The sequence below is a fragment of the Brassica napus genome, chromosome C1, assembly GCF_020379485.1.
Source record: "Brassica napus cultivar Da-Ae chromosome C1, Da-Ae, whole genome shotgun sequence".
Classification (NCBI taxonomy): Eukaryota; Viridiplantae; Streptophyta; class Magnoliopsida; order Brassicales; family Brassicaceae; genus Brassica; species Brassica napus.
The window spans coordinates 7,119,335-7,187,555 of NC_063444.1; the positions used below are offsets into that span (position 1 = coordinate 7,119,335).

The 68,221-nt window shown below is 34.1% G+C and overlaps 7 protein-coding genes across 12 annotated transcripts; 6 read left to right on the forward strand and 1 right to left on the reverse strand.

Annotated features, from left to right (window-relative positions):
* Positions 1–9,009: 9,009 nt before the first annotated feature.
* On the forward strand, positions 9,010–10,368 carry LOC111215296. The gene is made up of 3 exons (XM_048743603.1): positions 9,010–9,724; positions 9,885–9,973; positions 10,123–10,368. Exons 1-3 carry the CDS (start codon positions 9,010–9,012, stop codon positions 10,366–10,368), a joined length of 1,050 nt encoding a protein of 349 aa, XP_048599560.1.
* A 14,432-nt stretch (positions 10,369–24,800) lies between these two features.
* LOC106392420 (WRKY transcription factor 28) lies at positions 24,801–26,455 on the forward strand. Its single transcript, XM_013833237.3, has 3 exons — positions 24,801–25,421; positions 25,538–25,681; positions 25,781–26,455. The coding sequence occupies exons 1-3, from the start codon at positions 25,009–25,011 to the stop codon at positions 26,160–26,162; spliced, it is 939 nt and encodes a 312-aa protein (XP_013688691.2). The 5' UTR covers positions 24,801–25,008; the 3' UTR covers positions 26,163–26,455.
* A 6,033-nt stretch (positions 26,456–32,488) lies between these two features.
* Positions 32,489–34,200, forward strand: LOC111215164 (probable purine permease 6). Its single transcript, XM_022718511.2, has 2 exons — positions 32,489–32,632; positions 32,713–34,200. The coding sequence occupies exons 1-2, from the start codon at positions 32,584–32,586 to the stop codon at positions 33,822–33,824; spliced, it is 1,161 nt and encodes a 386-aa protein (XP_022574232.2). The 5' UTR covers positions 32,489–32,583; the 3' UTR covers positions 33,825–34,200.
* Positions 34,201–34,327: 127 nt separating this feature from the next.
* Positions 34,328–35,994, forward strand: LOC106391880 (probable purine permease 22). Its single transcript, XM_022694581.2, has one exon. It carries the CDS (start codon positions 34,630–34,632, stop codon positions 35,746–35,748), a length of 1,119 nt encoding a protein of 372 aa, XP_022550302.1. The 5' UTR covers positions 34,328–34,629; the 3' UTR covers positions 35,749–35,994.
* A 43-nt stretch (positions 35,995–36,037) lies between these two features.
* Positions 36,038–37,765, forward strand: LOC106391879 (probable purine permease 10). The gene is made up of 2 exons (XM_013832608.3): positions 36,038–36,297; positions 36,419–37,765. Exons 1-2 carry the CDS (start codon positions 36,267–36,269, stop codon positions 37,561–37,563), a joined length of 1,176 nt encoding a protein of 391 aa, XP_013688062.1. The 5' UTR covers positions 36,038–36,266; the 3' UTR covers positions 37,564–37,765.
* On the reverse strand, positions 37,561–39,291 carry LOC111215166 (UDP-N-acetylglucosamine transferase subunit ALG14 homolog). 2 transcript variants are annotated; one of them, XM_022718513.2, is made up of 6 exons: positions 39,160–39,291; positions 38,644–38,847; positions 38,440–38,579; positions 38,188–38,331; positions 38,049–38,108; positions 37,561–37,906 (listed from the first exon to the last, which is right to left on the reverse strand). In XM_022718513.2, exons 2-6 carry the CDS (start codon positions 38,822–38,824, stop codon positions 37,730–37,732), a joined length of 702 nt encoding a protein of 233 aa, XP_022574234.1. In that variant the 5' UTR covers positions 38,825–38,847; positions 39,160–39,291; the 3' UTR covers positions 37,561–37,729. The 2 variants fall into 2 exon arrangements, with proteins under 2 accessions (XP_022574234.1, XP_022574235.1); XM_022718514.2 differs by lacking the exon at positions 39,160–39,291 and having other exon boundaries at positions 38,644–39,129.
* Positions 39,292–48,337: 9,046 nt separating this feature from the next.
* LOC111215162 lies at positions 48,338–56,864 on the forward strand. 5 transcript variants are annotated; one of them, XM_048745465.1, is made up of 45 exons: positions 48,338–48,512; positions 48,631–48,720; positions 48,955–49,027; positions 49,105–49,167; positions 49,238–49,277; positions 49,364–49,469; positions 49,578–49,670; positions 49,766–49,894; positions 50,010–50,084; positions 50,184–50,254; positions 50,338–50,455; positions 50,538–50,623; positions 50,727–50,750; positions 50,840–50,948; positions 51,041–51,093; positions 51,184–51,301; positions 51,391–51,480; positions 51,662–51,732; positions 51,819–51,936; positions 52,018–52,106; positions 52,197–52,220; positions 52,347–52,440; positions 52,552–52,616; positions 52,701–52,821; positions 52,931–53,010; positions 53,123–53,155; positions 53,248–53,317; positions 53,458–53,528; positions 53,611–53,728; positions 53,811–53,896; positions 54,000–54,023; positions 54,113–54,221; positions 54,314–54,366; positions 54,457–54,574; positions 54,664–54,753; positions 54,935–55,005; positions 55,092–55,209; positions 55,291–55,379; positions 55,473–55,496; positions 55,616–55,709; positions 55,823–55,887; positions 55,973–56,093; positions 56,203–56,282; positions 56,395–56,427; positions 56,520–56,864. In XM_048745465.1, exons 4-45 carry the CDS (start codon positions 49,113–49,115, stop codon positions 56,638–56,640), a joined length of 3,417 nt encoding a protein of 1,138 aa, XP_048601422.1. In that variant the 5' UTR covers positions 48,338–48,512; positions 48,631–48,720; positions 48,955–49,027; positions 49,105–49,112; the 3' UTR covers positions 56,641–56,864. The 5 variants fall into 5 exon arrangements, with proteins under 5 accessions (XP_048601422.1, XP_048601423.1, XP_048601424.1 ...); XM_048745466.1 differs by having other exon boundaries at positions 51,391–51,474; XM_048745467.1 differs by lacking the exon at positions 55,473–55,496.
* Positions 56,865–68,221: the final 11,357 nt, after the last annotated feature.

Consider the following 68,221-nt stretch of genomic DNA (forward strand, 5'->3'; position numbering starts at 1 on the left):
ATATCATGGTGTTCCATGAAACAAACCACCGCGGCCACTTCATCTAATCACTCGGAAATCTTGGCCATACATGAAGCCAGCCGCGAGTGTGTTTGGTTGAGGTCGATGACCCAACACGTCCGAGCTGATTGCGGGATGTCCGAGGACAAAGAGCCAACCGTGATGTATGAGGACAATGCTGCGTGCATTGCTCAGCTCAAGGACGGTTACATAAAAGGTGATAGGACGAAGCACATATTGCCTAAGTTCTTCTTTACTCACAAGCTTTTAATTAGTGCTTAATGAAATAAATTGTAAATGACCAAATTTGCTGATTTGCGTTACAAAACGTAAAGTACGTTACCGAATATTTCTGCGTTTAATGTAAAACATACTGTTTAACGTTACTAGCAAACAAGCGAAACCCCTATATGTAGAGAAATTCTTGGGTTTACAGTGAACCTCTAGTTTCACCGTCCAATAGTATTTGAGTATTTGATATTTGATATCTTTTAAAAAAGGAAACAAAATTGAATTTCCAAATTAGATTATATTTTTTAAATAAAACAATTAAAATACATAAAAATAGTTACAAAAAAAAATAAAAATAAATATTGTTAAACCGTTAGCAAAATACTAAATCTTATACCCTAAAAACCCCAAACCCTAAACGTTAAACCTTAAACTTTGGATAAACCGTAAACCGTTGAAAAATTTTAAACACTAAATCATACATTAAAAACTAAATTTTAATAACACTAAACCCTAAACCCTAATCACTAAACCCTAAACCTTTGGATAAACCCTGAACCCTTGGATAAATCATAAACTCTAAATAAAAAATATTTAAAATTAAACCCTAGAGTTTATGATTGATCCAAGGGTTCAGAGTTTACCTAAGGGTTTAGGGTTTAGTGATTAGGGTTTAGGGTTTAGTGTTATTAAAATTTAGTTTTTAATGTATGATTTAAGGTTTAAATTTTTCCAATGGTTTACGGTTTATCCAAGATTTAAGGTTTATAATTTAGGATTTGGAGTTTAGGATTTAAGGTATAGGATTTAGTATTTTGCTAACGGTTTAACAATATTTATTTATTTATTTTTGTAACTATTTTTATGTATTTTTATTGTTTTATTTTAAAAATATAATCTTATTTGGAAATTCAATTTTGTTTTATTTTTTAAAAAATATCAAATATCAAATAATCAAACACTATTGGTTGGTAAATCTAGAGGTTCACCCTATGGGGTGAACCCAAGAATTTCTCTTTAAATATTTTAGCTGTATAAATTTAAATCAATACTATTAAAAGAGAAGGAATCCTAAAAAATCTACCTATGAAAGTTGTTTGGACCCTTTCATTTTTTAGTCCAACCTATAATATAAAACCAAATATCATAACATGCCTTTATTATAGAAACAACTTAAAACTTATTACATTTTAATAAATAACCGCGAGTTCCAACAATTATTATAACGACAATTGTTATCTTTTTATATTTTAGCAATCCACATTATTTCAATCACACGAATGTACAAGATATCTTAACTTTAAAACATTTAATTTAAACTCTTGACTTTTGAAATTTTGATTTAAAAGATATAAGGTGTTTCATATGTTAATGTAGTTATACCAACATCCTTTATTATTTCTACATTATATCAAATGAGATAAAAAGTTTCGAAACATAGGGTTCATGTTTGGGTATGCGAGTCTGGGTTCTTCGGATCCTAAACATTTGACATAACTAAATATTTTAAAATCTATAGTTTAAGTTAGGGCCGTTTCTTTTTGGTTCCGGATTGGTTCGGACTGTAAAATAAATTTAATTTGAATACATAACAGGTTCGGATAGGTTTGGGTATTAGAATCCAAAAAAACACGAAGTACCCAAAACACAAAAAAGACTTGAAACTTAAAAATACCCGAAATCCAAACAAATACCTAGAAAATGTTAATATACTCAAAAGATCCAAAATTTTACCCGTAAACCTAATCCGGAGAACCCAAAAGACCCAAAATTTTACCAACCCAAAATAAATTTTTCTAAAATTGAAATTTTACCCATAACCCCAAACTATAACCGAAAAACCCGAACTAGAAACTTAAAAATATTTGTAATGCCAAAAACATATATGAAATACCCAAACATACCTAATATACACAAATCATTCCAGGTACTTTGGGTACCCGATCGAGTCTCGGATATAACCCAAACTGGAACAGAGATTCATGGTCCAAAAAGATATTAAATATGTATTTTGCCCATGATTCAGACCCGAACTGCGCCTTTGTTTTCGGGTTGGTTTCGGATTTAGTTTTTCAGGTCTGACAAACTGTAGAATCGTATGAAAAAGTTAGATAAATATGTACATATAAAATCTGAAATAATAATGTATAACAATCTCAAAACATTAATTCATATAAAACTTTTTTATAATCCAAAAAAAATCCGCGCTTAGAAGCGCGGGTCAAAATCTAGTTTAAATTTAAAAACTAAAACGATGAGATACGTATGTGAGCAAGAGAATCTAATCGGAAAAAAGTAAGGGAAATGATGAAATAAATATATAATTATATATTTTCTAGGTGTATATACATAAACTTTCAGTCTTTGGAGTATTTTAGAAAGAATCTTTAGGATGTATGCGTGACAAGCAATCAATAAAACACCATGAACGTAAACATTCAAAGTTTTTTCTAGTTAATGTGTGCTAATAACAAAATGTCAAATAGATTATAAGTTTCTCTAAATGTTACATTTCCAGTTTTTCTAGTTCTTGTTCCTTAATGAGAAAATGTAATTTTACCAAGTTTTGCTGATGTGTTTGTAGAAATGTAATGTAAAGTTGATTTTTTGTTTTTTTGAAGAATTGTAATGTAAAGTTAGTGTCGACAATACATGTAAATAAGTATAATTCGTACACGAGAAAAAGAACAAATTAAAGCTTATAAGGATTATAGATCGGTGGTGGGGAAGAAGAAGATGGACGCGTATAGTTTGTCAGCAGCCATTGGCGTGGTGTTGCCTGTTGGGCGTCGCCATCTTGAGTCTTGGTTCGTACTTGTATGGCTTTATGTACTTAACAAGTGCAACTGTTGTGATAATAAACGCGAGGCTCTCTCTCCCCTCTCTCTCCCTTCTCTCTAACAAAACCCTAATTTGTTGCGCCGCTCTGGTGGCCTCCGGTGGTCTCGCTGCCCTCGCTGCCGCCGGCTGTCTTTCCTCCTTCTCTCTCTTTTCTTCTTCTCCCCTGTCTCGCCTCCTTCTTCCTCTCTTTAGCTCCGCCGATATACTTACGGTTGTGGTCTCTTTATCCTCTTGGTGTCGCTGCCCGGTGGTTAGGGTTCTGAAGCAGTGGTGAGGCGTAGCTGTGAGAGCGAGGTTTGGGGGCTCTTCCGAGGATGTTTTCGAGACATAGTTTAGATCTGGCCAGATCTGATAACAAAGGTGAGCGATGGTGTTCCGGTGGTGGTGCTCTGGGTCACCGGTGTTTCTTCCGGCGTTAGTTAGTGGTGGTTGATGACAAAACCCTCGTTCTCAGTTGGGGGTGCTCGTTTTTGGGATTTCTCTTCTGATCCATCTATCTTTCTTCACCAGTGAGAGGTGGCTGGTTAAGGAGTCAATTTTGGATCTCAAGCGGGTGCTCTGGTGGTGGTGGTGATTCTCTTCTTGCAGTTCTTCTTGCAGGTTTGTGCAGCAGCTCCTTGTGGCTAGAAGGCGTTGCTGCCTGTCTCTGAGGTAGGGCTGAGCTCTCCTTCTTCGTTAAATCAGAGTTGGCGTTCTGATGTTGCGGGTTGTTGGAGCTTCTTTTTGCGGTGAACGGTCAAGCTCCGGTTCTCGGATCTGTCGCTCGTGCGGGTTATTGTTATCCTAGGTTGTTGTTGTCGTCCTTGGACTGCAATCCCGGTGGCAGCGAGTGTTGCTAGCACCTCTGCAGATAGGGTGTAGTTCCGCGGTTCCTTGCCCTGTGGTGTTAGCGTCCCTTTCCCGTGCAGAGTCTGGTGGATGTGGTGGGTTATCATCCATTGGCCTTTCCAAATAAGAGCGGTTTATGTTGAAGCTGGGGTGTTGGTGGATCCGGTGGGGGTCTTAGGGTTACTGGAGTAGTCAGGGGACTCTGAACTTCAGGTTGGAGGAGTAGAGGTGGCTGTTTGCGGTGTTCGTGAGCTTGAGCTTCGACAGGCTTTGGTTCGTCTTCACCGCCTCGGTGCAGCCCCATTGTCGTCTACTGTGACTCCGTGTTCCTGATGGTGTCTTCGCATCAACAGGTGGTAGGGCTTTGTAGTAAGGCCATTTTTTGGAGGCGAGTGCCTGGGCAAGCCATTATATACCGGCTCGTTCTCATATGTTTACTGTTGAAGCTCCTGATCTTGCGTGTTGTGCTCTCCAGCCAAACCCTTCAAGTGCTTCCTGTGTGGTCTTTCCTCTTGCTCTCGGCTTCATTCCTAAATCGTGTTTTCCTTTCTGTTTTTTGTTGTTGTGATCTGTAGTTTCATTTTGTTGTTGTCTTCTGCTACTAGTTTGTCATTGTAAATTCTGTCACTAATTTGAAAATGATAATACAAGCTTAACATGTTTACCAAAAAAAAAAAAAGTGCAACTGTTGTGCCGATTCCGAGAAATCCCCTTCTAATATGTAAATATAATCTTAGTCACCACTTCAATATGTTTTTGTTCTTTTCAATCTGAATTATCTATAGAATAGCAGACGATATTTTTTGCTTCATGATGTTGTTACGTATTGACTTAATAACATACGAATCTATAAAATAAAAGCTCGGTTTGGTTGATACCCAGCACTACATGGGCTTACTTGAGCTTCTTGTGGTGGTGTGCGAGGCAACTGTGTGCAGATTGGGTTCAGATTATGGAGTACAGAGGTTGCGGCCTGTTTTCCTCGGATCGGCACCATGTACAGGTCGCATCCGGGCAAAATAAAGCTCGGTTTGGTTGTTGAAGATGTGTTAGGTCGCTGCTGTTGCTGTTTGTTTTGTGGGCAGGTGATTTTGACGCTATCGGCGAGCTGTTCTCAGGTGGTCCATTATCTTTAAGAGAGGATTCACCGGGGAGGACAAAATTACTGGATTCCACTCTCGGTTGAACTTGGTTCATCTTTTTGTGGCAAGTTGTTGGTGCGGATTAGTTGACCTCTGGGACTGCGGTTGTGGTAGTGTGTTTGTCCGGCTTTTACTTCTAATTAAATTGAGTCGTTGTTTAAGTTTTTTTCTTGTTTTTTGCTTCGTGTTATTCTCTATAATTCTGTCGAAAACGAAAAATCGGTAATAATATCTTTACATTTTACCAAAAAAAAAAAATACGAAACTACAATTTTGTCATATACTCATATGTCGTGTCAGACTTTCAGTGTTACATTACATGATATACATATTATACATGTGCTACCATCATGCCAACTTTAGAGAGATCCCAAAACGAACACTGTATTCCATCATTATTAATTTGTTCATTAATATGCTTAGAACATGAAATAATTTACACCAAAAGTATGCTATTTAACGATGATTAAAGCTCACAAGAACTACAATATATAGACATAAAAAACGTTACTTTGACCAGAAAAAAGGACAAGAAAACATGACAGCATCCAAAACTCAAGAGATGTCCTGATGACATGACAATAAATTTGCTAGTTTCTTCTCTAAAATCTCGTGCAGGTGCATTATTTGATAGATATATATATTCAGCGATCAAACTATATACAGTCCTTTTCGCCCAATTTATCTGAATGCTGAAGCCACACTTTTCACAATCATACGGATACACGTAAAGATTGAGTGATGTGTGGATTCTGCGGTTCATCATTCATAATGTCGTGGTAAAACTGAGTGATGATTTTAACAGCATGTTTATTTGCCAGTGTGGTTTTCTAGATTATGATGTTTTCGGCTTTATCTAAAGTTTGTATGAATGTGAATTAAAGGGAGGCTCATTCGCATTTTGTGTATTCACGACATGTATTATGTACATGGCCGTCTAATAGCGTGAACAACTTAGAGTGGTCGAGCCCGAGTCTAAAAATAAAATAAAAACTAAATTTTTTTTGAAAATAAATTTATATTTTATGTTTTAAATTTTTTAAAAATCGATCGTATTAAATATAGAGCTTATAATTTCAAACGAGACTTTTAAGATATATAAATAGAGCTATAAAATTTTAAATTATTTTATTACATCGTTTAATATACGGGCCCATGAATAATTTGAGGCGGCACTGATTATGTATATATGGAAAATTACTCTTGTAGATTTCTGACTTAATGATGACAAGAAAAAAAGATCTCTTAGTTAGTAGCAGTGACGGCTATTGATCCTCTGCTACAATTTTTTAGCTTACTTTACAGAAGATCCATATTAAAACCTGATCAACGATGGTGATGAGGCTATAATGATTCACAGTCCAGTTCTCCCAAGTACTTGTACTTGGCCTTACATATCTGCAATAATTTGGTGAACTATTGTACTTTGGCCTTACATATTATCAACATGTTAAGTATTTGATCATGTCTTGCATAATTTGGTTAAGCAGGATTCACTGATTCACATCCCAAGTATTCAACCTCTCCACTGACCCGCTAATATGCTGAGGCGGAACTCTGGGTATTTCTTAACCGGTTTCGTGTGGAGTCAAATGGTTATGTCACTGGTTTACTTTGGTACGATGGTCAGATATGTTTCTCATCTAAACCAGAGATTAAGAGATGTCAATGACCCCCGTTTGGAACTTAGGATCAAAAGTTATATGTGGTTTAGTAATCTGGTTCTTAAAATGTCTGATCGAACTTTTTTGAGTCGCAAGGAATGAAAAAATATGACAGTTAAGATTTTTGAAAATTTGAATTAAAAGAGTGTTACAGTCAATTAAACATAAGCTCGATTAGGGTGGTAGGCAAAAAATGTAATTAATCATGAGAGACTCAAGATGTAAATATCTCAACATACAATAATGAAAATTATGTTCCTGTTCTTGATAATTTCATCCAAATATGATCATCTTATTAGAAATTTTAATTTATCAGCTCTAACAGCTAAATACTTTCATGAAACGGGATGTGTGTGAAAGAACAGAAAATACAAGAGATTCCTTTTTGTTCATATATACTAGCAACTTAATAATAATAATATTGCCACACACCTAACAATTCACCTGCCCCAATTATTCCTTTAAAGGTCAAAAGTCAACATTTTCATTCTCTTTTTGGGGTCAAATTTCGTTCTTATTTCTTTTATTTTCTTGCTGGTATTTAAATAGACAAGATAGTTTTATATTTTTGCTATCGTTGTGACCGGTTAATGTTAGAGTAAATGAGAGGAAATTAAAACAGAGAAAATGAGCGGAAAAATTATAGATTAAACAAATTAAAAAATAAACAATACCCAGTGTAACTTTATTACTTTTGCCAAAACCAAAAGAAAAAAACCATCAGTTTTACTCTTCCCAAACAGTAGTTAGAGTAAAAAAGAAATAAAATTATTTTCCACTTGATTGGCACATTGAAACGAGAGTAAATGTGTTTTCAGCTCGAAATATATAGCTAATAATGACATTAGTCACACTCATAATATATTTATAATAGGACAGAACTTAGGTTCACCCCCTAGGATGAACCTTTAAATTCACCCCACCCTTTAGCACCAATCAAATTTCCAAATAGATTATTAATTAAAAAATATTAAATCAAACAAAAAATAGCTATAAAAAATAAAAAATACTAATTTTAACGACGCTAACGCTTCTATATAAACCCTAAACCCTAAATCTTAAATTCAAAACCCTATACCCTAAATTATAAACCCAAGTCCAAACCCCTAAACCCAAACCCTATACCCTAAACCCTAATCCTAAACCCTAAACCCTAATCCTAGACCCTAAACCTAAACCCTATATCCTTATACCCTAATCCTAGACCCTAAACCCAAACCCTATACCCTAAACCCTAATCCTAGACCCTAAATCCAAATTATATACTTTAAACCCAAAAAAATAGACTATAAACCTAAACCCTATACCCTAAACCCAAGTCTTAGACCCTAAACCTAAACCTTAACCCAAACCCTATAGCATCTAAGTTTGGGGTTTGGGTTTAGGGTTTACCGTTTGGGTTTTAGGTCTAGGATTTGGATTTAGGGTATAGCTTTTGGGTTTGGGTTTAAGATTTACGGTTTGGGTTTAAGATTTACCGTTTGGACTTATGGTTAAAGTTTTGGGTTTAGGGTATATAATTTGGGTTTAAGGTTTACGGTTTGGGTTTAGGGTCTAGGACTTGAGTTTAGGGTATAGAGTTTAGGTTTATAGTCTAGTTTTTGGGTTTATGGTATATAATTTGGGTTTAGGGTCTATGATTAGGGTTTAGGGTATAGGGTATAGGGTTTGGGTTTAGGGGTTTGGATTTGGGTTTAGAATTTAGGGTATGGAGTTTTGAATTTAAGATTTAGGGTTTAGGGTTTAGGGTTTACGTGGAAGCGTTAGCGTCGCTAAAATTAAAATTTTTATTTTTTTAGCTATTTTTATTTAATTTAATGTTTTTTAATTAACAATTTATGTGGAAATTTGATTGGTGCTAAAGAGTGGAGTGAATTTAATGAACCTAAGTTCTGTCCTTTATAATATCCTTCTAAGTTAGGCACATATCCCCAAAATAGGTTAGACATTTCAACTGCAAACAGCAGATACGGTTTAGTTATATGTGTATATAGCTAGTGTTTTCTTTGCTCTTACAAAGTCATATATACAGAGGTCCACACTACACGGGGTCTCACTTGAGTAATTAGCAAACCAACAAAAAAGGATTCATATAAAAAGGATTCGTATGTAATCTAGTTTGGCCGTTTACCGGTGTGTCGGCGGTTGTAAAGTTCCCATTTTCTACGGGGGTTGTTTATTAATGATAATTAATATTTAAAAAAATGTGGGGCTACATTCAAATGAAGAACAAGGAATATGAGACATCAGAACGAAATGCATGCAGTCTAATCGGGCGTCTTCTCAACCCGGAACATCAGAATATGGCGAATCTTATCTTTGATATGCCGAGAAAGTGGCAGATCGTCAATCGTGTTAGAGGAATAACTCTCACCAGAGAAAGATCCCAGTTCATCTTCTTACATGCGTATGATCTTCAAGATGTCCTTGACCAAGGCATGCAAACTTACTGTGACTGGGGTCTAGCTATTGAAAGATGGGCAGAAAGGCCTCCACCGGGATATCTACAATACGTTTCAATCTGGGTCAGAATAAGGAATATTCCGGTCAACCATTATACAAAACCTGCTATCGAAGAGTTTGGTGGTTTGATCGGTCATGTGGAAATGGTAGCTTTCGATCCAGAAAAATCTCAAAGACAAGACTATGTTCGAGTCAAGGTTCGGATTGAAGTTAACAAACCCCTCAAGCGATCAAGGGTCTTAAACTTGCCTGGAAGAGATCAAACTACTATCTACTTTTTCTATGAAAAAGTGCAGAAGAGGTGTACTCACTGTCAAAGACTCACACATGCAAAGGATAGATGTCCTTTTCTGGTCAACTCTCTTAACATGCAAGCGGCTCCGGTTTCAAATCAACGACCTTCTCTTGATACAAGGAACCCGACAGTCTTATCTGAGGATGATCCCCTGTTTGGAGTTCTACAAGAAGATCAAGTGGGCATCAATCCCATATCAGGTCGTCCTCGCATAGCTCCGGAAGTTCTCCAAGAAATGCGTAACTATCTTCTTGCTTCAAGTAATGAAGATAGACATATTAGAGAACAGAGAGTGATTTTTTCGGTGAAAGAAGCATAGCAGAATCCTGTGATCCAAAAGTCGATGCTCCAGCTCACTCCCCCACCGATCTTTACCACAGATCTTAACAAAGGAAAAGGAGTTGTTTTCAACTTTGATAGTCCAGAACACTAATCTCAACCCCAAGCCTCCAAAGCTTATGGCGTCGGCGATCTCAGCAGGCCAACACTTGTCTAATCCTTTGGCAAATGTATTTGGAAGACTCTCTCTCCCGGTTGGTCAAGCTTCGTCGAGTCAAACATCAATCATTCCTCTTGATGGTTTCTCAAGCGCACCTCTGCCTAAGGATAAACCAAAGAGAAAGCCTGGAAGATACAAAAAGCTCTCCCCAACTCTCAGAAGAAACCGCAAAAAGGTGGAGTTAAGCTCTCTACTCCTATTCAGAATGAGGAGAGCCCCAACAAGAAGCGCAAAGCAGAAGATAAACTAGATGAGTCTCTCAGATCATCAAAGAAGAAAGGACAGAGCTCGATGGAAGAAGCCTCTCTGAAAAAGAAAACTGAAGTTGATTTGGCTGATACATCCAAGGCTGCGCAGTGCAATGTATCAACGATGGTCCCGCGTGAGGGACCGTCCAAAGCGTAATGAGTTTCATTAGTTGGAACTGTCGGGGTTTGGGTGATCCTCAAGGTCTGACAGTTCAACGCCTCTCGGAGCTACGGCGGACGTATTTTCCGGAGGTGTTATTTCTAATGGAAACAATGAATCCTAGGAATAAGCTAGTAGATATGCAATGTTGGCTTGGATATGATCATGTCTTCACTGTCGACCCGGTAAATACGTGGGGGGGGGGGGTCTAGCTCTTTTTTGGAAAGACAATGTGGTAGTTAACATTTTGTATGCAGACAAGAATGTATTGGATGTTAAAATCTTATATGAAGATAAGCTTTTCTATCTCTCTTGTGTTTATGGCAACCCAACTATCAGTTTGCGTCATATAGTATGGGAACGTTTGAGCCGATTCAGTTTAAACAGAAGAAGTAGTTGGTGCATGTTCGGAGATTTTAACGAAATTTTAAACAACTCGGAGAAAATTGGCAGCCCTAGAAGAAGTGACTACACCTTTCAAGACTTCTCAAACATGATTGAAATTTGTGGCATGATAGAGCTTCCAAGTACTGGAAATAGTTTTACATGGGGAGGTAGGAGAAGTAACTTATGGATTCAAAGTAAACTAGACCGAGCTTTTGGAAATCAAAGATGGTTTGATCAATTCCCAGCCTCAAATCAAGCTTTCCTCGCCAAAAGAGGTTCTGATCATCGACCTATTTTGATTAAACTTATCTCCTCCCAAGAAACTTACAGAAGATCTTTTAAGTTTGATAAAAGGATGTTCCGGAAACCTCTTGTTTTTGAAACCATAAACCAAGCATGGAACTCTTCTTCCTTAAATACAAACCTTTGTGTGGCGTCTCGCATCAGATCATGTCGGAAGACGCTAAGCAAATGGAAAAAAGAAAATCAGTCTAACTCCTCATTAAAGATCTCTAAGCTTCAAGAGGATCTTGAATATGAGCAATCATCATTAAACCCATCAACGTTCAGGTTAAACTCCTTAACGAAAGCGCTTGTTTATGCTTATAAAGAAGAAGAAAATATTTGGAAACAAAAAAGCAAGGATGATTGGATCTTATATGGAGATGGAAACACCAAAATTTTTCACGCCGCAGTTAAAGTCTCGAGGTCTATGAATCAGATTGTTAAGCTACAAGATGCTAATGGAATTTTTCAAAGATATGAAGCTTCAAAAGGTCAAGTAGCGGTTCAATATTATCGCTAACTTTTTAAATCTTCCAACTCGGTGGATTATTTTGATCTTCTTAGTGACCTTCCAACAAGAGTCACAAGGGATATGAATTTATTTCTCACTAGAAGAGTTACAAAGGAGGAAGTTAAAGAAACAGTTTTCTCTATTAAACCTGATAGCGCGCCTGGTGCTGATGGGATGTCTGGCTTCTTCTTTCAAAAAATATTGGGAGGTTGTGGGTGATCAACTTACCAAAGAAGTGTTGCGGTTCTTTGAGTCTGGCATTATGCCTTCGGAGTGGAACTACACTCAAATTTGTCTTATTCCAAAGAAAAATAATGTCACTATGATGTCTGAACTTCAGCCTATTAGTTTATGCTCAGTTATGTACATGACTATTTCTAATATCCTAGCTACCAGACTTCAGCATTTCCTTCCAAAGATAGTCTCTCCAACTCAGTCGGCTTTTGTTTCAGATAGGCTAATATCTGATAACATTATTCTTGCTCATGAAGCGGTTCATAGCCTGAGAACTCATGAAGAAATCTCAAGATCTTTCATGGCGGCAAAAACAGATATGTCAAAAGCTTTTAACAGAGTGAAATGGAACTATCTAAAAGCTCTACTTCAGTCTCTTGGTTTCGACTATCTGTGGGTTAGTTGGATCATGTCTTGTATAACTACGGTTAATTACTCTATTATTTTGAATGGGCAATCATATAGTTTCATCTCCCCTGAGAGAGGCTTAAGACAAGGCGATCCCTTGTCTCCTTTTCTCTTTGTGCTGTGCACTGAAGGCCTTACGCATATGCTGAATCAAGCTGCTTCCAGAGGAGATTTAAAACGGATTCAATTCAGCCTAGACTGTCCTGAAATCCATCACTTGTTTTTTGCAGACGACAGTCTGTTTCTCTTCAAAGCTGATACTTATCAAGTTCAGATCTTTCAAGACATCCTACACAAGTATAGTGAAGCTACAGATCAGAAAATCAATCTTTCAAAATCTTCTCTCACTTTTGGTAAAAATATTTGTCAAAGCTTAAAAGAACATATTTAGTCGAAGCTAGGGATTTTTTCAGAAGGCGGGGCAGGGTCATATCTTGGTCTCCCTGAGTGTTTTAGTGGTTCGAAAATAGAAATGCTCGCATATATCCAGGAAAAAATGAAAGGAAGGATGTCTAGTTGGTACACCAAGTTCTTATCTCAAGCCGGAAAAGAGATCATTTTGAAATCTGTTGCAATGGCTATGCCAATTCATGCTATGTCTTGTTTTAAATTACCAAAGACCACTTGCAACAATCTAACATCAGTTATGGCAGCTTTCTGGTGGAGATCATCGAAAGACAAAGGCAAAATTCATTGGCATAGCTGGGATAAGCTATGTATCTCAAAAGATTTAAGAGGAATGAGTTTTAAGGATATTGAATTTCTTAATCAGGCTTTCCTTGCTAAGCAAGCTTGGCGAATCCTTTATGATCAGTCTTCTATTCTGAGTTGTTTTTGAAGAGCCGTTATTTTCCTAGTGGTGATTTCTTATCAGCATCTATTGGTAATAGATCCTTATACGCTTGGCGCAGCATCGTTCATGGAAGATATCTATTAGCTAAAGGTTTAAGGCATATGATTGGTAATGGTCTCTCTATATCAGTTTGGACTATGCCTTGGTTAGTTGATGGGGAAAGGCTACGAATCCCTCTTATGAAGAACATTTTGGTAGACTTAAACCTCAAGGTATCAGATCTCATAATCCCCAACACACACCTATGGGATTTGCAGAAGCTGGAGAACCTGTTCTATAAACAAGATATACAGCTTATTCTAAAGCAAAAGCCAGTTATCTCTTCACCTGATTTCTACTGCTGGAACCATACACGCTCTAGTGAGTATTCTATGAAGACTGGATACTGGTTTGCAGAACAGAATGCTAGGAAAGAAGCATTATTATCAAGTCAAGCGCAACCTTCTCTAAACGGTATCAAGCAATGCATATGGTCTATAAAAACAGCACCAAAGATCAAAATTTTTCTTTGGAAAGCCATTAGTGGTGCAATCTCTGTTGCCGATCATCTTATTGAAAGAGGAATGAGAGTTGATACTCGCTGCCAAATCTGTGGCTTAGAAGGAGAATCAATAAATCATGTCCTTTTCACTTGTACTATTGCAAGACAAACATGGGCTCTATGTAATTTTCCTTCTCCAGGTAATGGTTTTGACCCCTCCTCCATCTACTCCAACATTTACTATGTTCTACAGATGGAGAAAAATCAAAACTATCCCCTCATCATCAGAAGGAGTGGCCCTTGGATTCTATGGTCAATCTGGAAAAACAGGAACAATTTTCTCTTCAATGGAAGTTTATCAGTAGGTTCAAACTTTACAAGATCAATCTTTGAAGAAATAGACCACTGGTTTCTAGTTAAAAATTTGGAAGATCAAGAGAAAGCAGTTGATCTAGAAATGAAAAAAATAATTATTTTTGGATGGAAGCCACCACCTGCTACTTGGTTGAAATGTGATTTTGGTTCTGTCTGGAACAAAAGTAGGTCTGAATGTGGAGCGTCTTGGATTCTTAGGAACTCAAATGGATCAGTTTTACTTCATGGGAGAAGATCTTTCAACAATATTCTTAGCAAAACCGATGGCTCTTTTGAAAGATGGAACTGGGCAATTGAAAGTATGAATTCCCTCCATTTTAACAACATTATCTTCTCCAGTGAAGACCATTCTTTAGTAGGCGCTATATCCAAATCTGCTGCATGGCCGGCCTTAAAATTCTACTCCCTGAGGCTATCTTCTATGCTTAACAATTTTTTGTGTTGGCGAGTAGAAATTCAGTCACGACAAGCCCTTACTGCGGCCTTCCGAATTGCTAATAGTGTTGTCAAGGAAAATAAGTTTCAATCCTACATAGCAAGGGGTTTCTCTCTTTGGCTGAAAGATTTGTTCTACTAGTTTCTTCTGTATCCTCTGTTTCTTTTCTCCTGTTTTTTTTGTATTTTGACTTCATGTTTCTTTTGATATTATAATACAAGTGTTTAAAAAAAAAAAACATTCAAATGAAGAAGCTTTGCGGATATGACAGCGCAAACGATTAGTAGGCACCAATTACGGCGTTCAGTTTGTGCCTAACTTAAACCATAAATGTGTGTTTATGTATATTTACTTAGCATGCACTGAGGATAGATATACGTACGAGAAGCACATACTACCATTATGCTTGTGCAATAAAAGATTAAATTATTTATGTCCTTAGAGATCATTATATATAACCTGTGTAATCCGATAATAGTTGAAGCTTATTTTCTTAATTACAGATTAATTCGATCTGATGTTTTTGGTCAATTAAGAATAGTTAATGTCTCTTTCGGTTCATCGAGAATTATTTACTCATTTAAAATTTTCGATTGATATTGCTTTTCTCGAAAACGTTTTCCATCATATTTTGACCAAAAAGGGGGCTAAAAGCATGGGAATTATGGTTTAACTTTTCTCAATAATAAAAAAAACATTATACACCAACTTAAGGCTAGGCATAATCATGTGATTCTATCTGAGTATGTCATATCGGACCATCCATACCATTCTAGTTCTTTATATATAGAGATTGTCAAACGTACAGAGATTATCAGACTACCATTTTAATTTATAGTTCAAAAACAAGGAACTTGAAGAGAATGAAATGAGTTGAACCCTTCACCTACCAGAAATGGATGGTAAGCGTAATGAAACCATTAGACCATGCGAAATCAAATTTGTTCCGACTATAAAGTAAAAATGAATTTCCAATAGTTTTTTTCTTATCTTGCCATATTTTGTAAATATTTTTACTTTGACCACATTAAAGTTGATGTATGTCCCCTTCTCATTTTGTCATGTCGGTTGGGCATTATAATTTCCTTGCTGAAAACGATTAATTACTAGCTAGATAAAAAATAAAAATATTAAAGCATAAGGTGGTTCATAACAAATTCCCCACGATTACCGCAGATAGAGACTGTACGATTCCCTTGCATTGCTAGATAGACTTCCTGACTTAAATCAACATATCACCACTTTGCAATTTATCGAAAATCTAGTTGATCAAGTGGTAAGTGAGTCAGGGAATAATCTGCCTTTTTTTCTAGGTTGGAGAATCTGAAAAATGAGGAATAGGATTATCTTTGAAAATAACAGAGGTCATATAGTTCAGGTAATCCAAAAAGCTTGGATGGATAAAAACTTATGGGAAGAAGGAACAAGTCTTACTCCCATCCAGACCTAGCCAAGCTCTAATCAAGCCTCGGCAAACTCTATATTACAGATCCTCCCACCAGGAACAGAGATTTATTGTATTGCAGATGCCTCTTGGAAGTTTCTAACTGACAAAGTTGGAATAGGATGGTTCTTAATAAGCAAAAAAGGAATTCTTAAAATCTAAGGAAGCGCTGCAATAAAAGCTACCACTACACCTTTGGTAGCTGAAGCAATGGCAATGATGTTAGCTGTTCAGCAAATGCACCGACTGAGGTATAAACAAGTTGCATTTCTAGGAGATTCTGAGCTTCTAATCAGGAGCTTACAACAACTAGCCATGTCTGGAGGAGAAAAGGAAGCTATTATCAATGAGGCAAACTCAATAACGAAGGATATCATAGTCATGGGTCATGGCACACGTAAATGATTTTACTTCCCATTATGCTCTTAAGGAATTTTGTTCATCAGCTGATAATCTAGCTAAAAAGCCAGGATTAATAATCAAGCATATGTAATAACCTAGCCATTGTACAACTTTGTTTTATGAAAATGAAAAGGTTGACAAAAAAAAAGACTGTACGATTATCTCTACAAAAGAAAATTCATGACTGTACAAAAAGCATTATCATATTTGCATAATGTTAGCATTATTTTTTTTTTTGATAAGTAGTAGCATTTAATAATATTGCTTTGACCATCTTTTCCTCAATATACTTTTATACATTTAAAAACGCTCCTTTATGGATATGACAGGAAAAAGTTATAATGTGAAAAGAAATTGCGTTAGCGTAATGATGACCTCATTTATCAGTCAGCACAACGATCCATTCCACTCAGTGCCCATATATTACCAGATTTCCTTGAAATGTCTTTTTTCCCTTGAAATGTTACAAGTTTGCAGTATATTACATTGTAAATTTTTCTTTATTAAAATGAGCTATTATATGTATGTTCATATTATACCCAAAATATGTAGGTCTCTGTATATTATGGCTTATTGACTATGAATTTTAAATCACCTATAAATAATTAATAAGGTTCGAAAAACAATAAGACTTTTTTCAACCATAAAATTTCCAATTTCTTATTATCAACTACTACACCAATCACATTAAAAAACACTATTACTCTTTCCTTATAAAAGAACGTTTTAATATTAGATTAATATTTATTTATTTATTTTAATAGTTTTAAAAATACTAAAGATTTGTATAACCGATTTTAATTTTATATTTTCAGTGCTTTTAGTTGATGTTCCTAAGTATTATTTTTTTTTGAAAGAATGTTAAATTAATTCAAAACAAAAAATACTGTTTACAACCAAGGTTGCTTATTTTAAGCTCAAAAGAATTTGAAACTTTTCTTTACATTAGAAAATAGGATCATCTAAAAGAGAACCAAGTTCCCATGGCTCCCTGATAAGCTGAGTTGTGGCTATGTCTGATGCTTGAGATACGATTTCGAACTTGTTTGTCGATGATTTTTGTAAGCCCTGACGCAGCCTTTGGGTCCTCTCCAAACCTCCTACCATTCCGTTCTGCCCAAACTGCACATAGAGTGACTTGGAAAGTATATCGAAACAAGAACAGCTTCCGTTTGCTTCGCCTTTTAGTGAGAAGGGGTATAATGTCATCCCACACATTGGTATAATCCATCCTCAAAAGCTTTCTGGTGAGACTCGACCACACCTCCCCCGAGTATTTACACTGAAAAAACAGATGGTTTCTTGTCTCAGGACAGTCCTTGCACAGCGGACACATAACCGCAATGCCACCATTCCATAGCGATATGCGATCTCCAGTAGGCAGTCTATCCAGGATTGCGACCCATGTGTGGAAGGAGAACCTTGGAGTGCTGTAGCGAAACCACACACCTTTGAACCAGTCAACCCGTGCTTGCATCCCTCGCAAGATCTTCCAAGTTTCTTTGGTAGTAAAGCTCGGTTTATAATCATCACCACACTTCCATAGTCTGATATCCTCTTCACTCTGCAACCCTCTGTTTTTAACCTTCAAAATCTCCAGCTCGATGAGATTATAAAGCTCCACTCGGTGTCTTCTTCTCTTGTACTTTTGGATTGCGGTAGCAACTGTATCATGGAGTCGAATACCCATATTCATAGGTCCACCAGCTCCTGTTTTATCCATTAGACATCCTAGTTCTGACCAGTCATCAAACCAGAAAGACGTTGACATGCCATTCTGAACTTTCATCTTTGAAAATACAACAGCAACTTCTCTGCACTTGAGTAGCTTCTTCCACATCCACGAGCCAAGAGAACTACTATCTTTTACTGTCCAGAAAGATCCCTTGCGGATTAGATAATGTCTCACCCATTTCACCCAAAGAGAATTTTTTGAAGATAGGATACGCCATACCAACTTCAGACAAGAGACCTGGTTTGCTTCCTCAAGAGACCGCAGTCCCAAGCCTCCTTCTTCTTTTGGCCTACAGCAATCCTTCCAACTAACTTTTGCTTTATTTGTATTCAGATCAGCTCCCGACCACAGAAACGCTGCGCAGAGACTGTCAATTTCTTGAATACACTTTCTTGGCAATTTAAATGCTGATATCCAAAAGTTTGTGAGACTGTGAATAACAGATCCTATCAGCTGCAGTCTACCGGCAAAAGACAAAAATCTGGCTGTCCAGGAACCAATACGAGCTCTGATCTTCTCAATCAAAGGAGCATAATCTCTTACAGTCATTTGTTTAGTTAACAGCGGCAACCCGAGGTATCTCACTGGTAAGTCACCGTGGGCGAAAGCAAAAGTGTCAAGGAGCTCTTGCTTCTCAGTATCTTGAACACCAGCGAGAAAGATTGTTGTCTTTTCCATGCTGATATGTAGACCCGACATCTCAGCAAAGTGGTTGAAAATATTTATAATACCTTCAATGGATTGGCGCTTCCCATCAGTAAAGACTAGCAAATCGTCTGCAAAGCTGAGATGTGTAAGCTTAAGTCCTTGGCAGTAAGGATGGTATCCAAATCTCTTTTCTGCAGCACCTTTGTTAAGCATTTTCGACAACACTTGCATACAAATAACAAACAGGTATGGTGACAAAGAACAACCTTGTCTGATTCCCCTTTTGCTATTAAAATATCCGGCAAGCTCTCCATTGACTTGCACCGAGAAAGAGGCCAAAGAAACACATTTTTCAATCCATAAAATAAACTTTTCCGGAATGCCCAGCGCTGCAAGAGTGGATAGCAGAAATGGCCACTGTACTGTGTCAAAAGCCTTTGATATGTCAATCTGAATAGCACTTCTGGCCGAGACAGTGCTCTTATGGTAACTCTTGACTAGTTCTGAAGCAAGTAGTACATTTTCCATGAGGAGGCGATCCTTTACAAAAGCTGATTGGTTTGGCTCAATAAACTTAGGAAGGACCAGTTTCAGTCTGTTCGCCATGAGCTTTGAAATGATCTTATATAGAACATTACAACAAGAAATTGGCCTGTAGTCTTTCATCGTTTTAGATTCCTCCTTCTTTGGTATGAGAGCCAAAATAGTTGAGTTCACTCCTTTTGGTAGAAACCCAGAATCGAAAAAAGCTTTAATAGCCACCACAAAGTCCTTACCAACTATATGCCATGCAGCCTTAAAGAATTCACATGTATATCCATCAGGTCCTGGTGCCTTGTTTCCAGCCATGGAAAATAAGGCCTTTCGGATCTCTTCCTCAGTAACTTCTTTGGACAAAGCATCTCTATCATCCTCATCACACTGAAACTCCAAGAGTTTTTTAATTTCTTCAAGATCTGGCCCACGATAATTCTCAACTTTGTGCCCAAGGAAACCATTGAAATAATCGACATCCTCTTTCTTAATGTCTTCCTAGGTATCAGCAATACTACCATCCTCTCTTTGAATCTCCCGTATAGAATTCTTTACGGCTCGACACTTAGCATAGTTATGGAAAGTTGTATTATTCCCATCCCCTACTTGTAACCAATGCACCTTTGCTTTCTGGCTTAGGACTTTGTCCTCAATACTAGACAGTAAATTCCATCTCTCATAGGCCCGTGCCTCTTCATCTAATACCAACGGAGAGGGGTTTGTCAATGCATTTAGCTGGCAAGTGCACAAGGTTTTGTAAGCTTCTTTCGTCTTCTTTGTGATATCACCCACTTGTTTCCTGCTTAGCTCTCTTAAAGATGGTTTGAGCTCCTTTAGCTTCTTTGATAGTCGGTGCAGAGCAAAAGTTGACCTGAATAAAGGGACAGTGGATTCCCAAAACTTCTCAACCAAAGGGAGGAAATCTGGGGATTCTGTAGTGACATTAATGAACTTGAAAGGCCGTTTAGGTTTCAGTGTCTCTGATGTGAGCTGTATTCTGCACTGAAGATGGTCAGAACAACCACCGGCTTCGAAGACACAGTAAGTTTGAGGGAACTTTGAAATCCATATGTCATTAACCAAGGTTCTATCCAACTTCCTTTGAATAAGTTCATCCTTTCTCTTGTTACTCCAGGTGAGTTTTGGACCATGAGCTTTCATGTCCAAGAACAACAGTGGTGTATAGCCTCTTGGAATTCACGCATACCTGTAGTAACCGTCGCGGTACTATGCCCCAAATGCTCATCCAGCTCCAAAATCTCATTAAAATCGCCGACAACTATCCATGGCTTATCTTTAAACATAGTCGAGTCTTGGTGATCCTTCAAATCATTCCATAACTCCCTTCTATCCTCAGAGAAATTAGAGGCATAGACAAAAGAACATAAGAACTCCTCTGTCATGCCATCCAGTAAAATTGAAACAGTTATTAACTGAGAACTCTTAAAACACGGAGTAACACGAACCTCCGGACTCCAAACAACCCATAGTCTACTAAGTCTATGATGTTCATAATTTGATTTTGCCGACCAGTGTGGAAAAGCAGAAGAAACAATAAGTTGCATCCTCCTTTCCTTTACTCGAGTTTCTATTATACATCCAAATTTCAAAGCATTTTTGTTAATCCATTCTCTCACCACAGATTGCTTTTTTTCTTTATTGAAACCTCGGATGTTCCAATAGAAACCCGACATTAATTATTCTTGCGGGTGGTCTTCTTATTCATAAGACTCTGACCAGGGTCAGTCGTCTTCTGAACAGTAGAGTTTGATAGAATTTTGTGGTTGTCCTTTGAGAGACGAGGCAAGGATTGCCGAGTCAAAGGTCCCACTTCTCTAGCTGGAACTGCAGTTTTTAGGAGATCGGGGATCTCCAACTCCTGAATGTCCTCTGCTTCCACACTAGTTTGAATGTCCTTCTCTGCCTCACTTTGACATACTATTTTGCCTTCCTCCTCCTCCAAGGCCAGAGCAGCAAATGGCGATTTAGCAAGAAGAGATACAGGACCAAGATTTTGTTCTTCATTCTTTTCTAGTGTTTTCCCAACTTTTGTAGGTGTGATCCATTCATTCTCATTTGGACATGCCTCCTTTTCAGTGCATATAGTATCAGTAGCCTCACTCACAGCTGTAACTGTTGCATCCCCATCACCTGAGACGGTATCAAACGCTGCATCTATTGCAGCATCCGTTGCAGGTTTCTGAATCTCTACTTCCTCCTTAGAAGTCTGAGTTTCTTCTACTTCCTTTATATTATCACTGCTCTGTTCCTCCCTCACTTGTTCAGACATAACAACTGGTTTCCTGAGACAGGCCAAGGACAGATGGCCCCACTTCCCACATGCAGTACACTTAGCCGGTAACCGAGAGTAAGTGAACTCAATAAGCGTGTCCTTTCCTTGAAAACTGAAGTTCATGGTTTTCGGCAGTTCCTTCGTCAAGTCAACATTCACGAAAACTTTTGCAACCTCGAGATCCTTGCATTGTGCTGTGTCTGGGTGAAGTCTCACAGGCACACCCACTGGACTCGTCACAAAGCTAAGACCTTTCCAAGAGAACATGTTTAAAGGGACGTTTCGTAAGTGAACCCATAACGGGATCGATTCCTCTGTTTTTTCTTCTTCAACAAACGGCTTCCATTGCGTCATGACGACTGGAACCCCGGCGAGATTCCACATTCCTCTGCGGAAAACCCTGTTTCGCGTAGCTTGGTCTGTGATTCTGAACTTCATTGTTGTTGAGTTCATCTCATACACTTCAATCATCTGAGACTTATCTCCAAGAGTCCAGATTTTGTTAACAATGGCATGGACTTTTCCTATATGTGGTGTCTTGTCTAAGAATTTCCCAATGAGAAAATCTTCCCATAAGGGAGACGGATCCACAAAAATTTCCTCTGGAACCACAACAGAACTGATACCATCTTTCATTGTGATTTCAACATCGTACTTTTTTAGAGACTTTTCTTGGCGTTGAGCCACTTTCAAATATGAACGAGATTGCATAGTAGGCCGAACTGGTGACGAAGGTGTAGAGGATTGAGTGTCTCCCACTCCGGGATCGGAAGCGACGGCTATACCCCCGGTAGGAGGCATAGCGGCGGCGCCAAGACGGTGACTTTTTGAGGCGGCAAACGGAAACCCTAATCGTTCTGGCTATCCCCCTCAGAGCTAAACGCTGCGTCTTCTTCCTAAGTATTTAATTCTAATCAATTTACATACTAATTAAATATTTAGAATGTATAAACTAATATTTTACATTTATTAAAATTTTATTAACTGAAACAAAAGTTTCATATTATTAAAATGAAAAAACATAAATAACCTTAGGGAGTGTATTTAAAGTTTGAGGTTTTTTAAAGAGGTTTGAGATGATTTCAATGAATTAAAGAGTTTAAGGTGATTTTTGTTAAACCACTATAGAATATCATCTAAAATCATGAAATTTGAGTTTTAATTTTTTTAGCTAATAAATTTCACCCAAACATTCTAAAATTACTTAAATCTCCACAAATTAAAATATTTTCATTAAGAATAAGATTATGAAATGTCAAAATTAATAACACTCGATTTCAAATAAATTTTGAAAATTAATTTATGTTTGAATAACAGTGAATTTCAATTTAATACACATCACCTAAAATTTTCAGTTGAATATATCAATTTTAGTATGTTTATTTTAATTACAAATTTTAATTGATCAATATATAATATTTTAACATATTATTAAGAGGAAAATACAAATAAAATATTTAATACTTATCGCTAGATGCAGTGTCGGATCAGACATAGTTTGGTGCAAAATTAAGCACTTCTTTAAGTTACAAAAAAAATTAAGCACTTCTAATTCTTTTTTTTTTTTGAACACGCACTTCTAATTCATTTTACATCAAATTGTTGCTATGCAGTTCCATTGGAGAGCACTAAGGAAAGAAGAAGAGAGGGCAGTCAAGCACGTGCCCAGTCATGTGTCGGCTATGGTCAAATGCCGGTGCCACTGTTTACACGTGTCCGCCGAATACTGCCAAATATATTTTTTTCTTTTTACCAAAATTTTTAAAACCTATTTTCGTTTGAATCTTTGACTGCCTCTTCCTTCGTTCTTCACACCAAGCGACCGGTGACTGACTGTCTCCGGTTCTCGGTAAGCCATAGTCTCCGCTGACTAAGACTCCTTCAATTACGTCGAAGGTGTGAACTTTTCATATCTTACTTTCTAGCCCCAATTAAAAGGCAGGATACTAAGCGAACCCAAATATTTTGCATGTTTTATATGTTTATCGAATGTGCAAAAACAATTAAAGAAGCTTTTGGAGAATTTAAAGATGGTACGAATTTTAAGAGTTGAACTATTATATACTTTTTTCGTTTAAAAATGTTTGTTTATTCTATATTATCTACAAAGACAGTAATATAAACGTTGATATTATACAACGAATAAAGAAGAAAGCAAAAACAATCTTTTGAGAAATAATCTAACATGTTAGAACCTATAATCTGATTACAAACAATGAGAGATCCAGACTCGGACTATTATATAAGGACTTGCTTTTAATATGTAATTTTCTTTTTTCTCTAATATGAACTTTCCTACATAAGTATGTTTCCTCACCAGAAGCCACTTTTGCAACTCTTTTGGTTTGTCAACTTAGCTTTATATATAAAGTGCTTATTGCCAAATACTAAAAAGTCATTCAAAAGGCATGTAGTCATTCAAAAGGAATATATATGATGATATTAATTTTAATTCAAAATGACACCAGTATATATTATTCATTGAGTATGAATTTATATATTTGTGTAGAAGAACTAGACTAACTCTCTTATCTTTCATTATTAGTTTTATTTTTGTTTTATCAATATTTCTTATTTATTTAATTTAAAATTACAATGATAAAGAGAGAAAACTTAATAAAACGACGGTAATAACAAATTTAAAGTGAATATTTTAACAGAAAAAAAAATTTGCAATAAAAACAAATACTATTGAGAAAAGGTTAAAAACTAAGTTAATACTAGTAGGTAAGCGAGTGAAGACCTTATCCAAAACGCCTCAGCTTCATTCCAACCAGAGCACAAGAATGATATGTAAGATGGACGCCGCCTGGAACAAACTATAGAACATAGCAGGTTTAGCTTGGATCTTCACGGATTCAACAAGATATTGCAAGCATAGAAGAGCGACGACCCAAGATTTTGTCTCCAGCCCACGGATCGCAGAAGCCCTAGCTCGTCGATCAGGAATCATCACTACAATAGCTATGGGAATCTCAGATCTTCAGATGTTGTCTGACAACTCAACGCTCGTTAGAGCAATCAACAACGACATGCAAAATTCAGAGATCTATGGGATCGTGAGAGATATCCATCACATTTTTTCTGCCTTTGTCGATATCGTTTTTTTTCATATTCCTCGTTCGCTTAACCGTGATGCCGATGCATTAGCAAAGATCACCTTGAACAATCTATCTGTAATGAACCCAGTTTTGGACTAAAACTTGGGTTTGAGGCTTTTTTTTTTCTTTAATGAAATGTTGGTGCACGAAAAATATTAGTAGATACAAAAAAATAAATAGAGAAAAATAAAATATATGAGCACGCGACTATGGATTCACACACGTACGTAGCATTGAATTATACCCCAGTATAATTTTGTATAATTAACTCCGTTCTCAATCAAATTAACCAAAAAGCATAGTAGTATTATTCATTAGTCTCTTTATCTCTCCCTCTCTCATCCTTTTTTGAGTTTCAAAATGCATAAATACGAGAAAGATAGACGAAGACCCAATTAAAGTCCAAACACAAATCTAGACCCCATACGAAAAAACCTAATCCCCAGGCTTTTCTCCTCTTTTATCTTCTTTACTACTTTCCACATTTTTCTTCTCTCATTGTTCTTCACCATGTCTAATGAAACCAAAGATCTCTACAGCTACCAGTACCTGACATCCTTGTCTTTGTACGAACTGATGAATCTACCTACTTCAACTCCATCTTCTTACGGAAACAACGGTTTTGTTCCATCTTCTTACCCCTTAGCCGATTGCTTCCAAAGCTCTCCCGGAGCAGCGTACGACTCTTTACTTCATACAACTTTAGGTGTTTCTCCCTCTTCCTCAGAGGTTTTCAACTCTTTGGTCGATCAAGAATCGAAGCACGATGTAACTAATGACGTTATCGGTGAGACCCCAACTAGGGTTTCAGCATCTTCTTCCTCTAGCGAGGCTGATCTTCCCGGCGAAGATTCCGGTAAGAGCCAGAGGAAACGAGAGCTAGTTGGAGATGGAAGGGAAGAAAATCAAAGCTCCAAAAAAGTGTAAATTATTTAGATAATATTTTTCTTATGATGAAATAGTTTGGAAAATCAGATGATACCCTTATTTAGGAATTTAATCTAGTACGTTGTAATAATTTTATGATGTATTATTTCAGTGGTAAAACGAAAAAGAAGGAGGAGAAGAAACAAAGAGAGCCACGAGTCTCGTTTATGACTAAAAGCGAAGTTGATCATCTTGAAGATGGGTATAGATGGAGAAAATACGGCCAAAAGGCCGTCAAAAACAGCATTTATCCAAGGTAATTCAATTTATTTATGCATTTGCATTTTATGGTTTCAGACATGAAATTTATATTAGTGTAGTGTAACTCATACTTTGCGAATGCAAACGAGAATAGGAGTTACTATAGATGTACAACGCAAAGGTGCAATGTGAAGAAGCGAGTGGAGAGATCGTTCCAAGATCCAACGGTTGTGATTACAACTTACGAGGGTCAACACAATCACCCGCTTCCGACTAATCTCCGGGGAAGTTCCGCCGCGGCTGCTATGTACTCCGCTGACTTCATGACTCCGGGAAGCTTCACTCATGAAATGTTTCGGTCGTCTGCTTATACTAGCGGCGGTTCTGCGGCGGCAGCTTTGGATTACGGATATGAACAGAGTAGTTATGGTAGTGTGAATGCAAACCCTAACGCTCATCAAGAGTATCGCCAAGGAGGTGAATATGAGCTCTTGAAGGAGATATTTCCTTCTATTTTCTTCAAGCAAGAGCCTTGATTGATCCAAGCTTGAAACTACATATATACACTTATATAGTACTACTATATACATATATTAAGAGAGAGGGAGAGAGAATTCCAATATATATGCAACTTAATATCTATTTTCTCTCTCTTATTTGCATGTACATATATTTTTCATGAGAGAATGAGACAGAAATTGAGCTTGGATTATATTTAGTGATATATGTTTAATGTGTTAACATTATATTTTGTTTGTTTTTTTGTTTTGCTGTAATATTGTAGTTCTTCTAATTTGGATGATTTTATGAGATCATGTTATTGGGTTCAGGTTCTGTAAGGTGTACTATCATATTTAGAAGCTAAAAAGGACATACTTCTAGCTAAATCTCCCGTGTAGAGAATATACTCTTATGCTTTCTAGGAAACTAAATTTTAAAATTAGAAAGCTCACAAGAGAGAAGAAATTTAAATCGAAATATTTGATACAAGGATTACATATAAAAAAAAAAGTTGTGCAGGTCGAATATTATGGGTGTGAACAAGTGAATATAGCAAAACAAGTTGAGTTCGTCCTTGTGTCTTAAAGAGAGAATGGACCCAAGAAAGATTTGACTGCTTCTGTTTTCTATCTTATCCACACACATGGAAACATAGACTGTGGACCAGTATAATTACCCCTACCAATAGAACTGAAAATAATATTTATATTCCATAATCCTATAAAATAAGAAGAAAATTAATTATTTGGAAAGACATAAAATTTTCAAAAAGAAAGGAAATTGCTCACAGTACTGGGCTAGTGAATTATTTGTTTAGTGTGAAACGTGGGATGAAAGGTCATTTCAAGGTAATTGTAGTTAACGGTCTGATTTAATAACATATGCCCAAACAAAATGTTAGCTAGGGAGAAAACTCATACGTCAGTGATAATGTATGTCCGTGCGACCGCAATCCTTTCACTATCGGCGTAAGACGGTCTCAATGAGAACATATAGTGTTAGGAGTGAATCCGATCACTCCCCTGATACCTTAGAGCATGTTTATCCCTAAAAAACTCAATGGGTTTTTTAGGTTTTTTTTTTGTCTAAAAAACAAAAAAAATTAAAAAGCAAACCAATCGCGGACCGCCACGAGTCAGTGGAGCCCGCGAACAGTGTAAGAAACTCACTAAAATCGATTTTTAATTAATAGTTTTTGTAACCAATCCTTAAAAATTTTGTAGGGGTCCACGTACTAAGAACTTCACTAAAACTCCGGATAAACATGCTCTTAGAACACAAGATTTATTTGATGTCAATTAAGATGTCTCCTTAAAGGTAAAATAGTTTGTCGAAGAACAAACTAATAAAAACAAAACAAGTTGCTGCAATTTTCTATTTCTATTCATTCTATTCCCAACTCATACTTAAATACAAAATTAAAGAAATAAACTATTACTACGTGAAACGTGGTTAATCAACACACGTCCTCAACCTAATGAAACAGAATCCCACTAACTAAAAAACAATATGGAAACTAAAACTTTTTTAACATTGATTTAGTTTTCATGGAGATGCCCATGTTCACTTCTTGCTCAAGTAGTATCTCATCATATAGATCATGAAAATTCTATGCGCTTTGGTTTAGCCTGGGGTGAATTTGAGAAAACCAATTACCAATATAAAGAGTATATATATATATATATGGAACTCTGGACTATCAATATAATCTTTTAGCTTTCATTCGGAGACTTACTTTGGAACATGACATGCATTCAAGGGTGGCATTTATTTAGATACTGCTCTAGATTCGAGATGGATTGCTATCTTTGTCGGCATATAAATGTATTTTCTGACGACAACAATTTCTGACAATTTCTTTTTTGCTTTTAAGCCGATCATCGAATCAGCGTATACATCATATATGTGGACTTGGAAGCGCATTTATGTCATATACCAAAGTCACTAAATGCAAGAAATACTTTTATGATTAAGGCGAGCATCATAAGATCATGTGGCTTCTCAATTCTAACATTCGACCTCCGATGTAACTTCGTTTTCCTATTTTCAAATTTATGTCGATTTTGAAGTTAAACTGATGTCTAATCGCTAGTCTGTCATCATGATCCATTATTCACTTTGTATATAATCAATTCAAATACAGTAGCTTTGTGGAATATGTATATATATACTTTAGTAATATATACCACTCAAATTTTGAGATAAATCACCTTTAAAATTGATTTGGAGTTTTAATTTAAAAAGTTTTGAACATTCTATCAAAAGAGCCATAGAATGACGGTTGACATATAATTCGTCTAAAGATCAAGTATGTTACTAAAATATGTTTTATATGTTTAACATAAACAAACATAAAAGGAAATCCTATATATGTTCTACATATGACCAATCTTGTAGATGTTTTGAGTGAGAATGATTTGGCCTGCATAGATTTAGAAATGATGATATCAAGTCCAATCATATCTGGAATCATAAGGAAAATCCATGATATCAAGTCCAATCATATCTGGAATCATAAGGAAAATCCATTTGACATATCACATATATATCTACATTAGTTAAAACATTTATTTAGTAAGTTTGGTTATATATTTAAACTTTATGATACAAACAAATGTCTTGATAATGATATTTTTGTTCTTTTCGGGGTCAACATCAAATTTACCTAACAAAAACAAAAAGATGCCATAATTTTAGAATGAGAAGCAAAGCTATATAGAATCCCTAGGGTATATATAAAAGGATCTTCCGGGAGAATCACGTAATTGCCAAACCCCCTAGACCCTAGTACCTAGACAATTATAGTGACACGAATCTATATACAGTATACACTATGCAAATCAGTTGTCCAAAAAAAAAACTATACAAATCTAGAACGCTCCTTCAAAACCACTAACGAATTTTTGATATAACAAATAAATTAATAATAAGCTTTTGATCCAAATAAAAAATTTAACATGTTCTGCCAAGTCGTATCAAGAATTTAAATATTACTAATCTACAGAGAATCGCATGGTTCAAATATGTCTTTTAGATGGACCGTATAAAAATATTATCGTATAGAGATCAGAACCGTTTTCGACTTACAAGTTACAAATGACCGGTAACAAAATTCCACATCAAAAAATAATATTAAATAATATATAAAAGACTAAAATCCATATATCAATCCATCTAATATCAATTAAAATTATCCATGTATTATTAATTACTATGAAAATTTAGAATATTTTGCCATCAAATTTTTTTTACCTTTTGATCAACATTCTTTTAGTTTTACATTTGTTACATACTTAGACCATTTTTTTTTTTGTATTTGGATGCATCATCAGAATACAACATATGAATGTTGCATTCAAATATGTTCGTTTTTATAATTAGTATTGTATTACATACAACAAACATCATAATGCTAAATTGTTTGGTTTTTATTTTATAATAGCATTTGAGTGTTACTAGTTAAAAAATGAAAGAAATAATTTATATTGTTGATAATAAATTCATTATTGTATTTGAATAATATTTTAAAATTAAATTAAAATTATATTTGTCACAAAACTAATTATTATATTTGACTATTTTTCAGAAACTTTTTAAATAATAATTAATTAAAACTTACATTTTATAACTTAAGGTTTTGGTGGGTAATTTTTGCGGATTTGTTGAGAAAATGTGATTTGGCATTTTTAAATAAAACACAATTTTGCAGTTTTGATAAAAAACATTATTTTGTGATTTTGACGATAAAACCCATTTTCGTGATTTGGTGGAAAACATGGTTTTGTGGTTTGGCGGATAATTTGATTTTATAATTTTAGAAGGATTACATGATTTTATATTTTTTAGTAATTTTGACAAGAAAATCCAATTTGACAGTTTGGTTGAGAAACTCTAATTTTGTTTGTTATGGTGGAAAAACATGATTTTCCGTCTTGACAAGAAAATATGATTTTACTGTTTGGTGAAAAAGTCACGGTTTTGGGCAATAACTTGAATTTACTATTTTGACAAAAAAAATTGATTTTATAGTTTTGGCAAAAAAAAACTCGATTTTGTAGTTTTGACGAGAAAAACTTAATTTTATGGTTTTGACGTGAAAACATGATTTTGTATTTTTGGATAAAAACTTGATTTTATGGTTTTGACGAAAAAATGAGTTTTCAATTTTGGCAAAAAACTTGAGTTTACGGGTTTAACAAAAAAATATGATTTTACAACTTATATCTAATAATAAAAATAATTAACATAAACCTAGTTACTTTTATATTTGTATAGATGTTATTTAAATATTTTGGATTCTGAGATTAAAATTTTGCATTCAAACTCTACATTTTTTTCATATGAAATATCTAATTTTTAAATGTTATGGATTTTGCATCCATATACATTATTTAGATACATATAAAATAGTGTCCAAACGAATAATATTTAAGCATTTGCATATCGATGCAACATCTGACATAGAAACAAATAAATCTGTACAATTAATTTTAACAAAAGTATATACTGTATATACCAAACTTTTCTATTCTATTTTTTAAATCATGAACTAATGTGGAAAATATGTTACACTTTCAACTATATAAAATTATTTTAAAATTTTAATAATTATTATATGTATAACTTAATTAAATATGCAGCCAAATCTATATGTTATCTTATTATGTAAGAAGTCAAATTTTTATAATTGACATAATAATTTTATTAATAAATTTGAAACCATAAATTCATTAATAAATATGAAATCATAAATGTTTTTAGAATGAATGTAGTGACAATACATAAATAAATATGTAAACAATCAGTTTTCAATTAATGTCTAAAAGTAATTTAAAGTGTATATGTCGTAATAAATTTCAAGTTATGTCAAATTTTTTGATAAGCTATTTTTTTCTTCTAAGAATGAAATGATGATAGGTGAATTTTTTGTTAAAACTACTTTTCGAATGATGTTTGAAAGAGTGTACAATATGGAACAAAACACCTCCCTTCTTTTATTAGCATAGAGCTAAAGTCCATTAGCGTAATTAATGGGTCAAAATGCTCTATGTTGTGAAAGTTTTTTTGCTATACACGTAACCTGAATTAGAGTCATCTCAAGGCATATTAACTGATCTGTCAAGGTACAGATCAGGTAGTGGTTGGATTGATTTAGACGTACGGAACACCGGCTTAACTCTAACCGGAGGTGGAACATTTGACCGTCAAGGCGCCGTAGCTTGGCCGTTTAATAACTGCAAACTCCTTCCAGCAGTGAGAGAACTCAAGAAACTCGTTTAAAAGATCGTAAAGTTGACTTAATTTAAAGAAACTAATCGATTTTCTGGTGTTGATTCTCAGAGCTTGAAGTTTGTGGGGATGAACAGAACAATAGTAAGAAGGATAAGCTCAGTGAACAGCAAGTTCTTTCACATAGCATTAGTAGAATGTAGAGACTTCAAAGGCACGTACAAGACTCAACATTACTGGTGCTTCTGATAGTCCTAACACTGATGGTACTCACATTGTGTCTATAGGACAAGGAAATTTTCAGATTACAATCACAAGTATCAAATGTGGACCAGGTCATGGTATCAGGTAAATAATCATCATAAAATGTAGCATAATCTCCCTTTTTGTTAATGTAGCAAGAACAAACCGCCTTGATCTGAGTGGCATTGAATGTTTTACTTAAGATTTGTTACTGAAATGGCTCCAAGAGCACGGTTCTGATTCATTTTCTTGTTGTAGGAACCATCTAAGGTGAAGCTGAGTGAGATATACTTCAAGAACATAAGAGGAACTTCATCTTCAAGAGTCGCGGTGCAGCTGCGTTGTAGCAAAGGAATGCCATATAAGAAAGTGTACTTAGAGAATGTTCATCTTTATCTCTCTTCTTCTCGTGGAGGGAGTGGAGAAAAGCAGACCAGCAACAGAGGAAGTGAAGCTGTCTCTTCTTTTTGTAGATACGTTATAGCTAAATACATTGGGACTCAAAGCCCACCTCCATGTCACTAATTTTTATTACCATCACGCATGGACATTTTCTTGTTATTTAACTTCTATGCTTTGTTATGGCCTCTTGTCACAAGTTTTCTTCATATGGGTCATATACCGTTGGAGAATTTTGTTAGATAATCTGATTCCATTTTCAAAAAAAGTTCTTGGCTAACTAAAAGATAAATGACAAGAAAATACTTGTTAGGTAAAAAAATTGGTTAGTTTCAAAAAGAAAAAAAAAAAGAAAAGGTAAAAACATTGGTTAGGTTAAAGATGGAATGCGAAATCATTGGGGGGGAAATGCATCATGTCAAGAGTGCATCTAACAAATTTTATCCATATAATAATTATTTTACTAACCAATATATTAATATGAGTAAATAATAAGATTGCATACGCATTTGCCTATATATAAGCAATTAAGGACACATCATCTTTGTTTGTTCCCTGAGATTTTGCTCCCTCCTGGTTGCTAAGATGGAAGTAGAATCAGAAACTCAAGAACTGCATATTCATGTCAACGGCGGTAAGTAGTTTAACCACTTGTTCTGTTTCGTGTGTTCTTGTTTTACTTATGTTATTGTCCTGTTTTCATGTGTTGATCAGAACCTGAAAGGAAATCTTCAACAGAACAGAGAAGTCACAACTACTCATGGAGGTTAAGAGTGTCTCTCTACGTCATTCTCCTCTTAGCTGGAGAGACAATAGCCACTCTCTTAGGTAGACTTTACTACGACAAAGGTGGCAACAGTATATGGCTCGAGACCTTAGTTCAGCTAGTTGGGTTTCCTTTAACCCTTCCTTGCTATTATTACATAAAGCATGAGTCGTCTTCCAAAAATAATAACTTAACCAATAAAACAACAACTTCCTTCTTGACACTTCCTTTGGTTTACATTGGACTTGGCTTGCTTGCTGCTGGTCACAGTGTCCTGTATTCCTTTGGCTTACTCTACCTTCCTGTCTCGACATTCTCTTTGATCTCTGCGTCTCAGTTGGCTTTTAATGCTGTCTTCTCTTACTTCCTAAACTCACAGAAGTTCACACCTTGTATACTCAATTCACTTGTTCTCTTGACCATATCTTCTACACTTCTTGTCATCCAACCTGAGCCTGAATCTTCTACTTCAAACTCATCGTCCAAATACAATTATGTGATTGGATACATCTGCGCCATCGGTAGCTCAGCTGGTTATTCTCTAGTGCTCTCTTTAACAGATTATGCGTTCGAAAAGATTCTGAAGAAATACACATTCAAGGCTATTTTGGACATGGTCACATATCAGTCTTTCGTAGCTACTTGTGCAGTTGTGGTTGGACTCTTTGTAAGTGGTGGGTGGAAAATGCTGAGGACAGAGATGAAAGAGTTTACGCTTGGAGAAAACTCTTATATTTTGATAAATATTGGTGCAATGATATCTTGGCAAGCTTGTTGGATTGGTAGTGTGGGTTTGATTCTTGAAGTTTCGTCGCTTTTCTCAAACGTGATAAGCACTCTTTGTTTACCTGTTGTTCCTGTTCTTGCTGTTGTCTTCTTTCGAGATGAGATGAGTGGAATCAAGTTGATTGCAATGTTTTTGGCCATATGGGGGTTTGTTTCTTATGCTTACCAGCATTATGTTGATGATCCAAAACAAGAAGATGAGAAAGAGATTCCTCAAGGTGAAGAGGAAGAAAAAGAAACACAAGAAGAGAAAAGTAACAACATTCAGGACTAGACAGAGATCCAAGATCTAAGGTTTTATAAATTTTAATAACTAAACCCGTTGTGGGATGTAACAAATCTCCTACAATAAATGATATCACTATTTGACCAAAATAAAAAAAAGATATATCTGTTTGGCTTAATATTAATCTATTTGTATATAAAATGCAACCAAACCCACATCACAAAAAGAGAGTGGAGATATTGATTCCAAAGATGCTCTGAAGATAAACGACCCTTACTTGAGGTATAAACAAAGAAGTCATACCCACTTGAAAGAAACTTTTTGATTACTGAAGTAGCTATCGCTCTTCTCTTATGTTATCAGAATGCTTCCACTCACTCAGTTGATTATTTTGGCCATTTGGGCTTAGCTTCTTATGCTTTGTCAAAAAGACAACAGTCATATTTAGGCTTGGACAAAGATCCAAGAACATTGCAAAACCTTTATAAGTTATAGCCAGTTGCATCTAAATTAAACAGTTATATATAGTAGACACACCCCAAGAACATTGAAAACTTTTAAAATGTCAAGTGTGCTCAAGGCCACCATGTATTCTTGTATATTTTGTTAAACGTCTGAGTCCACTTCAAAAGATGCTAAAGAATAACAAAAGAAATTGAAGTAAAAAGTTATTTAAGATTGGAACTCCGTGCCCAGCCTATATTAACAACCTTACCATTAAGGGTCCCAAGAAAACTCAAAGTCAACGCTAAGCAAAAAGTTTTGTTCTTAAGAGCTGTCATGGAAAGATCTCAAGAACTCAATGTCAACGGTAAGCATAAAAAAAACATCTAATATTGTAGATTCCTTTTAAATGCATCTGAAAACATGTTATATCATTTCAGGTGACCAGAACTTAGAAGCAAACCTAATAGACCATGAGGTAAATGACTCATCCTCGGTACCTCAAACCAAGAACTACAAGAAGTGGCTCAGAGTCTCCATTTATGTATTCCTTGTCCTCACCTGCCAAGCACTTTCTACAATCCTGGGCAGATTGTATTATGAAAACGGTGGGAAGAGCACATGGATGGTAACAGTTCTCCAACGCATAGGCTTCCCTCTTTTGTTTCTATACAAATTCTTTTCACTAAACAAACAACAAGAAAAAACAGATCCAAGTTTCATAAACACCACTCTTGTATTAGCTTACATATGTCTTGGCCTCTTAGCATCTGCCATCAGTTATATGTCTTCAGTTGGGTTGCTCTACTTACCAGTTTCTACTTTCTCCCTCATCTTTGCCTCGCAGTTAGCCTTCACCGCCTTATTCTCCTACTTCCTCAACTCTCAAAAGTTCACTCCTGACATTGTCAACTCTCTATTTCTCCTTACTGTTTCCTCTGCACTCCTTGTGTTCAACAACGAGTCTCAAAACATAAGAAATGTCTCAAGAGTAGAGTATGTGGTAGGTTTCATATTCACCATCAGTGCCTCTGCTGGGATCGGACTGATTTTATCGCTGGTACAACTAATCCTCACAAAAGTTTTGAAGAAACCTTCGTTCTCAGCGGTCATGGACATGGCTATTTACCAGACATTAGTTTCATGCTGTGTGGTTCTGATAGGGCTTTTTGCTAGTGGGGAGTGGAAACTTATAGCAAGCGAGATGCGAAACTACAGACTCGGGAAGGTGTCATACGTTATGACTTTGTCCTCGGCTGCTATGTCCTCGCAAGTCTACACTATTGGTGCTGTGGGATTGATCTTTGAGTCATCTTCCGTGTTCTCCAATACCGTAACTGCTGTGGGGTTGCCTATAGTTCCTGTTGTAGCAGCGATAGTTTTCCATGATAAGATGGATGCACTGAAGATCTTCTCCATCGTTTTAGCTATATGGGGCTTCCTCTCATTTGCCTATCAGCATTACCTCGACGAAAAGAAGTTGAAGACTCGCCACACAAACCATGTTGAGGAAGATACACAAGTCTGAATGTGAAAAGTATGTGTTCCTAAACCACATGTCTCATCATAAGAGAAAGATAGTCACGCGGAACAAGCAACCATTAGAGACAAAAGAAGTTTTGAATATATTCAACCTGAAATGACCACACAACTTGTGTGTCTATGCGTGTAAGTTTTGCATGTTGTGTTTGCGTAATGTTGATGTTTCTCCACTAAACCGGCAAAAGAAAACTTTTCTGAATGAATATTGGCTACACATTATATTCCTCCTTGACTTAACTTATCTCTTGGTCAACAATAGTGGCATCTTAAGAAAATTAGATTCTTGACACGATAAGAGATATTTATAGCTGTGCATTTACTCATTGTGGGGGCAACTTAACCGGTGACCGATTCCTAGTCCCTGAATCTATATATATATGGCTATCATTTGGTAGCATATTAGCAACCAAGAGACCTTGATAGTAAGATCACTACCTTATACTTATAATTTGTTCAGAACCTCCTCCTTGTCCATCTCCAAGGAGGTATAAACTACCATCCACCATGAATGGTGATCAAGAACTACAAGTCATCGGTGAGTATCTTACTCGTCTTTCATCTTCACAAATGAAAGAAAAAGATGATTATGTTATCTTATTGTTTAAATACATAAAACTGTAAGCTAATTTTTGGTGTTCTCTTCCCTAACTTACCAGTTCAGCAGGGAAAAGAACCAAACACAACAGTACAAGAAGAAAGAAACCAAACAGGAGTAACTCACTCAAACACATACAAACGGTGGCTCCGGGTGGCGGTCTATACATTCTTTGTCATCTCAGGTCAATCAGTTGCTACAATTCTGGGAAGAATCTACTATGACAACGGAGGAAACAGCAAGTGGCTAGCAACGGTTGTTCAACTCGTAGGCTTTCCTGTTCTGCTTCCATATTATCTATTGTCAATCAAAACACATACAACAACTCATAGAGATGATGGCAAAGCAGCCTCACTTAAGAACCGTGTGTTGGTTTACGTAGTTCTTGGAGTTCTTGTAGGAGCAGATTGCTATTTATACTCCATAGGACTGCTTTACCTACCTGTTTCAACCTATTCACTCATCTGTGCATCTCAGCTAGCCTTCAACGCTTTCTTCTCTTATTTCCTCAACTCACAGAAGCTCACTCCCATCATTTTGAATTCTCTTTTGCTCCTAACTATATCCTCCACCCTCCTCGCCTTCAACAACGAGGATTCAAACTCTCAGAAAGTTACAAAAGCACAGTATGTCACAAGCTTCTTATGCACTATCGGTGCTTCTGCTGGGTTTGGTCTAGTCTTATCCTTACAACAGCTAGCATTCCGTAGAGTACTAAAGAGGCAGACTTTCACAGAAGTTATGGATATGATCATCTACATGAGTCTAGTGGCCAGCTGTGTTAGCTTGGTGGGGCTTTTCGCTAGCAGCGAGTGGAAAACTCTAAGCAGTGAGATGGACAACTATAAGCTTGGGAAGGTGTCTTACGTTATGAACCTGGTGTGGACAGCTATTACCTGGCAAGTATTCAACATCGGCGGCACGGGACTGATCTTTGAGCTTTCCTCTCTGTTCTCAAATGCGATAAGCGTATTGGGGCTGCCCGTGGTTCCTATTATGGCTGTCATAATTTTTCATGATAAAATGAATGGGTTAAAGGTGATTTCTATGATCTTGGCTATTTGGGGTTTCATGTCCTATGTCTACCAACACTATCTTGATGACAAAAACTTGAAGAGAAGTGTTGGAATCCAAAGAGTAGAATCCTCTGACACAACAGAAGCAGAAGGACCAAATGGGCAAAAGATAGAGACGTCAGCAAGCTGATTACAAAATTTCATTGATTATACTTGCGTTCGGAGCAACCAAAGATGAGTAGCATTACGAAAAATGTATTTCAACACTGTAGTGAAAGATAGGGTGTAAACTTTGTAGCTATTCTAAGTTGTTGTAATGCAATTTATGTAATGAGGATAGTTCCCAAAATCAAAGCTTACATCAGGCAACCAACATAGTGAGCCCGAGGATACTTGTTTTGCAGTTGTGGCCATTGAACAAAGAACTGATCAGCTAGCCTTAACCTGTAAAGCAGCAATCCACTTAATGAGAGCTTCTTAACTCTTGCTACACTCTCAACATAAAAGATCGATGACCATCTGATTCCCACCACCTGCGACCAACCAAATAAAGATACAAGCACTTGATAAAACTTGTACATATAATAGAGAAACTGTGATTTACAGTCTGTTTTATTTTTGCCATTAAAGGTCATCCAAAAAAGAAGAGTAATAGATAATCAGAAGTGGGTATACCTTGAACAAGAAAGCGATCACACAGAGAGGAATACATGTCCCAGGACCATTACAAAGAATCTGAAAAACTTTCAACCACATTTAGTTTTATGAAGCCTTAAAGATAATAAGAAAACAATGAGATTAAAAAAAGCTATACCACTTGGGGTCTGATCCGGATCATTAGCCAGAGAGCGTGAACAGTGGCAAGAATGGTAGTCCAAACAGAAGTCACATAAGACTGACCAACTTCTCGACTCCGGTAAATTTGAGTGTATTGTAAGGAGTCTTCCTTAACAGCAGGCTACCATCAAACGTAAATAGCCAAATCAGTTTGACGCATCATCAACCAACCACACAAGATACAAATCGCCCGCATATTGCCAAATACATAAAGCGTATGTATATATACCTTGTCAGCTAGAGAGTCTTCAAAGGAACGAGCTTTGTGGAGACTCATGTTATCAGTAGCTGCAGCGATGTAAAACCTGGGGGTGAATCTGTCCATGCGCAAAACAGAGAGGAGACTCAACATCTCTGCCGTGTGTCCCCCTACATAACAACATTTTCATCTAATCAACTGAATATGACAAAATAAGCAATGACTGTTTCTTACCAGAACCAAGAACAATAAGAGTAGTAAACGATCGTGAAGCTCCTTTGGGAAAGGGTTTGCCACACTGGTACATAACATATAGTACACGGACCACTAGAACAATCACCAAACTAAGCATGAAGGAACTGATGCTAAATCTTGAGAGCATCTTGGAGTAAAAGCAGCAGTGGTGTTCCTCCATGATCTTGTTATAACTCTCTTCTCCTTACAGTCGAAACAATATGAAAATTCAGACAATGAGATCTATCTATGTCTAAAGCTTATGAATCAAAATCAAACATTTAGAAACAACACAAAAGAAAAGCAGATTGGTCTTAGAGAAATTAGAAAAAAGGATTGAACTTTGAGCTTAGATTCGATTCAAACTCAAACCAACATGAATAAAAACGAATCGTTAAAATCTGATCGATTTGAAAAAAAAAGGGGTTGAGCATTGAGCTAGATTCGGCATCGTAGTCGAGAAAACAAACATACTACCGTTCAACGGGGGAGGAAGAAGAAGAAGAAGAAGCTCACCGGAAAGGATTGGAGTTGATTTTACATTGGTCACCGCCCTGTCTCTTTATTTTCTTACGTTGGATTTGGCTATTGCTTAAGAACTCTATTTTTTTAGTTTGCAAAACTCTATATTTGAAGTTCCAAAACTAAAACTTTATATCAAACTTCAAAATTATTTATATTTTACACTATGATCTTTATATTTGTCATAGTTGATGTAAATTCATAAAACTTTTATAAATAACTAGTACATATATATAAATATTACATAAATATTAATTAAAAAAATCTTACAATAAAATATAAAATTATAAATAAAAGTACATAATTAAATATTAAACTGCAAGCAAATACTACATTATTCCATAAAATTATTTCTAGGGGTGAGCATTCGGATTCGGTACGGATTTAATCGGGTTTCGGATTTAAAGATTTCAATCCCATTCAGGTATTTCTAAATTTTGGTTCGGGTTCGGTTCGGATCTTTGCGGATTCTGATAACCCATTTAAAATTATTTTAAAATTTTTAGTATTCATTATATGCTTAAAATTTCTCAAAATCTATAAAAAAAATAATATATTACATATAAATTTGTATAATATATGTCAAAATACCTAAAATTAATATAAAAATTGGTTTGATTTGAATATTTGGATAGAAAATCAATAGATATTTCAAGCATTTTGGTGTTTTTAATATATTTTAGCTATTTTAGACATTTACTTTTAACTATTTATGTATATTTTCAAGTATTTTAGACAACTTAAAAGTATCTTATATATTTTGGATGTTTTTAATATATATTAAATCTAAAAATAAGTAATATATTTAGGTATATAAATCTATTTCGGTTACATTCGGGTACCCGAGATACTTCGGTTCGGGTCGGGTTCGTTTCGGTTCTTTAGATACCAAAATTTTGAACCCGTTCGGATATTTAATCAATTTCGGTTCGGGTTTGGTACTACTTTTTTGGATCGGGTTCGGTTCGGTTTTTCGGATCCGGGTTTTTTGCCCAACCCTAATTATTTCCGTAATGCTCCCATATATGATTAACTAGTGCATTTTGAAGTAAGAAATGATTCTCTTTTTTTTTATTTGTAGATTACGAGCCAAAAATTGTTGAAATCGGATATCCTCATAATATGGCCGTTGATAGTTTGATATCATCAAACGAAACAATCCTTGATCTTTTAAACGAAAGTACAACAAGCAAGGAAAAATGTCATGAGATGATTGAATTACGACTGCAAAATGAAGCAAAAAAGTTAGCTTTTAAAGAAGTAAAAGACGAAAATAAAATATTGCTAAAAACTTAGCTTTTATCGATGATGTTAATATTCGTGAATACATTCGATCTGAACAAGAAAGAATCGTACGAAAAAGGCGTCAAGAGCAACAACAACAATCATCTTCGGTTAAACAAAATTTGTTTGGACAATATTTTGGAGATTTGGGAGGTTCCGGAGCAAATTTACCAGACTATTAGTGTTGTTATAATATTTAAATTTGAGTGATAACTATGTCTCCATGTGTAGTTTTAATAAGTTTTTATTATGGTTTTTTGTAATATTCTTGTTGTTTAATTCTAATTTTAAAATGTTATAAATCTTGTTTAAAATTTTTTTATTTAATTTCATGTGTAAAACTTAAATTTATAAAACAAATTTGAAATATTTATGAAATATAAAAGTTTTAAGGATTAAAACAATAAACAAAAAAATATTTAAGAATTATAAATATGATGTATGATTGTAAAGACCAAAATGCAAATAAAAAAGTGAAATTTTAAATCTGAAGTTTTGAAAAGTGAAAATCTATATTTGGAGTTTCACTCTTCAAAAGTTTTGAAGTTTTTTTTTGAGATAAAAAAACTTTATATTTGGAATTCAGTTTCTTTTTGAGATGCTCTTAGAATATCTTGGTTTAATTCGGTTTTTAGCTGAAAAGAAAACGAAAGTTCAGAACCGGGTTTAAATTGCGCATTGGGGCGAGCTTTTTTAATCACCACTCACAAGAAGCATGAAGAACAAACAAGAGATTCGGTTTCCTATTCTCATTTTTACACCGTATCTATAAACTCTCTAACAAACACATGGCCCCAATAATAGACATGCACGTGTGAAAGTGGGCTGCACTTTTTAAAGCCCACGATAAAGAGAAAAGCGGCATGTAAGTTGAGAAACATTGTCCCACATCCGAAACATAGAATTGAAATTCCTTTTCTCTTCCACAATAAAATACGTAGTAGATTGCTTCAGCTATTCTTCATCGGCCTCTGTTTGGCCGATCCGTTTGGTAGCCTGTGGCATGCCAATGATGAATTTAAACTTTTAACGCTTCTACATTTTTTTTTTCTTTTTTGATTATCCAGGTATCCGGACCTCTCACTTAGTCCGACTATTCCACCGCGTCCAACCGGAACTGGCGAGGAATGTCCTGGAGGCCAAACGGAAACCATGTTAAATCCGCTGTGGCCGGGGCTCGAACTCGTGATGGCGGACACCTAAGCCGAGGTTCTTTTACCACCAGACCACGATGCCCAGTTTCTACAATTTTTTTTCTTACACGGTTAAGTTTTTTATTTTTTTTTTAAAACAAAATATTTTGATATTGTTTTAAGCATATTTTTTTTTCATTCACATAATTTGTGTTGAAACTCTTTTTGTAGAAACAAATCAGGTTTGAATGAACAAATTGTAAAATTCTTTTCACACAGTTTTGAGGATTTTTTTAATTTTTATTTCTCTCATAGTACATGTAGTAAAACTTTTTTTCTAGAAACCGTGTAGTTTCAGAAGAACAAATATTGAAATCCGTTTTTTGTTTTCTTTAATATTTTGATAAATTTAGTTGTTGAAGAATAACTTTCTTTTAAATAAAATGTAAATTAGTTTTGTTCTCAAAACATTTTTCATGTTTACTGTATAAAACAGTGTGTTTCATTTGTTTAAAGATCGGGGTAGTGGTGTTTATGAGAACAAAGCAAATTTAAATCAAACAACATAAAATAGTTATATAATTTATATACAATCACACACATATTTGCGTTGAACTAAGCGGGAACAAAAAATAATCAAAAAAGTCCAAGAATAGACTAACTAATAAAACAACTATATTATGTTTGAAACAGTGTCAAATACTAAATCAACTAGATTAAGACTCGCGCCTTGCATTATATATATAAATTATTTTATGTATTATATGTTCTTACATATTATGAAATAATAAATATATATTGAATAATTAAAAGTCAGTAACTATTACATATATAATTAAATTGGTGCGAACGTATAAATCAATTTTATTAATCCAAACATTTTTTTAAAAAAAATTGATAGGATATGTAATTAAATTTAAATTATATTAACATACATAGTATATTTTTAATATTAATGTCTATTTTTTTTTTTTTAAATGATGCTTTCTACTCATATGTTTTTTTATCATGTGTATTTTTAATGGCAAAAACTTTAAATTACTGATAACAAAACTTTTATTGTGGGATTAATAATTTTAGTAATTGATAAAAATTTATCAATGTTAGTTCAAAACTTTTATCAAAAAAAATTATTCAAAGTAAATTTTGAAACTAAAATATTTATTTATTCAATATGGTTTATAGTTTAATTTAGAATGATATATATACATATATATTTTAAATCTTAATGATTAATTAAATTAGACTTTTACTTATATAATTTTGTAATCATTTGTATTTTGTTATAACAAAAATTTTAAACCATGGATCGCAAAATTTGAATGTGAGACTTTTAACAGTTTTAATAATTTATAGTCATTTTTTTAAATTCAAAATATAAAATATACAGAAAAATATAAATTTTTATAATATGGTTATTGTGTTTTTAAAAATATTATTTTAATAGTTTTAAATTAAACAAATTTGATAGAAGATACTTTTTTTTATCAAATCTTTATTATTCAAAATTATTAATTGTCATATATACTCTACCCACATTAGGCAATTCCGTAATCTTTATTTAATGAAATAATAAATGATATTAATAATTAATTTATGGTTAGTTTAATAAAAAGCTTATTATATAATGAGATGGACCAACCTATTTCTCTAATAATTCTAAGAATCATCCTATTGATGACATGTGGCTACAAAAAGAAGTTGTAATGTTTCACAAATAATATATAGGGGATATACACCTTAAGAGTAATAGACTTATATCTTTCTATCGACCTTCTATAACCAAAATCAGGCTTAAAAAAAATTTAACATCACAACTAGTTGGTTCGTCTAGTCTTCGGAGATCCTGCCAATCCTATGAACCCTGACCCGGTTGTGCGGAATCGAATCCCCTCTCAAGATGAAATTCAAGTCGATTACTCATTGCCGATGATTGGAGTGTGGACGACAACCATACAGTGCAATACAAAGCTTTTTTATTTTACCTAATAAATTTTTGTAAAATTTTCATCATCTAAATTGTCCGTTTCGGTTTAGGTTATTAACAAACTAAAACTAAAGCACAAACGTAGAAGATGGGGTAAAAATAGTATGTCGCTGTTAAAAGGGTCGGTCGATGGTAACAATAGAACATGATTATTGCGGGGTTCTTAAGGTAGAGTTCTTAACGGAATATAAGAACTCGCCTCTTAACTTTTAACTAAAAAAAGTTTAGAACCGGCTCTTAAATAAGAGTTTTAAGAACCGGTTCTTAGCTTTTTTAATTAAAAGTTAAGAGACGGGTTCTTATATTCCGATAAGAACCCCACTTTAAGAACTTCCAATAATCATGCTTTTAAGAGCGTGATTAACCTGGAATTCTTAGAATGGAGTTCTTATCGGAAGTTAAGAAACAGTTTCTTAACTTACGCTAATAACCCCACTCTCAGAACCCCAGATTAATAATGGTGTAAGTAGTGCTTATATTTTATAATATTGTAGTTATCTCTTACATATCAATCTCCACGAGATCCTCTGAATAATGTGGGCTCCAGCAACCCACCATTTAAAAAAAAAAAAAAACACTTTCATTTCATTAATAATAGATTTGCAGCTTACTGAACATAAATTCTTAGTTTTCCCAGTGTAAGATCCACATCTTGACAATTTAGTGCCAACACTGAATTAGTGTTATGTCAAAAGAGAATAATCTGAGAGCTTTAGAAACAACCTATTTTTCTTAAGTTCTAAGCTTACTTCTTAGAAAGTAATCAAAAGATTTTAAAGTCAGAACAATTAGTTTGAAATTGAATCATTGAGTAACTATAAAAATTGTTTATGCATCAAAGTTGACTATAAAAATTGCTACAAATGCAAAAGGATTTCAAGAATGGTTTTAGAGACTTTTGTAGCCATCCCTGGTTATGAGCTATCAACATATTACTACTTGTATTTTATTTAGGCATATACGCTTAGAAAATTTAATATGTTTTGAATATCATTTTCATAATCTAAATTAAAACAAAGTAAATACTTTTTTTGTTCTTACTTTCTATAATATTCTAGCTAATTACTATAATTTAAACTTGAAAATTTTATTAAATCTTAAATATCCTTTCAGAATGATACAAACCAAGATGATACGAATACATAAATTTCAAAGAATTTCTAAATGTGGTATTTATGATTAGGAAAAAAATTTATGTCTTCCAATGTTAGTTGGACTCTAATTGTAAAAAATTGAAAAAAAACTCTTATATGAGATTTGTTTGAAAAAAATTCCTTTATTTTTTTTAGAAAAGTCTCACGTTTATATTTATGTAAATTGACTAAACTATACAATCTGAAGTTTTATTTATTTATTTTTAAAACATTACTATTAATATATACACATTATCTTACTAATATATATCTTACTTTAAAAATAAAAAAATGAATCATTTCTGTTTTTTTTTTCAGGAGCTTTTCCTTGTTCTCTATTTTTTCATACTGTCTGTTTCGTCTAAGTTTTTCTGCTTATTTTCTTTTAATTAAATAAAATAAAAGTTAGTTTCAGATGTCTTGAACTCCTAAGCATTAAACAAACTCATTTAAAATAATCAGTATGAAAGGCTAGCAAAAACAATAAGAAGTTGCATCATAGAATAAAACTCAAAATCGAGACTCTTCATAATCTAAATTGAGTATAACAAAATTTAGTTATAAGATATTGACTTAAGATAGAATGCCATATATCATATGCTATGTATGAGGATATGAATTATGCTTGCAAAGTATGTAAGTTCTCTGTTTATATAAATTTCATATTGTGGACTTTAATTTTTTTTTAATAATATTTGTTTATTTTTCATTTGAAATGATTAACATGTATCTATCTTAAATATATGTTTATCTCAAAACATAATTAACTTAAATTTAAATTTAGTTTTTAATTTGTTAGTTTGAAATCAAATCAGGATAAAAATATATTTTCAGATATAAGAAGTGTAGTATTCAAAAAGCAGAACTAAAGAAACAGTATTTTTCAAATTAAAAATCATAAATATATCATTTTAAAGATTTTCCCTTTGCTATTAGGTGAGTTGTTTTGGTTAAGTTTGTATTTTGATAAGTATTTATTGGTTAAATATATTTTTAGTATTTGTTGCTTTATTTTTTAATAAACTTGGAATAAACTTGTTCATTGTCTTATTTTATACCACTTTTTTTTTTATAATTACACAAAATTGAAAAATGAGTAGCATAACTAACACACTAAGGGATAACTAACACACTAAGGGGATGATTGGTAGTTGCTATAGGTGATGTCCACAGCTCTATTTATTTCTACAGCACCAAATTCAGAGCAATCAAGTTTTAAATTTTTCTTTTGAAACCACAGCTCTTAAAATAACCTACAGCTGTACAAGTGCTCTGCAGAGCCAAATATCCAAAGAAATTTTTTAGTGTTTTCCATAAAATTCTACAACAATAAAATCTAAAGCCACAACAAAAAGTCTACAGATTTTTTTCTACAGAAATTTTTTTAAAGCTACAGCCATTACCAATCGGAGTTTAATGTCATTTTTTCATCTCGGTCGTTAATTTTGTTGATCTCTTGTGTGATATATTGCACAGTCTTTTATAATTTTGTTAATCAGGATTATAATCCTACAAATGCTTGATAGTTGTATGCATGATATTATAGAGCTCAAACTTTTATGAACAAACCTATCAGCGTTCGCTTTCTAGGTTTGTCTATTGACCAGATAGTGTCGATCGATGATTCTAGAGGAATATCGATCGATGCACCTTTTTCTCCGTCGATTGATTATTCTATAGGAATATCGATCGACGCGTTCTTAGTCAAGCTGGTGCGCGGGTTGAATGGTGCTCACTATGCTTCCTAAATGGCTTTCGCCTTACTAAAGCAATCCTAGTTCAATTAGGACGGATTCAGGGTGAGACTCAAGTGTTCACTTGATCCTACAACTCCTAGGTCAAGTTCTAGGTAGCTAATCTAGAAATAGACATTAATGACAATTCTATTGATGAATATCATGACTACCAATCTATAGTTGGGGTTAATCTCTCATAACCTATTTAAACCCTAAACCTAACAGAAGAACTACTCAGACATAGCCAAGCAATCCATAGCAACAATAAGGTATAAAACTGCATAGATAAATAGATAGATAATAATAGAGTTCCAATCACAAATCTCTCTGAATTTTCTCTCCAACTCTACTAAATCCTAGAAAACCTTTTTGCTGTGTAAACAAGAGAACAAGAAAGCATGCTTTTCCTAAAACACATTGGCAAGCTATATCTATTAGGCTAAAAACTCGTCAATGACAATCTTGTAATTTGGTGAAGTCTTGGGCTCTAAGTCGGCTGGAACCAAAAGGGCTTCTTCGCGCTTCGCTGTCGATCGATGTCACATGGCGTTCATCGATCAATTATTTCTTCTAAATGTCGATTTCTGGTCTTGCTCGATTGTCAGCTCTGATGCTTCCTCACTTTATCTCCAAAATGCTGCAAAATCATCACTTTCTTCCAAATCACTTATGGACCTATAAATATACTAAATAAAGTCTAAAACATAGTAATTAGTTATTAAAACATTTATAGACAATGACTAAAAGTGGATCAAATCCATGTCCTATGATCAATTTAACATAACTAAATGCTATTATTCAAATTGACTTCCGGATAATAATATAAAAAAAATTGTTTAAACCCAATAAAAATATGTTTTGGATTTACTACGACCCATTTAATATTACTCGAGCAAAAAAACATGTTGTATTTATAGTAATCATTCTTTCTGATTAGTTTCAAAAAGTTTTGATATAGAACATCTACACTTTGTAGATATAAAGATCTTAAAATATATTTAATGGGGAAATAGATATTGAGATTTCTGTATAAATTATTTCTTAAATCTTGCCAGTTCCATAAAATCTTGTTAACCATGATTTATATTATATTATTTATTTTAAAAATATTAGCAAGGAAACAAATAGCAAGAAAATAAGGAATATGTTAGGTGATTTAATATTTTTAAATGTCTAAAATACTCTGAATGAATGACATGATTTTTTTATTTGCGAGTTTTCATATAAATGTGTCAAAACTTTATAATTTCATGTTTCAAAATATGAGAAAGCATTTGGAGTTCAATGTTTTAGAGAATTATTCACATTTTTCACATAGTGATAATATTCTCCTATTTGAGTTCAATAACTTGGCTGAAAAAAGGAAACAGAGGCCACTCACTGGATTTTGACTACTCGGTACAATAAATAGTTAAAGATGCAAATGGTAGATTTAACATAACTAAACACTATTATTCAGATTAATTGCCAAATAATAATAATAAAATTTTATCTAAGCTCAATAAAAAAATAGGAATTGGGGATCCATTTGGTTTTTACTAAAAAAAAACATGATATAGTTGTAGTAATCATTTTTGTTGATGAGTTTCACAAAGTTTCGATGTGTGACATTTATACTTTGTATATATATATATATATATATATATATATATATATATATATATTAATAATTTGTTTTTCGAAAGTTATAAAAATTGGGTTTATAATCTTAAAATTTTACTAAAGAAATTTGTTTTCCATAAAAATATGTAAATTACTATTAAAGTGGACTATCCTCTTTAAATAAAGCAAAAAGAAAAATAAACTCAAGAAAGATCAAAGAGTTTTGCGTTGTTAAACATTTGGCCGTATCTTGTAAATATTATAACTAGAAGGTGAATTATGAAAATATCTAAAAGAGGTAAATGGCTGAGATCTGGAAAATTGACCCGAGGGGAGTTTGCATTTTGAATTTTATTTGTTCCGAGTATCTACTCTACCATGTCAGACGAGGAAGAAGACGATTTCGGTGATGAGAATCACTTTGGGGAAGAGCTTGAGGAAATAGAAGAAGAAGAAGATACAAAAGTTCAATGTATTTGCCAACAGCGCTTTTATTTTATTTTGAACGGAACCAACGGCTTATTTAATGTACTAGTTTTTTTTATAAATCTTTTTTACTGATTGTGCTGGTTGTCTGTTCACTGAGATAGCTATGATGCTACGGACTTAATTAGATGTAGCAAGACCGGCGAAAAAGGCCATGATGCTGATGATGACAAAGTCACCCTGACTGCTCACAGGTACAAATCCTTTCTTTTCACAGGCATCTAGTACTCCGTTTTTTATACCTAAACTCAATTTCTTATTGACCTAACATTGTTAAAAGCAAACAATTGATCGATCAATAAAGTAGTGTATGATTGTATTTTGTATCTTTGATGTCTTTTGGAAATAAGAAAAAATCTCTGTTTGGGATGATGCTAAAGAAACATGAATGTGTCTGACTTCTTACACTCTCTCGTGTGTTATGGTAGCCGGAAACGATTTGAAATCCCTAAATGTAAAAAGACTGCAAAGCGTACCTGAGAGAATTCTTGAGCATTGGAGGTACTAACTTCTCTCTAGTCCTTTTGGAAACGGTAAATATTGCTCTTCATATTCTCATCATCCTGTTTGATTCCCAGGATAAGAGATGGGAGGGGAGAATCACTTTATCCAAGATCATCTTTTGCTATTAAACTGTAAAGGTAACATTCTTTTTCTCAGTTAGTGTTGAATTCCTCCGTGGAGTTTGACCAGTCCTAGAAATTAGTGCAGGTGATGTTTTTGCAAAGGAGACATTGTTTTGTTTACACAAGTAATAACTCATGCTTCCTGGTTTCCTTTTCTCACTTTTTGATTCAGTAGCCTCATTATATTGATGTGAAGTTGGGGGTTGAACAGGTATGAAAAGATGAAAGCGAGTGAGGATATTATGGGGAGAAGAACTGTCGCTGGCAAGGTTGTTAAAGAAAGCTACGGTACTGCTAAACACCAACACACTTTCACTGTAAGTATCATGTCTATTTTTTTTTTTTTATGCAGCTGCCCCTGCTTTATTCTGGTTTTCAGTCCGATAAACTGACCTTCTCATTTGTGTATTTGCGGAAGATTGAAGTCTTTTGGTGCGAGGGGATGCAGAAATTGCCTCCGTTGTACCCTTTTACTAGTGAAAGGACGGAATCTCTATGGGTTACTGACCTTGAGGCAGGTGAATTGAATGAGTGTCCTCAAAATGTTTTTTTTTTTTTTCAAGTTTACTTGTGCTTACGAGTTTGTTGCCCCGTTCCCTGTTCTAATTTCCAGCGATGGGCTAATGAAGAAGACAGGGTAAAGATGGTAAGCGTTGTTCTAATTCGTCTTCTGCTCAACGCCCGGGGCAAGCATGTGGGTTATGGTTTTGTTGAATTTGCTTCTTCTAACCAAGCAAAGATGGTAAGCGTTGTTTTTAAATAGTCCTGATGAGGAAAAAAAAAGTATTTAGCTATGCACAGCTTTGTTTTTTTAATCTGAAAGTAGGATTTCTGATTAAAATCTTTTGTTACCGTAGGCGCTAGAAAGGAAGAACCGTCAATCTTTGCATTGTAGCAAGATTATTCTAGATGAAGCTCCCGATTTTGTTGAGGTACCTACTTCTTCTTCTTCTTCTTCTTCTTATCTTCAATATATATATCATGTCATTGCTTAGAACTAATAGAAAAGTTAACGTTCCAATCACATTCAGGAAGCTGCCGTACCAATAAAGACTCTGTTTATTGCCTCTTTCCCTCGCTATTCAACTGAAATATCAGATATGTAAGTAGAACCTTTTAAATTCATTTTCCTTCCACTTTTTTTGTTTTTCATTTCCTAATAATTTTATCCTCCATTTTTGACAGCATCGACTTCTTCAAAGATGTTGGACAAGTTGTTCGTGTTCGACTTGAAATCAACGACAGAGGCAGGTTTGTTGGCTGTGGCTTTGTTGACTTTGCTTCTGCCAACCAGGCAAATAAGGTGAGAGAGTATATGTTTATATTAAATTGAAAAAGATATTCAAGTTTATACCATTTGCTGATTTAATCTTCTCCACTTGTAGGCCCTGCAAAATAAGAACGGTGAATATTTGCACGATCGCAAGATTTTTCTTGCTGATGGCAGTGGAGCTACTTTCATTCCACCCAAGTAAATAAGTTGATTTTTTTTTGTTTCTATTTCTTAGAAGTTTTTGATGCTATTACTACAAGTGTTTTAACTCTACTATTTTTTCTTTTCTTTTGTTAATTAGGTTTTGTATAGACCACAAGGTTTGGTAAGTTTAGAATCTTGAGTTTTGTTTCACATTGACTGAATTCTTTGGGAGTGATATCTCAAGGTAGAGTGTTCTTGATACTGTTGCAGGTACGAAGAAGAAGACTACCTTCAAGAAGAAAGCCTTCGGTTAGACTCTATCCAAGATGTGGCGGCGATGGAAGAAGGACCTGACGAAACTCCCCATTCTGCTAATAAGGTACTTATTCTCTGAATCTACTTGGCTTTGCTGTTATTGCAAAGCTATAAATCCCTTTTCTCAACATAGTCGTGCTGCTTGGTAAATTTCAGGAAGTACTCCTTATTGCCAATCTTTCTCCCCAAACAACTAAAACAGAACAGATGTAAGTAGCACAGCTTTTGATATCCTTACATATCCTTCTTCTCGGAGCAAGTTCCAAGTTATTCATGACTGATGATATTTCCATCCTCAGCATCCGTTTCTTCAAAGTTGTTGGGAGTGTTGTTTCTGTTCGCCTTATTGTAGATCACGAGTGTAAGCATGTGGGCTATGGCTTTGTTGAATTTGATTCTTCTTACGAAGCAGAGAAGGTAAGACTAGTAGTATTAATGATGTTAAGTATTTTGTAAGTAGTCAATTTGAAATTAACACTCATGATTAAATCTTTTTTATACTGTAGGCTCTGAAAGAGTTGAATGGTGAATATTTGCATGATCACAAGATTCTGTTGATGAGAGGACTTGATGATGAAACTCCCCATTCCGTTGAGTTACTCCCTCTTCTTATTGTCAATTCCAAAGTTGTCCAGCGGCTTAGAATGAAGAAACACTTGTTGTTTAATCACACAACTGTTGCCACAAAGTAGAAATATGACTTATTCTGTGTTGTGCAATTGAAGTCCTTTTCTCCTTAAGAGTTTTGATGACACGCTAATTGGCTGTTATTTTCAGGAAGCTGCCACTGTAAGAAATAAGACGCTCTTTGTTTCCGGTCTCTCTCGCCAAACCAAAATATCAGAAATGTGAGTAGGAACCTTAAATTACCACTTCTGTTCTCGTGGGGGAGTTTTTGTTCGTGACTTATATTATGTTCTCCATTTTTTTACAGCGTCAATTTCTTTAAAGATGTTGGAGAAGTTGTTCATGTTCGACTTATTGTAGACCGCTGGGGTAACCTTCAAGGGAAAGGCTTTGTTGAGTTTGCTTCTGCTAACGAGGCAATGAAGGTGAGATGAAAAGAGTGTATTTAATTAGTAGAGTTATATGAAAGTAACAATTGCTGATTAGATCTCTTAATTTACTATAAGGCGCTGGAAAAGAAAAACGGTGAATATTTGAACGGTAGCGATGTTTTCCTTGCTGTTTTTGAGACACCTCCATACCACCGACGACCCAAGTAAGTTTACTGTCTTATTGCTCGGGTTTTGATGCATTACATCAAGATTAACGCTGTTATTTATTATTCTCTTTTTTTTTTGTTAATTAGGTATTTCATAGATCACAAGGTTTGGTAAGTGAGATTTAACTCTATGTGCATCCTTGAGTTTTGTTAGCAAAGATAACATAGTGTGAAGGCTTTTTTTTTTTTTTATGGTATCTACATGAAAAGATGACAAGATCACTCTTGATATTCCAGGTACCAAGACTACCTTCAACGAGAAAGCCTTGAGATAAAAGAAGATGTGGCGGCAGTGGAAAAAGGACTTGATGAAACCCCCCATTTTACTGAGGTACCTCTTCTTGTTATCTTCAAAAATATATGTCAGGCCTAGAGTTTAATTACACTTTTTTTGTTCTCTTTATTGTCTTGTTTTAACACACTTGGCTCGTTTAAAATTCAGGAAATTGTAAGAAAAAAGACGGTCTTTGTTGACGGACTCTCTTACAACACAAGAATATCAGATATGTAAGTAGCAGCTTTTAATTCCTCTTTCGTTCTTGGAGCACGCCTTTCATGACTCATGTGTATTATCCTCCTTTTTTTTTACAGCATCAACTTCTTCAAAGATGTTCGAGAAGAAATTATTCGTGTTCGATTTATTGTAGACGGCAGGGGTGACCATGTGGGCTGTTGCTTTGTTGAGATGGCTACTGCTAACGCAGCGAAGAAGGTAATGATAGTCATTTATAATAATATGATGAAATGTATTCAAGTAGTTTAATACTTATGATGATGAATAAGTAAGGATTCTTGCTGATTAAATCCGCTAAATATTGTAGGCGGTGCAGGAGAATTATAACACTAGCAAGTTTTTTGTTTACGCTGCTGAGATAGCTGCTCCATGTCCTTTCCAACCCAAGTAAATGAATTTTTTTCTTTTTTTCTTTTTAAAGCTAAATTATTGATGTAGTTGTGACCCTTGGGCCATAACAAAATATAGTAACGCTATCACTATTCTTTTTGTTAATTAGGTACAAGCTTGCAGACCTTGCCGAGAAACTTTGGTAAGTGATCTTTTTAACTATTTCACTTTTTGTGTTCACATTGGTTGAATTTTTTTTTTTTGTGTGGTATTATGTGTTTTTTTATAATCAAGGTACGAAGATAGCCTTCGCCAAAAAAGCCTTTGTGGTCAGAAGCTCAAACCCATTCTGAATGAAAACAAGGTGATGGAATATGATAAGAAGATTATTCTAGATGAAGCTCCCGATTTTGTTTTTACCTACTTCTTCTTCGTATTATCTTCAATATATATCATGTCATTGCTTAGAACTAATAGAAATGTTAACGTTCCAATCACATTCAGGAAGCTGCCGTACCAATAAGGACTCTGTTTATTGCCTCTTTATCTCGCCATTCAACTCAAATATCAGATATGTAAGTAGAACCTTTTAAATTCTATTTCCTGCCACTTTTTTGTTTTTCATTTCCTAATAATTTTATCCTCCATTTTTGACAGCATCGACTTCTTCAAAGATGTTGGACAAGTTGTTCGTGTTCGACTTGAAATCAACGACAGAGGCAAGTTTGTTGGCTGTGGCTTTGTTGACTTTGCTTCTGCCAACCAGGCAAATAAGGTGAGAGAGTATATGTTTATATTAAATTGAAAAAGATATTCAAGTTTATACCATTTGCTGATTTAATCTTCTCCACTTGTAGGCCCTGCAAAATAAGAACGGTGAATATTTGCACGATCGCAAGATTTTTCTTGCTGATGGCAGTGGAGCTACTTTCATTCCACCCAAGTAAATAAGTTGATTTTTTTTTGTTTCTATTTCTTAGAAGTTTTTGATGCTATTACTACAAGTGTTTTAACTCTACTATTTTTTCTTTTCTTTTGTTAATTAGGTTTTGTATAGACCACAAGGTTTGGTAAGTTTAGAATCTTGAGTTTTGTTTCACATTGACTGAATTCTTTGGGAGTGATATCTCAAGGTAGAGTGTTCTTGATACTGTTGCAGGTACGAAGAAGAAGACTACCTTCAAGAAGAAAGCCTTCGGTTAGACTCTATCCAAGATGTGGCGGCGATGGAAGAAGGACCTGACGAAACTCCCCATTCTGCTAATAAGGTACTTATTCTCTGAATCTACTTGGCTTTGCTGTTATTGCAAAGCTATAAATCCCTTTTCTCAACATAGTCGTGCTGCTTGGTAAATTTCAGGAAGTACTCCTTATTGCCAATCTTTCTCCCCAAACAACTAAAACAGAACAGATGTAAGTAGCACAGCTTTTGATATCCTTACATATCCTTCTTCTCGGATCAAGTTCCAAGTTATTCATGACTGATGATATTTCCATCCTCAGCATCCGTTTCTTCGAAGTTGTTGGGAGTGTTGTTTCTGTTCGCCTTATTGTAGACCACGAGTGTAAGCATGTGGGCTATGGCTTTGTTGAATTTGATTCTTCTTACGAAGCAGAGAAGGTAAGACTAGTAGTATTAATGATGTTAAGTATTTTGTAAGTAGTCAATTTGAAATTAACACTCATGATTAAATCTTTTTTATACTGTAGGCTCTGAAAGAGTTGAATGGTGAATATTTGCATGATCACAAGATTCTGTTGATGAGAGGACTTGATGATGAAACTCCCCATTCCGTTGAGGTACCCCATCTTCTTATTGTCAATTCCAAAGTTGTCCAGCGGCTTAGAATGAAGAAACACTTGTTGTTTAATCACACAACTGTTGCCAGAAAGTTGAAATATGACTTATTCTGTGTTGTGCAATTGAAGTCCTTTTCTCCTTAAGAGTTTTGATGACACGCTAATTGGCTGTTATTTTCAGGAAGCTGCCACTGTAAGAAATAAGACACTCTTTGTTTCCGGTCTCTCTCGCCAAACCAAAATATCAGAAATGTGAGTAGGAACCTCAAATTACCACTTCTGTTCTCGTGGGGGAGTTTTTGTTCGTGACTTATATTTTGTTCTCCATTTTTTTACAGCGTCAATTTCTTTAAAGATGTTGGAGAAGTTGTTCATGTTCGACTTATTGTACGCCGCTGGGGTAACCTTCACGGGAAAGGCTTTGTTGAGTTTGCTTCTGCTAACGAGGCAATGAAGGTGAGATGAAAAGAGTGTATTTAATTAGTAGAGTTATATGAAAGTAACAATTGCTGATTAGATCTCTTAATTTACTATAAGGCGCTGGAAAAGAAAAACGGTGAATATTTGAACGGTAGCGATGTTTTCCTTGCTTATTTTGAGACACCTCCATACCACCGAAGACCCAAGTAAGTTTACTGTCTTATTGCTCGGGTTTTGATGCATTTCATCAAGATTAACGCTGTTATTTATTATTATTATTATTTTTTTTTGTTAATTAGGTATTTCATAGATCACAAGGTTTGGTAAGTGAGATTTAACTCTATGTGCATCCTTGAGTTTTGTTAGCAAGAGAACATAGGGTGAAGGCTTTTTGATTGTTTGTTATGGTATCTACATGACAAGATCACTCTTGATATTCCAGGTACCAAGACTACCTTCAACGAGAAAGCCTTGAGATAAAAGAAGATGTGGCGGCAGTGGAAAAAGGACTTGATGAAACCCCCCATTTTACTGAGGTACCTCTTCTTGTTATCTTCAAAAATATATGTCAGGCCTAGAGTTTAATTACACTTTTTTTGTTCTCTTTATTGTCTTGTTTTAACACACTTGTGGCTCGTTTAAAATTCAGGAAATTGTAAGAAAAAAGACGGTCTTTGTTGACGGACTCTCTTACAACACAAGAATATCAGATATGTAAGTAGCAGCTTTTAATTCCTCTTTCGTTCTTGGAGCACGCCTTTCATGACTCATGTGTATTATCCTCCTTTTGTTTTTACAGCATCAACTTCTTCAAAGATGTTGGAGAAGAAATTATTCGTGTTCGACTTATTGTAGACGGCAGGGGTGACCATGTGGGCTGTTGCTTTGTTGAGATGGCTACTGCTAACGCAGCGAAGAAGGTACTGATAGTCATTTATAGTAATATGATGAAATGTATTCAAGTAGTTTAATACTAATGATGATGAATAAGTAAGGATTTTTGCTGATTAAATCCGCTAAATATTGTAGGTCGTGCAGGAGAATTATAAAACTAACAAGTTTTTTGTTTACGCTGCTGAGATAGCTGCTCCATATCCTTTCCAACCCAAGTAAATGAATTTTATTTTTTTTTGCTTTTTAAAGCTAAATTATTGATGTAGTTGTGACCCTTGTGCCATAACAAAATATAGTAACGCTATTACTATTCTTTTTGTTAATTAGGTACAAGCTTGCAGACCTTGCCGAGAAACTTTGGTAAGTGATCTTTTTAACTATTTCACTTTTTGTGTTCACATTGGTTGAATTTTTTTTTTTTTTTTTGGTATCATGTGTTTTTTATAATCAAGGTATGAAGATAGCCTTTGCGAAAAAAGCCTTTTTGGTCAGAAGCCCAAACCCATTCTGAGTATAAAAAAGGTGATGGAATATCGTTATTGTAAGAAGACTACCTTCTCTGACGAGGAGTGAAAGAAGATGAAGATGCTCTTCTCGGATTTATAACTTATTTTATATGTAATGCAAAGATTTCTTTCATCCCTAAATACTCTGCTTTAGTTCGCCACTGCAATTGTTTGGTTTCTTTTCTTAGTCGCTTGCAAATATTGAAGACCTAATATGTATTTATTTGGCCTTAAAAACAAAGCGTGATACCAAATTTTCAGTTCCCATTTAAAAATGACTGTTTTGGTGCAGCCTTGTTTTTTTATTGGTCTTCTTTTTGTTTCTCACTATGCGTAACCCATTACATTGTTTTGTGTTCATCTTCAACTTAATCCCGTCAAAGTGGTTTTGCCTGGAATTACATATTTGGTCATGTCAGGTTAATTGTTTTAGATCCTGCGACTGCGAGTCCATCACTGAAGAAGCTGTTAGATCCTGCGACTACTATTTGATCAGCTTCTATCTATCTCTTTGTAATTTTGGACTGCTAACATGAGATTTTTGTTAAACCTTTATATACATCCTACATTTCTCTTTTCCTTTTAAGTAAGTTGTTTAAAGACTTAACATGAGCGTAGACAGCAATTGGACCACCTAGCCTCAGACTTATCTTTCAAATCCAATTCAACTCAAAAAGTCTCTGTGAGCTTGCCTTTTCATCGGAGAAAAGCACCACCTTGTCCTTGATTCTGAGGTCTTTCCTCCAGTTTACAGACACGGTTCACAGGGCAGACGACAATGATATCAAATAATTATTGTGAAACTTTTTGGACCAAAGTAATAAATGTGACATAGTGGTGAACCGCCGGTTCCACAACTGCAACTATTTTATACTAATCATTAAACTATAAATGAACATTACTTTGCAACTATTTTATATACACTCTCATCATCTTTCTGCTCTCTCAAAGTCTCCCTCTAGATATATTTGTATCTTTGTAGTCTGTGTTGTCCTATATTCGTTTTCCAGAGGAGAGAAAAGCACCAGAACTAGCCAACAATGGTGGTCGTTAGCACATTGTTCTGTCTGATGTTTTACGTTAAACGAGTTTCTAAATCCGATGTGAACTCAGATTCTGTTACTCGGACAAAGATCTTTACGTTGTTATTTTGTCGTGTGTATTATGACGATGAGTTAAGAAAGTTAACTAGACATATATATAGTAGCAAGGAAGAAGAATGAAGAATTGGATCTGAAAGAAGGCACTCGTTTGATTGAGGGTCTACATTGGGCGAGAGAGTTAAGGATCATGGATCTTAAATTTAATCAACACCAGTAAAGGGTCTCCCTCCACCCCCACTGCCTTTGTGATGCTACCTTTAAATTTTCGGAAACAGATACTGATTCTCCGCCTCAGCCTCTGTTCCACATCGTTACTTGCGTATTTCCTCTTCAGAGTTGTCCATTTTCACCATCTTTTGCAACCTCTCGGTCTCTCGGTCTCCATTTTGTTGCGCTAACTTTTAGCTGAAGCATGTCTGCCTCTGCTTGCTTCAACCTCACAATTCTCTCTAGCTCGTCTCTCTGAAGTTTCTTCTTCTGCCTCTCTGCTTGCAATTTTGCTACTTCTTTGGCTTTGGCTTCCAGCTCTCTATCGACACTCGACAGCTTCAGTGACATAGTGAAGAAAATGATTAGACTAATCAAAATAGTAGTCATTCATAAATAAAACAAAATATCATTATCTAAGATGATTCAACCAAATCGCTATTCATCCTCCCAAGAAGCTCATCAGTCATCACGCTCCAGAATAGTATAGTACCTCTTGGATCTTTTCGTAATATCCCACGAACAAAGTTGAGTCTTCAATCAAAGATTCCGATCCCAGTTTGGTGCACATGGCTGAAACACGTCTTCCAATCCAGCGTCTGAGAAGGGCCATTGCATACATTGAGCAGCATTTCTTTGTTTTCTATTCACTGAATCTTTCTCCCCGTGAGTTTTATCTCACATCACCGAATCTTTTTTCTACGCAAGTCCTTTTAACCCCATAGAACCAAACAAAAAAATCATAAAGAAAAAAGAAAATTAAAGTGAAAACTTCGTTGGGGTTTGGGTGTATACTTAAGAATGGTATCTCCGACCTGAAAGTGTATTGGAAGCCCAATCATTGGGACTTGTAGAAACATTAGCGGTGGGAACTAAACCAATGGAGTATGTATTGATGGGAAGAGACAGAAGCTTAAATCATTAAGACAGTAATCAGCGGAAGAAACATTTATTTATAGACTATGTTTTGATTTTATAGGCCAGAGAGTTAACGACAATGGAAGATGTCTGGTTTTGGAGTAAAGTAAGGGGTTTAATAAAAAACTATATTGAGTTGGTACGGATAGAGAGGAAGATAGTGGAGTTGATTATATCTGTTAGTTACTTCCATTTCCAACTCCATTTATGCACACAAAAAAAAGTAGAAAAGCTCAGGTTAGCAACAGACCTTGTATGCTCATTGATCAACACAAAAGAGATCCTACGGTCTAAGCGAGTGATTGTTAGAGCATCTGCATTGAAGGTTCAATGTACACAGGTTCACACCATTCCAAAAAAAAAAAAATTATAATATTCTCATTTTTATGAACTCACCCCTTCCAGGTTCGCTGGGATGAACTCGGTTCATCACTGTAATGCGGGCCCCACGCCACGTGGCGGCCCGCGATTGGTCCGCTTATTATTATTTTTTTTATTTTAAAAAAAAATCAAACGAAATAAATAAAAAAAAATAATAAAAAATTAAAGTTATGATCCTCCTCAAAGTTCATTGATGCAGATGCTCTTACACCTTGTGCCCAAAATTGATGACTGCAACAAAACAAAAATTAACCACCAAAATTAGATTTAAGGTTTTAGTTTAGAATATAAGCACAGAGCAAACTGTCTAAACTACATAGTACATTTTCTGCTGTTATTCCCTTATCTTCGTCTTGGCCTTCATCCTCATCATCTTTCTTGTACTCATCATCTCTTCTTCATCAATCTCAGCATCATCAACCTCATGGTGACTTTATATTGATTATGAATTATAAGTTGAGTGGTGATCACTCGGAGCTACAAATTTGGATGGGTAATGAATATAAATAAGTAAACAAAAATATGTAATGAGCTATTTATATTTTCTTCTCATTTTTTTTAATTTCGTCGAAATGCTTACTTATGAAATTGAGCCGAATTTGATTAGTCTTTATAGTGTTTTGAGCATTTGTGACCTGTTAGAGTTGGTTAGAGAATACAAGGCAGTCCATGGTTTTGCAATTAGGTTATGGTAGTTAACTGTAGTTCATTTACTATACGACAAAATATAGGTATATACAACACTAATACATCTATAGAAATTATTTCCTAACGAAATTTATCATAATGAACAACTGATGCACTATGACTACATCATGCTAAATGTTTGAAGTTTATATGAAACTACATCTTTCTAGTTCAGTGTGCTATATGTTATTTTAACTAAGTGGAATAATTCACATAGAACATTTACATTATATATTATACTGTTATATTTTATGGTTTTATCATGAAACTTTTGGACATATTATAATGTAATCTAATGTAATCAATCACAAAAGTGTTAGTGTTTATTGATTCCACTTAAATGCATTCATATCATAAGTAATAACATATGTAATTTGAGCATGGAGAACATTACGTATCATCACTACTTTGCATGTTGTATAGATCACTATTTACTTATATTCCTAGTTAGTTGTATTTTGTTATGATTATGAAAAAATTCAATAGGATCTCGTTTCGCCATTGTTTACTTTTTTTACAAGTCTAAGAGATGGTTCAAAGAAACCTCCCAGGCCCGCTTCCCTAGGTGCGCCGACTCCATGGATCTCCTACGCTTCAGCGTCGTCGTCGATCAATCCTCCTCCTTTTGAAGCAGCTCCTCTCCTTTTCCATGGCGTCGATGGTCATAGCTCCTCCTCCGTTGAAATCCAGACCTCCTCCCGATCCACCGCCGCGTACGTTTCCTCCTCTTGGTTCTCTCTCTCCGATTGAACCGCTGGAACCACCCGACCCTCCGGACTCTCCAGGCGCATTTCTCGTCCTCACACTTTATTGTTTCATCTTTGTCTCGCCCATCCGTTCTTCTCAAGCGCCTACCGAAACCCTAGATCTGGAGCTTCTCGTCCATTTTTGGGCAAATCAGCCCATACATGTTGGTGTTACTCTTGTGTACTCGAGCTTTATCTACTGCAATATGCAGTCTGTTTCATCGCCGGCGTGCAGAGTGGTGCCTCTCGGACCCTGTCCTGACTCTCCCAGTTTACTCTCTCTCTTGATCCTCCAGGTTTGCTCTAGCTCCTCCAAGCTCTATGGCTATTCGTTTATCAAATGGTATAGAGAGCTAGTTGAGCGGATTGCACTGGATTTGTGGATCTTAGCTTTCAACTGCAATGTTCCGATAGACTTAATCTCCCTCGGTTCTTTTATGCTATTTAGTAGCACTTATGTCATCTTGATGCGACCATTTACTGCATTATGCAGTCCTGTTACCATATTCAATCCGGTGGTTGTTGGTGCTGTTTTTTTTGTGTTCTCCTTGGTGGCAGGTTAAAGGAAAACTCACTGTTATGTATCCTCTGGTGAATATGAGTATGTCGGGTATTTATTTCCCAGCTGTTTCTTACTTGGAGCAGTGTGTTTTCCCAATATGTCCTCATATGTTGAGTGATTTGGATGAACAAGCATCACTGCTGGTATTGTAAGGACTTTCCTCCCAGCTAATGTTGCTCTTCTCTGCTAATGATGCAGAGCCTGTGGCCCTTTGGGTTACACAAGGAGGTGCAGTTCAAAAAGAAGTTTATGAGATCATTGTACGATTTCTTATGGTTTCTTTTTCTGAAATGTATTGTCAATCTATCTTTCTTTTAATCATGTGTTGGTTTGTTTTGACTCTATGTGGCCTTGTTGTATCTTCTTCTAGAGGCTGAACTCTTTTAAGATCTAATATAAGTTTGGTTTGAACAAAAAAGATCTCGTTTCGCCAACTGCCTTGACCAATACATGAAGTCTTACGGAAATTTGGAACAACCCCAGCTTCTGTGTCCGCTATAAAGACCGCCCACGTGGGTGTTCATTTTTACTTTTATATTAGTCAAATTTTTAAATGTTTGGTAATATATATTTTTATCATTAACATAAAACATGTTATAGATTTATTATAGGTTTATAGATTCTCACTTTCTTATTAAAATCAAGTGTTATTGGTTTGATGATTAAATAATTATATACAAAATCATTTGTTATTCAAAAAATTTAGATTTTAGTGATTCTACAAATCTGCTAAAGTAAGTGTTATTGGGAGTTGTATTCTTATCCTTTTAACTCACAAATCAAGATTTTGAGAATAATACATGTTTCTCTTGGATTCTTGAAATCATTACATTATTTTATTCATAGATTTCACAATATACAAAATTCTCTACATCTCTTTCCAAAATTAACAAATCTCACAACTTTTCAAATCAATAAACTCTATAGAAATCTAAAAGTCCCACTAACACCCCCTTATACACACAATAATTTCTTTTAGATGCAATTATTTAATTATTTATAAGCCATCAATTTTATTAGCTGCTCATATATAATTTATTTAATTCAATTAGTATCAATTATATAAATATCTGACTAACAATGCTTGTATTTTGTAAAATATTTATAATATGAATACATTTGTTATTAGTTTTTAATGTAAATTAAATTATAAGATTATGATTAAAGCTAAAGAAAAGTGTACTACATAATACTATATTAAGCTATATTATCAAAACTTAAGTTAAATTCTTATTAAGTAAATTAAATGGATAAGATAATAAATGAGCCATAATATTAAGGGAATGTGAGATGAAGCTCAATTTGATTGATTGTAACAGATTATTCAAGAAAATTATATATGATTTTTTTTTTGCTTAACAAAATTATATATAAACTTACCTAATTTTTTTTTGCTTAACAAAATTATATATAAACTTACCTAATTTTTTTTTTGAGTTTGATCTCTTTCAGTCGGTCACTTAACCTAAACCTTTTCATCTTTCCAACTTCTCTCTTTTCTTTTTGCTAAAAGGTAAATATCATATTAGTGATAAAAAAATTACAATAATGAAAACCTAGGAAATACTTTAATAAGGCAAACATAAAATAAAATAAATCAGAGGAACTGAAGAAACTTGAGATCTATTTATACTATTACTAGGTGATTTTCCCGTGCTCAGGCACGGGTATAAATATTTATATAGTAAATATACTATAACAATTGATTGTTATTTATTTTTATTTTTAAATTAATTTATAATTTGGATGCATAATTTAATTAATAATATTATATTACTTTAGTTAGACATATGGTTTTAGATATGTTATATATAGTTGAGTTTTTTTACAATCGATTTAGTTATCATTTGGAAATATAAGATTGTATTTATTTCTATAAATTCAACTATAATATTTTTTATAGAAAATGTATTAAAATTATGGCTAATTTTTCTTATTTCTTATTTGCATTTATGCTGGTTGTTGTATTAGATACGTAAATATATTTGAGAAAGATTATGTATAACTTAAGATACATTGTGCTCAGAATGAAAAATAAAATAAAATAAAGTATCTGATTCCAAATTACATAAATTAATATAACAATAAATAAACATATATCAGTTTCTGTTACTTAATTATTTATGCAATCATCTAAGAAAATAGATAGATATATAAAATCTATTCTTTTACTTTGAAAATACATATTTTTTTATTTTTAAAAATTATGTTTTAAAAGAAATAATATTTTTTATTAATATTAAGATTATATGTGTGAATTTTGTATTATGAAATCACATTATATACAAATATATTTCCATCTAAGAAAACATAGATATAGTTTTCTTACTCAAAATTATATTTTATGTTATTAAAATATTTTTAAATGGAATATTTCTATTTTGTGAACTTTCCTTTTTAATGAAATCATATGATATATACATATATTTTCGTTTTGAAAATTGTTTTTAAACCTTATAAATGTTTCCTTTTTATTATATATTTTATTTGGAAAATTCTTAAAAGGAAACTAAAAATAAAATTCAATATTAATATTTAAATGTAATATATTTAATTCATTAAGGATATCAGTGTAAACAACAATCATGAAAGTTTACGTGAGCGCGATATATAAGAAACTGACTTCTCAAATGATATTATAGAGTAGCGTGGAGTTATTATGATTTTCAAATATTAACTATTTTACTATTTTTTTGATGTTGTATTCTGAGTTGTATGTTTGTGTGAATAAATGAGTGCTTTGAGCTTCTGATATGCGTAATAGAATTTTTTCATATTTTTTTAGATAAATTATTTTATTGCAATGTTGATGTGAATATTTTTTGCGATATTTAATTTTTGTTGTTGTTTGTGTCCTTAACCAAAGTGATACTGATGCTTAACCATTTGTCTGGAAATAAAAAATAATGGCACAAAGAGTAACATATATCAAAATGTATCTAATTACGCATATTGTATATTTACACATATTTCCTAGAAAAAACCAGAAAACTATAAAATTTCCAAATAGATATTTAATACAGTTTTCAATTTCTTATATTGTATAATTACTTATTATTTAGTTTATCTAATTTGTATATTTATTTATTCTGATTTTCTTGTTTTTATTTCACATGATAATATTACGATAGATGTTTAACGTAATATTTCTATTTCTTATATTATGTATTTACTTATTATTTATTTTACTATACATTCGTTCAGATAAATGTTTAATGTGATTTTTATATTACTTATATTGTATATATATATTTATTATTTATCTTATATTGTATATTTACTTATCTAATATTATGACAGATGTTTAATGTAATATTTATATTTTTTATATTGTATATTTACTTACTATTTACTTTACTATACATTTTTTAGATAAATGTTTAATTTAGTTTTTTCATTTTTTATATTGTATATTTGATTATTTTTTATTTTTCTTGTTTTGTATATTCATTTATTCTAAATTTCTTGCATTATATCAAATGATAATATTAAGATATTTATTTAATGGAATATTTTTTTGTTTAGTATATTTACTTATTATTTATTTTTCTTATATGATATATTTACTCATTCTAATATTATGATAGATATTTAATGTAATATTATATTTCTTATGTTGTATATTTATTTACTATTTAATAGATGTTTACTGTATAGTACTTATTATTTATTTTACTATACATTTTTAGATAGATGTTTATTTTAGTTTTTTATTTCTTATATTGTATCTTTACTTATTTTATTTTTCTTATATTGTACATTTACTTATTCCATTTTTTTCTTTCATATCAAATGATAATATTAGGTTAAATGTTTAATATAATATTTCTATTTCTTATATTGTATATTTACTTATTCTAATATTACGATAAATGTTTAATATAGTATTTCTATTTAGTATATTGTATATTTAATTATTTTACTATATATATTTTAGATAGATGTTCAATTTAGTTTTTTTTTCATTTCTTAATTGTATATTTATTTATTATTTTTTCTTATATTGTATATTTACTTATTCTAATTTTTAATGTCAAATGATAATATTATGATAGATGTTTAATATAATATTTCTATTTTTTATATTGTATATTTACTTATTATTTATTTTAGACAATATTAGTATATCTAATCCGATTTTATATTTTCGATGAGAAAGCTTGTATTGGATTGATAGGTCTCGTAAAAAGCTTTGCCAGTGTGTGATTTACAATGATTCTGCTCAACTCTCCGGATGCAGAGCCTGCGGAAACAGACCCAGCATGAAGAGGCCTTCATTTGCCACTTGCATGACCATTGGTTTTGCACAACGAAAACTTTGACAGGATCCTTAAGGTACCGCAACACCTATCAAAATTTTACCATTTTTGTTAAACATCAGCTCATATATTCAGATTGCTTCTTGTTGTTTGCTAAACTGCGACACTTGATGAGTCTTCAACCATGCATCCACGACCAAATGCACACCGGACACATGAAGTCTTACATTTACAAAGAACTAAATAATCTATCAAACAAATATCTCGCAGATAGTGAGACACCATGCGCTATAGCTCATTCCCAGCTCCATCCCTATGTAGCAAATCTATGTGTACTGACCAGAGGCTATCAATTCATCTAAAACAAATATTTATCCCTTAAATCAAGCCTTCAAGCCCAAGGCTGTCCACTGAGTTTTAAATTTCACTCCACGAAAAATCAACACCTCAAAATAATGATCATTACTAAATAACTATCTGATAATTTCATATTTCTTGACGACAAAAGAAGCAATAATTCTTTTTCTCGTAGGAACTCAACAAAGTCTTACACAGAATTTATGCTTGTAAATTCTTTAGTTTGTTAAACACACAAACTCTTACAGAAATTACGTAAATCCTCATCTGCTCTGTAGCATAAAACAGAAATTGCTCATTGCACTGTTAATAAATTTTTAGTTCGAAAGAAATAGAATACTTTTTAATTTGCTCTGTGAGGAAACACAATATCTACGGCAATGGCTAATTCTCATGATCCGATCATACATCATATAACGAAGATGAAGTCAAAATTCTTAAAGCATGCATCTAAGTGGGGCCGTGCCTGTTTTCAGATAAGCATTGAGCATGATTGTGTTGAAACTCAGCCACTTACCAAACTGTTTGCGTCCACGTCTTCTTCTGAAGGTTCCAGCCCCTTTTACCTCAGTGACCTTTTTCCTTATGATAACAGTGCCATGAATGGTGTTTGAGTGTTTTGCTCGCTATCTTCATGCTTCTTTTAAGTGTTCTGCTTCATTTGCTCTCCTCTCTTCCTCTGCATGACTTCATACATTCGCTGAAATAATTAATGTTTCAAATTTGCGTTTACATGAAAAATAAAATAAATACTTCTCATTTAAAACTTGGCTTCTGTTGCTTTGAAATTAGTATGAAATTTTTAGAATATTACAGCAAGGTTACGACAACATCATAGGCACGACCATAGGCTGAATCTTCTGGCAGCTTACAGTCTTGCACAATAAGTGAATTTCAGAAAACCTGTTACCTACCATCAATAAGAGAGTTAACAATAACCAAGTGCTGTAATAATGTACTGAGATCACCTCGAACACAATAGTCCAGGACAAACCACATGTGAGAAGTAGCTTCGTACCTGAGCCCATAAAACGATAATCAGAAACAATTAAATATAGAGAGACAGATAATTGTCTAGACAATCGCAAGTCTTTACCATGCGGAACTTGAGCACTTTTGGATGATTTAAGGAGTGCGGATCCTGACCTGAAAAGAGGTGAAGAATTACCAAACTTGTCAACATCGACCGAGACGGACTTGTGCATAGTATCGTGAAACATTTGAATGGGTCCCACTTGGCGGGACCCTCTTTTCCAATGTTTTCTTTCTATATGTACATATATGTTTGTTTTTTTTTTTTGAAAAAAATGTACATATATGTTTGTTATATATATGTCTAATGTTTAAGTGTAAAATAAATTAAGTTGACGAAGGAAACACAATAAGAAAGTTACAGTTTATATAACATAATATTAGGAGAGTTATAGACTCTTAGATAATTATGATTTAAATGATAACAAAACTTTTATATATAAAAAATATTTAATAATGAGAACTGAAATCAGTTATGCTGTTGAGTTTGGTTGTGACTTGTGAGACAGTCTTCTCAGTTTCTTTTTGTTAGACACAATTGTTTATTTACAAAAGAAAAAGTTTGTTGATTTTCAGTTACAATCCAAACTGTAATTAAAAAAACAATTTTTTTTTTTTGTTTATTCATCTGAATCTCACAGATGCAATTGTTTTTTTCTGATTGCAAGTTTTTAATAGTCATTTTTACTATGTAAAAGCTAAAATGCATAATAAACATTTTTTGTAATAGGGCCCCCTTTATAACAGGACCGGCTCTGAACATCGAAGTAACTTTGAAAATCAAATATTGTGAAAAACCTACTACTTGTCGGCACTATGTTGCAGAAAGAAATACTCGATCTGTCGATATCGACTTCTTCTTGCTACACAATCTGCAATATGAATCATATGATAGTATTTATATAGGATAAGATTCCATTTTTTACATTGTATATTATTTTAAATATATAAAACTATATTAATTTACAAATGTAAAACTATACATAAAATGTAACACTATATATTTTTCATATAGATGTTTAATGCTTAATGTACTTTTTCTATTTTTTTTTATATTATGTATTTACTTATTAATTTTATTTTCGAATACTATATATTTTTAAAAATTGTGTATTACATATTATTGTATATTAACATATATAAATGTATATTTACTTATATTTTTGTATGATTTAATGTATATATGGTAATAAAGTGTAGTATGGTAAATATGATTTAATGTAATAAGGTAATAACTTTGTTTTTCTAACCTCTGCATATGTTGTCTCATTGGTTTGAGGTTCTATCATCCATGAAACAAGTTTCATATGTATACTTTTCCAAACTATAAGACCTTTTTGGTCGTATCTTGTAATGTTTTATGTTTTAATTTGAAAGCTCTTAGTCAAAAAAAAAA

Bases quoted from the DNA above. Each gene is read 5' to 3' on its own strand.
- LOC111215296 (XM_048743603.1), top strand. From the start codon at position 9,010: ATGGCGAATCTTATCTTTGATATGCCGAGAAAGTGGCAGATCGTCAAT. The intron at 9,725-9,884 runs GTAATGAAGATA...CAACTTTGATAG, and splicing joins TAACTATCTTCTTGCTTCAA to TCCAGAACACTAATCTCAAC. The intron at 9,974-10,122 runs GTATTTGGAAGA...CCCAACTCTCAG, and splicing joins TGTCTAATCCTTTGGCAAAT to AAGAAACCGCAAAAAGGTGG.
- LOC106392420 (XM_013833237.3), top strand. From the start codon at position 25,009: ATGTCTAATGAAACCAAAGATCTCTACAGCTACCAGTACCTGACATCC. The intron at 25,422-25,537 runs GTAAATTATTTA...GTATTATTTCAG, and splicing joins AATCAAAGCTCCAAAAAAGT to TGGTAAAACGAAAAAGAAGG. The intron at 25,682-25,780 runs GTAATTCAATTT...AAACGAGAATAG, and splicing joins AAAAACAGCATTTATCCAAG to GAGTTACTATAGATGTACAA.
- LOC111215164 (XM_022718511.2), top strand. From the start codon at position 32,584: ATGGAAGTAGAATCAGAAACTCAAGAACTGCATATTCATGTCAACGGC. The intron at 32,633-32,712 runs GTAAGTAGTTTA...TGTGTTGATCAG, and splicing joins GCATATTCATGTCAACGGCG to AACCTGAAAGGAAATCTTCA.
- LOC106391880 (XM_022694581.2), top strand. From the start codon at position 34,630: ATGCATCTGAAAACATGTTATATCATTTCAGGTGACCAGAACTTAGAA.
- LOC106391879 (XM_013832608.3), top strand. From the start codon at position 36,267: ATGAATGGTGATCAAGAACTACAAGTCATCG. The intron at 36,298-36,418 runs GTGAGTATCTTA...CTAACTTACCAG, and splicing joins TCAAGAACTACAAGTCATCG to TTCAGCAGGGAAAAGAACCA.
- LOC111215166 (XM_022718513.2), bottom strand. From the start codon at position 38,824: ATGGAGGAACACCACTGCTGCTTTTACTCCAAGATGCTCTCAAGATTT. The intron at 38,109-38,187 runs GTATAGCTTTTT...AAAGTTTTTCAG, and splicing joins TCCGGATCAGACCCCAAGTG to ATTCTTTGTAATGGTCCTGG. The intron at 37,907-38,048 runs GTATACCCACTT...GGTTGGTCGCAG, and splicing joins TGATCGCTTTCTTGTTCAAG to GTGGTGGGAATCAGATGGTC.
- LOC111215162 (XM_048745465.1), top strand. From the start codon at position 49,113: ATGGGAGGGGAGAATCACTTTATCCAAGATCATCTTTTGCTATTAAAC. The intron at 53,011-53,122 runs GTAAATGAATTT...TTTGTTAATTAG, and splicing joins CCATGTCCTTTCCAACCCAA to GTACAAGCTTGCAGACCTTG. The intron at 53,897-53,999 runs GTAAATAAGTTG...TTTGTTAATTAG, and splicing joins GCTACTTTCATTCCACCCAA to GTTTTGTATAGACCACAAGG.